Source organism: Lolium perenne, chromosome 3 (genome assembly GCF_019359855.2).
Source record: "Lolium perenne isolate Kyuss_39 chromosome 3, Kyuss_2.0, whole genome shotgun sequence".
NCBI classification, from domain to species: domain Eukaryota; kingdom Viridiplantae; phylum Streptophyta; class Magnoliopsida; order Poales; family Poaceae; genus Lolium; species Lolium perenne.
The window spans coordinates 307,381,358-307,452,659 of record NC_067246.2 but is presented as its reverse complement, the minus strand read 5'-3'; the positions used below and the strand labels follow the sequence as shown (position 1 = coordinate 307,452,659).

General features: G+C 43.2%; 4 protein-coding genes across 19 annotated transcripts; 1 reads left to right on the top strand and 3 right to left on the bottom strand.

The window, feature by feature from the left end:
- Positions 1-17,921: 17,921 nt before the first annotated feature.
- Positions 17,922-29,628, bottom strand: LOC127345362 (uncharacterized). 10 transcript variants are annotated; one of them, XR_011756204.1, is made up of 8 exons: positions 29,322-29,627; positions 29,200-29,233; positions 28,895-28,971; positions 28,262-28,335; positions 27,985-28,099; positions 20,217-20,290; positions 19,940-20,054; positions 17,922-18,177 (listed from the first exon to the last, which is right to left on the bottom strand). XR_011756204.1 is itself a non-coding variant. In XM_051371838.2 (6 exons), the coding sequence occupies exons 1-5, from the start codon at positions 21,343-21,345 to the stop codon at positions 19,946-19,948; spliced, it is 363 nt and encodes a 120-aa protein (XP_051227798.2). In that variant the 5' UTR covers positions 21,346-21,609; the 3' UTR covers positions 17,922-18,177; positions 19,940-19,945. The 10 variants fall into 10 exon arrangements, 3 of the variants coding, with proteins under 3 accessions (XP_051227798.2, XP_051227799.2, XP_051227800.2); XR_011756206.1 differs by having other exon boundaries at positions 29,200-29,276; positions 29,358-29,621; XR_011756205.1 differs by lacking the exon at positions 20,217-20,290 and having other exon boundaries at positions 29,322-29,628.
- A 9,938-nt stretch (positions 29,629-39,566) lies between these two features.
- On the top strand, positions 39,567-44,547 carry LOC127345361 (SURP and G-patch domain-containing protein 1-like protein). Of its 7 annotated transcripts, none has more exons than XM_071828619.1 (8): positions 39,570-39,981; positions 40,868-40,940; positions 41,262-41,319; positions 41,464-41,569; positions 42,427-42,504; positions 42,598-42,775; positions 43,419-43,492; positions 43,705-44,547. In XM_071828619.1, exons 6-8 carry the CDS (start codon positions 42,620-42,622, stop codon positions 43,733-43,735), a joined length of 261 nt encoding a protein of 86 aa, XP_071684720.1. In that variant the 5' UTR covers positions 39,570-39,981; positions 40,868-40,940; positions 41,262-41,319; positions 41,464-41,569; positions 42,427-42,504; positions 42,598-42,619; the 3' UTR covers positions 43,736-44,547. The 7 variants fall into 7 exon arrangements, 6 of the variants coding, with proteins under 6 accessions (XP_071684722.1, XP_071684721.1, XP_071684719.1 ...); XM_071828617.1 differs by having other exon boundaries at positions 41,432-41,569; XM_071828616.1 differs by having other exon boundaries at positions 39,571-39,981; positions 41,432-41,569; positions 42,377-42,504.
- A 1,814-nt stretch (positions 44,548-46,361) lies between these two features.
- On the bottom strand, positions 46,362-47,644 carry LOC127340241 (probable histone acetyltransferase HAC-like 1). Its single transcript, XM_051366014.2, has 4 exons — positions 47,502-47,644; positions 47,163-47,268; positions 46,818-47,049; positions 46,362-46,588 (listed from the first exon to the last, which is right to left on the bottom strand). The coding sequence occupies exons 1-4, from the start codon at positions 47,642-47,644 to the stop codon at positions 46,362-46,364; spliced, it is 708 nt and encodes a 235-aa protein (XP_051221974.2).
- A 1,756-nt stretch (positions 47,645-49,400) lies between these two features.
- Positions 49,401-55,179, bottom strand: LOC127345359 (uncharacterized). Its single transcript, XM_051371827.2, has 5 exons — positions 55,064-55,179; positions 54,092-54,456; positions 53,898-53,976; positions 50,020-50,144; positions 49,401-49,934 (listed from the first exon to the last, which is right to left on the bottom strand). Exons 2-5 carry the CDS (start codon positions 54,407-54,409, stop codon positions 49,698-49,700), a joined length of 759 nt encoding a protein of 252 aa, XP_051227787.1. The 5' UTR covers positions 54,410-54,456; positions 55,064-55,179; the 3' UTR covers positions 49,401-49,697.
- Positions 55,180-71,302: the final 16,123 nt, after the last annotated feature.

Genomic DNA, 71,302 nt, shown 5'->3' with positions numbered 1-71,302 from the left:
AGCCAGGGGGCTCCCTCCCCACATGTCGGTGTGGGGGGCCCCACTGCCGCGCCACCCTATGGGGTGGGCCCCCTGCTGGCCTTCCTCGACTCTTCTTCGGTCATCTGGAACACTCCATGGAAAATAGTGCCGTGGTCTTTTGTTTCGTCCAATTCCGAGAATATTTGTAAACCAACTTTTCTGAAATCAAAAACAGCAGAAAACAGGAGCTGGCACTGTGGCATCTTGTTAATAGGTTAGTCCCAGAAAATGCATAAAAACATTACAAAGTGTGAATAAAACATGTAGGTATTGTCATAAAACTAGCATGGAACATAAGAAATTATAGATACGTTGGAGACGTATCAACTGTCACTCTCCCAGATTACTAGATGCATGAACCTACTATCGAGCATAAATACCCCCTCTTAGAGTTATCTATTTGGCCAAAGTATCTACTAGCAATGGAGAACATGCAAGATCACAAATAACATATGACATCAATATATATTCGACCTCAACATAGTATACAATATTCATCGGATCCCAACAAACACAACATGTAGGATTACATAAAGATGATATTGATCATGTAGGGCAGCTCACAAGATCTAAACATGAGGCACAAATTGTAGAAGACAACCATCTAGCTACTGCTATGGACCCATAGTCCAGGGATGAACTACTCACGCATCACTTCGTAGGCGGGCATGGCGATGTAGATGCCTTTGGTGATGATTCATCCCTCCGGCAGGGTGCCGGGAATAGCTTCAGAACCCCTGAGATGGGTTCTGCAATGTCGGATGCAACAAAACTTTTCATGGATGGAGGCTCTGGTATTCAGGGTTTTCCCGAGATCGTGATTAAATAGGCGGAGGGGCGATGTCGGTGGTGGGCAGGGTGGCCCACACCACCCCTAGGCGCGGGCCAAGGCCAAGCCACGCCTAGGGCAGGTGTGGCCGCCATGCTACCCCCCTTCGACTCCCCTCTGAACTCTGCCTTCGTTACGGTAAAATATTGACTTCGGCTTTTGTTTCGTCCAATTCCGAGAATATTTCCTGTACAACTTTTCTGAAATACAAAAACAGCAGAAAATAGGGAACTGACACTGTGGCATCTTGTTAATAGGTTAGTGCCGGAAAATGTATAAAATTGCAACGAAGCATGAGCAAAACATATATAAATTGGTATAGAACAAGCATGGAGCATCAAAAATTATAGATACGTTTGAGACGTATCAAGCATTCCCAAGCTTAACTCCTGCTCGTCCTCGAGTAGTTAAGTGATAACAAAATAATTTTTGAGGTGACATGCAGCAAACACAATCTTGATCAAGGAGCTAGGATCAAAGTACTCTAAACATAGGCATGATAGATATAACTCTAACAATAGAACTTAGCAACTATGTTGTAACATGAAGAGTAACTCAAATAAAGTTTCATGAATAATAGTGCATTGAAAGCAACTGTTTGTTTATGAGCATAGAGTAAACATAACAAAGTGGTACTCAACATGTCCTTTATGAAGTAGCAACACATAAATGCTATGACACCTTTAAAGGTCAGAGGGTGACTAGATACAAGTAATTTAAGAACAAGCAATAGCACAATCATGAATCAATCAATAATAGTTTTGGGACTATGCACATTGCAATAAGAATGACAACTATGCTCTCTTAATTGGTGCATAAAGTAGAAGATGAAGACTCAACATAAAAGTAAAAAAGAGAGACTCTTTGCAGAGGAAGCAAGATTAACAAGTTTTATAAACCTTCCAAAAAGTATGGTACTTATTAGCTTTGAACTCTCATTGCCCCTATCATAAGCTCTTTGGTTAAAGTTAATGTGAGTCAAATATGATCTATATGCTTGCAAATCACAAGTTGAAAATCTCATGCCCCTTGAATACAAGTACCTAAACCTCATGCTACTCAACTTAATCCCAAATAAGTTCTTATCATTGTAAGTATACATGTATCATTGAGAACCGCCAACGGGGTACCTCTTGCCCGATGATATGGAGGTACTCTTGTAAGAGCAATCCCATGCCAAAATGACAAGACAAACAGATAATGAGCATCTCAACAATTTTTTATTTACTACGGGTATAGCTTTTTATTGCAAATATTTCGTAGAATGCTCACTATGGTTTAGATGTAAATTTCCATCATGAATGATGCATGTCTTAGATTAGCGGCTCAGGCGTTCTCTAACTCATATACAAACTCCATGGACTTACAAGTTTCCCTTTTATTTTGCACCGCTAGGAATCCATAAACAAAAGAACATGACATCAACTAAATATAAGTGCAATGTCAAAAGTGTTCCCCATGAAAGCATGGTTATACTAACTCCCAACTTGCAATTTGCAAACATATAAACTTCATAAGATAGGCACAATGATCAAGTTTATTAAATGCAAGAAAGTAAATGTGCCATCAAGTTCGTGAGAGCTTTACTGACTAATTTTCTCATGCCAAAATTTAATTTAGAAGATAAATAAAAACATGATGAATTACTTGGAATAACAATAATGCTACTAGGTAGATATGGTGGACACAATTGACAAATTTTGTTTAATGGTGGTTGGATGCACGAGCAGCGTTCATACTCAGTACAAGTGAAGGCTAACAAAAGACTGGGAGCGACCAACTAAGAGAGCAATAATGGCCATAATCATGCATAACGACAAAACATTATCAATCAAAGCATAAAGTGATATTACAAGTCAAAAACTAAATGATCATAGAGGCTTTAGTTGACTGGTTACAGTCATAACATGGTATAAGCATGCGCCAAGTCAACCCAATAAAGCATCAAAGGAGAATACCACAATATTATGCTTTTATGATAGAAACAGCACATGATTCTTTCAATGACACATTATGCACTCTCAGCTATTTGAAACAAGTCATGCTACAACAATAAATACTAAGCATATGACAAGAATAACATCCAACATGACATGCCAAAGTCTAGACAAGCTTCCTTTTTTGCATCACTATAGTCATGAAACATTATACTCGTATCCAACACCAATCAACTTATTTGAAATAGCTCTCAGAGATGAAATACATTATGGACCAGAGAGCTAATCATACATACATAAATAATACTCCCTCCGTTCCTTTCTGTAGTGCCTATAGATTTTTGGCATTTGTTTCAGAATATAAGGTTGTAGCTTAGTTTTTTTTCAATTACCCCCTCCCCGTTCGGCTCCCAAATCGTTTAGCTCCCAAAATTGTTATGGTAAGTTAGAAAGATATGGATTTCCTAAATTTTACGTTGATCTCAAATTGTTCAGCTAGGGGTCTTGTGTAATAAATACTCTTGCACTAATTTCCGTGCCAAAAAACAATAGGCATTATAGAATGGAACAGAGGGAGTACTAACGAGCTCTGAACAAAATTTAAGTAAAAGAACAAGAGCTAAACGCAGTACTAGCAAATTAGAACACTCGCAGAACAATAACAGCGAAAACTAGAACGTTCTATGCAATTAAAATGGAGTGGGTCTTTATCCAAAACTAATGTGCCGGGATCCAACATATGCTACAGCAAACAAAATAAAACTAAACTAAAAATAAAAATAAAGACGCTCCAAGAAAAACACATAGCGTATGAAGCAATAAAAATGTAGCGCAAAGAGAGATGACATGTTGCTTTGTTGATGAAAAGGGGATTCCTTGGGCATCCCCATGCTTTGATGCTTGTACCTCTTAAATATTTCTTGGGGTGCAGGGGCATCCTCAAGCTTGAGCTTTTGTTCATTCTTCATCTCATCACATCATTCTTCTGTCCCTACACTTGAAAATTTCCTTCATACTTACACAATTCTTTATTAGCAGCATTAGTACAATCAAAATAAACAAATCCACTTGGGTTCAGTTCTAACATATATCAAACATCTATTAAAGAATTAGCTATTGTAGCAACCTTTCAAAAATATCTTTGATCAAAAGAACTCAAAAATAAAGACATTTAAGAGGCAAATGCAAATATTGCAGAAATGTGTCAAAACAGACAATAGGTAAAGATTGTTTTTTTTCGAAAATCCTCTGTTGGTCATCTCGAAAAGTGGTCAACTAACGAAAGTTACATAATAACCTGAGGCATAAACATAAAAAATGACAGCTCAAAATTATGCTCTAGCTTTTTTACGAATTTTTATGTAACTGCACAGAATCTGTTTTCAGGAAAACAACTTCCCCAAATCTTATTGTCTTCCTATATATTAGAGACTATTCTTGGCACAAAACGAAATAACAATGATAAGGAGAGGTAAACATGGGTTATTGATACGTCTCAAACGTATCTATAATTTCTTATGTTCCATGCTAGTTTTATGGCGATACCTACATGTCTTATTCATACTTTATATCATTTTTATGCATTTTCCGGTACTAACCTATTAACAAGATGCCGAAGCGCTAGTTCCTGTTTTCTGCTGCTTTTGGTTTCAGAAATCTTACACGGGAAATATTCTCGAAATTGGACGAAACAAAAGCCCACGGCCTTATTTTCCACGGAGGATTCCAGAACATCGAAGAAGAGTCGGAGGCGGCCAGCTGGGGGGCCACCCCATAGGGCAGCGCGGCCCACCCCCCTGGCGCGCCCAAGTGTGGGGAGCCCACCCCCTAGCTCCCCCGACGCTGCCTCTTCGCCTATATATTCCTTCGCATCGGAAAACCCTAGTACCGAGAGCCAAAATACGAGAAAAGTTACTGAGACACCGCCGCCGTCAATCCCATCTCGGGGGATTCTGAAGATCTCCTCCGGCACCCTGCCGGAGAGGGGAATCATCGCCGGAGGGCTCTACATCACCATGCCCGCCTCCGGACTGATGCGTGAGTAGTTCATCCTTGGACTATGGGTCCATAGCAGTAGCTAGATGGTTGTCTTCTCCTATTGTGCCACCATGTTTAGATCTTGTGAGCTGCCTATCATGATCAAGATCATCTATTTGTAATGCTACATGTTGTGTTTGTTGGGATCCGATGAATATGGAATACTATATCAAGTTGATTATCGATCTATCATATATGTGTTGTTTATGATCTTGCATGCTCTCCGTTGCTAGTAGAGGCTCTGGCCAAGTTGATACTTGTAACTCCAAGAGGGGGTATTTATGCTAGATAGTGGGTTCATGTCTCCATTGAATCTGGGGGAGTGACAGCAACCCCTAATGTTGTGGATGTGCTGTTGCCACTAGGGATAAAACATCAATGCTTTGTCTAAGGATATTTGTATTGTTTACATTATGCACAGTACTTAATGCAATTGTCTGTTGTTTGCAACTTAATACTGGAAGGGGTGCGGATGCTAACCCGAAGGTGGACTTTTTAGGCATAGATGCATGCTGGATGGCGGTCTATGTTCTTTGTCGTAATGCCCTAAGTAAATCTCATAGTAGTCATCATGATATGTTTGTGCATTGTTATGCCCTCTCTATTTGTCAATTGCCCAACTGTAATTTGTTCACCCAACATGTTATTTATCTTATTGGAGAGACACCACTAGTGAACTGTGGACCCCGGTCCATTCTTTTACATCTGAAATACAACCTACTACAATCATTGTTCTCTGTTGTTCTTTGCAAGCAAACATCATTCTCCACACCATACGTTCAATCCTTTGTTTTCAACAAGCCGGTGAGATTGACAACCTCACTGTTATGTTGGGGCAAAGTATCTTGATTGTGTTGTGCAGGTTCCACGTTGGCGTCGGAATCCCTGCTGTTGCGCCGCACTACACTCCTTCGCCAACAACCTTCACGTGGCCTTCATCTCCTACTGGTTCGATAAACCTTGGTTTCTTACTGAGGGAAAACTTGCTGCTGTACGCATCACAGATTCCTCTTGGGGTTCCCAACGGACGTGTGCTTTACCATCACAAGCAGCTTTGCTGGTGCCGTTGCCGGGAAGGAATCAACACTCCATCACCGTCACGCGGCATCAGTTATCTCCCAAGAGTGATTTTTTTAACGCCATTCAGCTAGGCACAGAAAAAGAGCGATCATTAAGTATTATCAAGTGAAGAAGCATCAACATCATAATTGGCGGGAGCCTTGCGCCTGCGCCTCCTACCTTTACGCTTTTTCTTAGGGAAACAATGAGAAGTACCCGGTGAGGAAGGTGAAAGTCATGGTACCTTCCCCAACATCAATCCTTGCTCCCATGAGTTTTAGCAGTGATCGCCCAAGCGTGATTCGTCCTTTCACTACACATTCAATGACAAGATAATCAGTGGATAGAATTTTAGCAAAATTAAAACTAAGGAATAGAAATAACAGCTATAATAGAAACTACTTTTGTGTGTTTTTCATATAAAGACAACTATGAAAGAAACTAATTTTGTGTGTATTTGATATAATGAAGCAAACAAAACAAAATAAAATAAACTAAGCAAAACAATAACAAAGTAAAGAGATTGGAGATGAGAGATTCCCCTTGAAGAAATCATCTTTCTCACCGGCAACGGCGCCAGAAAAAGAGCTTGATGGTTCTTATCGTAACGCCGACTTCACACTGTTGGGGAACCCAAAGTGGAAGGTATGATGAGCACAGTAGAAAGTTGTCCCTCAGTAAGAAACCAAGGTTTAATCGACCAGTAGGAGAAATGCGTGACTTCTCAAGATGCTGCTAGCTAAGTAGTGGCAGGGCGCACTACCGGCGTCAGCAACAACGTGGAACCTACACACAACACAACCAAAATACTTTGCCCCAACTTACAGTGAGGTTGTCAATCTCACTGGTTTTGCTGAACACAAAGGATTAAATGTATCGAGTGGAAGGAGATGTTTGCAGTAATTAAAGAGAATATAGCTTTGCAGTAAGTAACATAGAAGGATTGCAGTGGTTGAATTTATCAGTGTAAAGGAAAGGACCGGGGTCCACAATTTACTAGAGGTGTCTCTCCATAAAGATAAATATCATGTTGGGTGAACAAATTATAGCTGGGCAATTGACATAATATCGACCATACATGACAAGATGATTACTATGAGATTTGTTTGCGTATTACAACATAATACATAGACCGTAATCCAATTGCGTCTATGAATAATAATCCACCTTTCGGTTATCGTCCGAACCCCTTCCAGTATTAAGTTGCAAGCAACAGATTATCACACTAAGCAATGTGTGTAAAGTAAACAATAGAATTACCCTTGGATAAAACATTGTTGTTTTCTCTCTAGTAGCAACAACACATCTACAATCTTAAAAGTTACTGTCACTCTCCCAGATTACTAGAGGCATGAACCTGCTATCGAGTATAAATACCCCCTCTTGGAGTCACAAGCATCTACTTGGCCAAAGTATCTACTAGCAATGGAGATCATGCGCGATCACAAATAACATATGACATGAATATATAATCGACCTCAACATAGTATACAGTATTCATTGGATCCCAGCAAACACAACATGTAGGATTACATAAAGATTATCTTGATCATGTAGGGAAGCTCACAAGATCTAAACATGAGGCACAAATTGGAGAAGACAACCATCTAGCTACTGCTATGGACCCATAGTCCAGGGATGAACTACTCACACATCACTTCGGAGGGGGGCATGGCGATGTAGATGCCTCTAGCGATGATTCCCCCCTCCTACAGGGTGCCGTGAAGAGCTTCAAAACCCCCCGAGATGGGTTCTGCAATGGCGGCCGCGACGGAACTTTTCGTGGATGGAGGATTGGGTATTTAGTGTTTTCCCGAGATTGTGATTAAATAGGCGGAGAGACGATGTCGGTGGAGGCCAGGGTGGCCCACAGCACCCCTAGGCGCGGGCCAGGGCCAGGCCGCACCTAGGGCAGGTGTGGCCACCCTGCTACCCCCTTCGACTCCCCTCTGGACTCTGCCTTCGTTACGGTAAAATATTGACTTCGGCTTTTGTTTTGTCCAATTCCGAGAATATTTCCTGTGCAACTTTTCTGAAATACAAAAATAGCAGAAAACTGGGAACTAGCATTGTGGCATCTTGTTAATAGGTTAGTGCCAGAAAATATATAAAAGTGCAACGAAGTATGAGCAAAACATATATATATTGGTTTATATAAAAAGTTATAGATACATTTGAGGCGTATCACATACCACATCACCTTGGCAGGAACCCTCTTCCTTGACGCTCGCCCTCAACATCACCAGGGTCATCTCGTCTGATTTTATACCACAATGCAGTGCATACCAGGCATGCATCCAAATTCTCGTACTCCTCACCGCGGTCTTGGAAGCTGCTTCTTCATTATTTTCAGCAACTTTTCAAATCCCTTATCAGTCACACCGTTTTCTGCCTTCCATTACAACAATTTCAATGTGCTACCAAGCTTCTTCTGGCCATCTTCGCACGTTGGGTATAACAATTTCTTGTGATCCTCTAACATCTGCTCGAACTTCAACCTCTCCTTTTCAGTTTCACAATCTCTCTTTGCATCAGCAATGGCCCGACGAAGATCATAAGTGGGCTCATCTAATACCTCCTGGTCTTCTGCTTCCATGTTGTGGTATCACCGTATTCAGGGAACATAGGATATGTGTCATCATCATCCTCATCTTCTTCTTCTTCATTGTCTTCAATCATAACCCCTCTTTCTTCGTGCTTGGTCCAACAATTATAGCTAGGCATGAAACCAGACTTAAGAAGGTGGATGTGAAGGGTGTCCGAGGAAGAGTAATCCTTCTTATTCTGACAGACAACACATAAAACCTCCCCGTTTGTTTTCCACGGCCACACGGAGAAAACTTTTCAGGCCCTCAATGTACTCATCAATGTGTCGGTCAACGTACATCCATTGCCGGTTCATCTGCATTATACAATTAAGTACATCAAAAACTAATACAGAACATCATGAATAATGAAGCGATGTATATCAACACATGGATTTTATCAATGACAGATGAAAGGATAAAGTTGTTAACCTCGATCGAGAAGGGAAAAAAGGAGAAGAAAGCTTAAGTGTGGCTCGGGCACTTCATATCATTTTTTATGTGAACTCAAGTGGTAACATGCTTTGAGCCATTTCATCGAAAAACCTCTTGTGCATAATAAGAGAAAGCAAACCAACATACACCTCTTGTGCTTGGAAAGGAAAAAACTAAGTGTGGCTCACAACCCTGGGCAGGTCTGGGGTATATATAATCGGGACTAAATGTGATCGCGACCTGCCGCACCCGCCGAATTTCCTTTAGTCCCGGTTGGTATCACCAACCGGGACTAAAGGTCCCGATCGAACTAAGACTAGAGGTGGCTGCGCGTCCTAGCCGTTGGAACCGAGTCTATTCTTAGCAATAGTCCCAATTCAAAACATGGCCCAAACTAATGCTCCTTGCAGCCCTAAGAAAAGACCTGTTTTCTACTAGTGGTGGTAGATGGCACGCCGCTCCACATCTTGGCCACCTCATGAGAGCAAGCAAAGATATGCGCCCATTACCAAAGCCATCCACTGAACCCTCCGGCCGATATATGGCTCCAAAGATGATACTCCCAGGTGGGTACGCCGCAGGCACATTGCCATCATCCTATCCGCTCCCCCCCCAAACGAGGGGAAGCAGAAATGGGAACAATTGAACAACATATTCAATGAAGTAACAATGCCCACGGGTGTTGCCGTCGACGGTCCCGGCCAATGCCAAAATAAGCTTTCGCTGGCATACTTGCACCAACCGTTACCAGTTGAACCACCGAGCCCATACTCGCTAGCATGCCCCCACAAGAGCGTCTGAACCGCTGCTGGGAAGTATGGGTGCACAGCCAAAGCCACGATCCTGCCCGCACTGCCTAGGTGAGGCATTAACGGTGGCAGAGGCCACATCATTGATCCACTGATGCCGGACAGTTCACACACCGAGCTGTGGAAATCCACGCTGCCGCCGCCACCCTCCCCTATCCAGGCTTTTCCCAGTGGCACTACAATGGCATCGGCGATATCAGCGGTGGATAGTGGACCCTAGATCGATCGCTAGGAGGAATCTCCATATAATCTATATCTATATCTATACCTACTAATCTATACCTAATAATAAAGGAGCTAAGAGCATCTCCAACAGGCGCACTAAAACAGCCGCGCGGCAAAAAAACTACCGATTTGGCGCGCGCGGGCGCTCGCAGCTCCAGCGGACGCGGGAAAAAAGGGCGCGCGCTAAAAACTTTGCCGCGCGTCCGCGTTTGCGCTATCCCGCGCGGGAGAATTGCCGCGTCCGCTGCCGCGCGCGCTATAAACGCGACACGCGCGAACGAGCCAACCGACTGAACTTTCTACGCGTCCACTCTCTCCCTCTCTCCCTCTCTCCCGTCGACGCTCCGCCTCCGCGCCGACGCCACCTCTCCCTCTCTCCCGCCGACGCTCCACCTCCGTGCCGCCGACGATGCCTCCGCGCCGCCACCCCGCCTCCGGCTACCACGGCGTTCGGGCGCGGCCGAGCGGCCGGTTCGACGCGGAGATCCGCTCCGGCGACGAGCGGATCCGCCTCGGTACATACGACACGGCGCACGAGGCAGCGCGGGCGTACGACGCCGTCGCTTGGCATCTCGGCCGCTCCCGGCGGTCGATGAATTTCCACGATGTCTACACGCGCGAGCAAGCGGAGATGCTCGCGCCGCCGCCGCCCGTCATCACGCGCGAGCAGCAGCGCCGGAAATGGGAGTTGGAGCAGCGCCTCCTCATCGCGGAGCGCGACGAGGCGCTGCGCCTCGAGTGGGCGCGCCGCTTCCCCGAAGACGTCGCCGCCACGGAGGCCTTCTACGTGCAGAAGGAGGAGGAGAAGGCGGCGGAGAAGGTGAAGAAGAAAGCTTCGCGCGAGAAGCGCCGCGCCGAGTCCGTGGCGAGGAAGGCGGCGAGGGCCGCGAAGGCGGCGAGGAAGGGGGAGGAAAAGAAGAAGGGCGCAGGGCCGTCGACGATCGTCCTCTCCTCCTCCTCCTCCTTCGAGTGGACGACGACGCCGGTGTCGGAGACGACTCCGAGCACCCACTCGTCGGACTTCGATTGGGACTCCTCCGAGTAGCTTTAGATTTTCATTTTCGTCCTCTATGTCGCGCTGTATCGTTGAACTTTTTAATTATATTCTTATTTTCGATCAAATTTTCATCGTTCGTTTGATTAATTTTGAAAAAACGGTCGAAACGCGCTGCAAAATACAGCCTCCGGCGGAGGTGCTTTTTTCCCGCACCAACGCGCGCTGCAAAATACAGCCTCCGGCGGGGGAAAATTCGGTATCACGCGCGCCAGCGGTTTGCAGCGCGCCGAAACGGAGGTTTAGCGCGCCGTGTTTTAGCGCGCCTGTTGGAGATGCTCTAAGGTTTCTGCCAAAAAGTTCCTTCAACGCTTTTTTTGACCGTTTTACCCTCCCACCAAAATACATAATACGCAGCTTGCCATGATACCGGTTCGTTTTTAGTTTCTTTCCCCACGGCAGCCTAACCCCAACTCTGCCTCCACCATATCTGATCCAGCCGACACAAGCCGCGTGCATCTCGCCGCCGGCCCTCTCCGACCGCGTTCGGCCAGGCCCCTGCGGCCGGTGCCCCACCTGCGTGTCTCCCGCCGCCGGACATGCCCGCAGACCGCCTTCGGCCAGGCCCCCGCCGGCAGCACCTACGCGTGGGATTGCAGATTGAAGAGCCCCAGCAGCCGCCACTCCAAAGTCCCGCCACCGGCCGTCCTCAAGGCTGTACGCTCGCAGCTGGTGGTCACGTTCGCTGTCTCTGATTGAGGGGAGCAGCAACGGGAAGCCGAGCAATGCTGGATGCTGTGACCCGATGGCGTGCCACGACGTGCACATGCCGGCGAAGCGCGCACGATCGTACAGCGAGGAGTAGCATCGATGGTAGACCGTGATGTGGAGGTCGTCCGGGAGCTCGGACCATCCGGCCCGTTGGAGGCCTCCGCCGTCCTGGCCATTGCTTGGTCTAAATGCCCGAGCAGTTCATACTTGGTTTCCTACATACAACCAAAACCAGAGGGGAGCAGCGGAAATTTCAGTTGCTGGTTGATGAGGGAGACATGGGAAACGGAATTGAGCCCTCAGGTTCGTAGAATCCAAGGCTTCGCCTGAGAACTCGAGCGGTCTGGCACCGGTGGTCTATGGTCTTCTAGGACCTAGGTGATTCACTAATTATTTTGGGGTGAGAGATTGAGTGAGAGGTGAGAGGTAACAGATGGTGTCTGGATTGGCGGGGCGGAGAGCCACAAATCCATGGCCGTGGCCAATGATGCTGCCACTTTTGCTTAGGAGTATTTTGGAGACGAAAGATGTATAGGGAGAGAGAGGATGGACAAGAATTTGGGAATAATTGGAGAGAGAGAGGAGAAAACTGGTGGACACACTAACTTGGTGCATAGTTTCATGCGTTGGATGAGAAAATCAAACCGGGTCCTATGTCAATTGCACACCGCAGCATCAAGAAGATACGCACGTCGTGATATGACCAGCTATATAATATACTCTCTCCGTTTCTAAACATAAGCCACACCGAAATTAAAGAACACGGACACGTGGAACGAAAATTATATGAGATTTATGTGATAGAACAAAATTCTTGAGATGTTTTTCGTCTTCAAGCTACAGACTGTGTCGATGGCACGCCACCGGTTCCGCTGCTCCCTGAGCTTGCTTGGCCTTGTTGGATGCAAACGGGAAGTTGCCAAAGGAGTTAAGAAGACCACATCCATCCCAGAGACGTGGAAGAAGGAATAACCGCTGAAGCTTCGTGACGATCCGAAGATCCCCCAGCCAGAAAGGTCCTTGTTGACGCGTAAAGCACACGCCCGTTGGGAACCCCAAGTGGAAGGTGTGATGCGTACAGCAGCAAGTTTCCCTCAGTAAGAAACCAAGGTTTATCGAACCAGTAGGAGTCAAGGGCCACGTGATGGTCGTTGGTGACGAAGTGTAGTGCGGCGCAACACCAGGGATTCCGGCGCCAACGTGGAACCTGCATAACACAATCAAAATACTTTGCCCCAACTTAACAGTGAGGTTGTCAATCTCACCGGCTTGCTGTAAACAAAGGATTAAATGTATGGTGTGGAAAATGATGTTTGTTTGCGAAGAACAGTAGAGAACAATGATTGCAGTAGATTGTATTCAGATGTAAAAGAATGGACCGGGGTCCACAGTTCACTAGTGGTGTCTCTCCAATAAGAAATAGCATGGTGGGTGAACAAATTACAGTTGGGCAATTGACAAATAAAGAGGGCATAACAATGCACATACATATCATGATGAGTAATATGAGATTTAATTGGGCATTACGACAAAGTACATAGACCGCTATCCAGCATGCATCTATGCCTAAAAAGTCCACCTTTGGGTTAGCATCCGCACCCCTTCCAGTATTAAGTTGCAAACAACAGACAATTGCATTAAGTATGGTGCGTAATGTAATCAACACAAATATCCTTAGACAAAGCATTGATGTTTTATCCCTAGTGACAACAACACATCCACAACCTTAGAACTTTATGTCACTGTCCCAGATTCAATGTAGGCATGAACCCACTATCTAGCATAAATACCCCCCTTGTATTTACAAGTATCAACTTGGCCAGAGCCTCTACTAGCAACGGAGAGCATGCAAGATCATAAACAACACATATATGATAGATCAATAATCAACTTGACATAGTATTCCATATTCATCGGATCCCAACAAACACAACATGTAGCATTACAAATAGATGATCTTGATCATGATAGGCAGCTCACAAGATCTAAACATGATGGCATAATAGACGTATCAGTAATCCAATCGTTAGACTGCCCTGGGTTTTTGGAGCGTACAATATCCTTGTAGTCCTTGATATACGGAGCCACCAAGGTGAAAATTTGGAGAACAGTGTAGCGTGCTTGAGTGAAAGAATTGTTGTCCATACTTATCATTAATTTCTTCCCCTCATGCCGCGATTCAGAAACACCAATCGGCTTAAGGTTAGGAATAAAGTCAACACAGAACTCAATGACCTCCTCTGTTCCATAGCCCTTGCAGATGCTTCCTTATGGACTAGCAAGGTTACAAAATATTTCTTTAAGACTTTCATGAACCTCTCGAAAGGGAACATATTGTGTGGAAATACAGGACCGAGAACTTTAATCTCTTCGATTAAGTGAACCAGGAGGGGCATCATAATATTGAAGAAGGACGGTGGGAACACCATCGAAACTGACAAGACATTGAACCACATCATTCTATAACCTTGGTAAACTTTCTGGATCGATTACCTTCTGAGAAATTGCATTGAGGAATGCACATAACTTCACAATGGGTACTCGGAAATTTTTCGGCAGAAGCCCCCTCAATGCAACCGGAAGCAATTGCGTCATAATCATGTGACAGTCATGGACTTTAGGTTTTGGAACTTTTTCTCTGCCATATTTATTATTCCCTTTATATTCGACGAGAAGCCAGACGGGACCTTGATACTGCTTAGGCATTCAAAAAATATTTCCTTCTTTGCTTTGGTAAGAGCGTAGCTAGAGTAATGAAGTCCTTTATCCGTATCATTCTCTGGATGCATGCCGTCTTGTGCTTTCATACGTTATTGGTCATGCCGTGCTTCCATTGTATCTTTTTTCTTCCCATACAGACCCAGGAAGCCTAGCAGGGTCACTCAAAGATTCTTTGTTGCGTGCATCACGTTGATTGAAGAGCGGGTCTCTAGTACTTCCCAATAGGGTAGCTCCCAAAATATAGATTTTTTCTTCCACATGGGCGCGTGTCCGGTATCGTCATTCGGAACAGATTGTCCGCCAGGACCCTTTCCAAAGATTACTTCTAGATCCTTGACCATAGCAAATACCTCATCACCAGTACGGCCGATAAGCTTGTTCCGGTGATCTGCCTCACCTTTGAAATGCTTGCCTTTCTTTCTTACGGCACGATTGTTCGGAAGAAATCGACGATGCCCAAGATACACAGCCTTCCTAGATTTATCCAAATATATATTGTCAGTCTCATCTAAACAATGTGTGCATGCATTGTATCCATTGTTTGTATGTCCTGAAAGGTTGCTAAGAGAAGGCTAATCATTGATGGTTACGAAAAGCAAACCTCATAGGTCAAATGGCTCTTGTTTGTGCTCATCCCACACACGTACACCATTTTTGCCCCACAACTGTAAAAGTTCTTCAATTAATTGCCTTAGGTACACATCAATGTCGTTTACGGGTTTATTCGAGCCTTGGATGAGCAGTGACATCATAATGAACTTTCAATTCATGCACAACCAAGGAGGAAGGTTATATATACAAAGAGTTACAAGCCATGTGCTATGACTGCAGCTCTGGTCCCGGAAAGGATTCATGCCATTTGTACTTAGACCAAACCTTAAGTTTCTTGCGTTATCTGCAAAGTCTGGGAACACTCTCTCAATTTTTCTCCACTCTGACCCATCAGCGGGGTGTCTCAATATCTCGTCTTTCTTACGGTCTTGTTTGTGCCATTGAACAACTTTACATGCTCTTTGTTTCTGAACAAATGTTTCAACCGTGGTATCATAGGAGCATACTGATGGTGCTTATCGTAACGCTGACTTCACACTGCTGGGAACCCCAAGAGAAAGTTTTGATGAACACAGTAACAAGTTTCCCTCAGTAAAAAACCAAGGTTTAATCGACCAGTAGGAGAAAGGCGGGACTTCTGAAGGTGTTGCTAGCTGACTAGTGACAGGGCGCACTACCAGCGTCTTATGCAATTAAAATGGAGCGGGTCTTTCTCCAAAACTAATGTGCCGGGATCCAACATATGTTACAGCAAACAAAATAAAACTAAACTAAAAACAAAAATAAAAATGCTCCAAGAACAACACATAGCGTATGAAGTAATAAAAATATAGCGCATAGAGAGATGACATGTTGCTTTGTTGATGAAGAGGGGATGCCCAAGGTATCCCCATGCTTTGATGCTTGTACCTCTTAAATGTTTCTTGGGGTGCAAGGGCATCCCCAAGCTTGAGCTTTTGTCCATTCTTCATCTCATCACATCATTCTTCTCTCTCTACACTTGAAAACTTCCTTCATACAAAACTTTACACAATTCTTTATTAGCAGCATTAGTACAATTAAAATAAACAAATCCACTTGGGTTCAGTTCTAACATATATCAAACATCTATTAAAGAATTAGCTACTGTAGCAACCTTTAAAAAAGATCTTTGATCAAAAGAACTCAAAAATAAAGACATTTAAGAGGCAAATGCAAATAGTGCAGAAATGTGTCAAAACAGACAGCAGGTAAAGATCGATTTTTCGAAAATCCTCAGTTGGTCATCTCGAAAAGTGGTCAACTAACAAAAGTTACATAATAACCTGGGGGCATATACATAAAAAATGATACCTCAAAATTATGCTATAGCTTTTTTACGAATTTTTATGGTAACTGCAAAGAATCTGTTTTCAGGACAACAACCTCCCCAAATCTTACTGTCTTCCTATTAGAGGCTATTCTTGGCACAAAAACGAAATAAAAATGATAAGGAGAGGTAATTACATAGGTAATAACGTCCAAGACTCAACAAAAAGAAGAATTACAGAAAATAAACATGGGTTATCTCCCAAGAGTGATTTTTTTAACGCCTTTCAGCTAGGTGATGACGAGTCAAGCACACGCCCGTTGGGAACCCCAAGAGGAAGGTGTGATGCGTACAGCAGCACGTTTTTCCTCAGTAAGAAACCAAGGTTATCGAACCAGTAGGAGTCAAGGGCCACGTGAAGGTTGTTGGTGGCGGAGTGTAGTGCGGCGCAACACCAGGGATTCCGGCGCCAACGTGGAACCTGCACAACACAATCAAAATACTTTGCCCCAACTTAACAGTGAGGTTATCAATCTCACCGGCTTGCTGTAAACAAAGGATTAAATGTATGGTGTGGAAAATGATGTTTGTTTGCGAAGAACAGTAGAGAACAATGATTGCAGTAGATTGTATTCAGATGTAAAAGAATGGACCGGGGTCCACAGTTCACTAGTGGTGTCTCTCCAATAAGAAATAGCATGTTGGGTGAACAAATTACAGTTGGGCAATTGATAAATAGAGAGGGCATAACAATGGACATACATATCATGATGAGTAATATGAGATTTAATTGGGCATTACGACAAAGTACATAGACCGCTATCCAGCATGCATCTATGCCTAAAAAGTCCACCTTCGGGTTAGCATCCGCACCCCTTTCAGTATTAAGTTGCAAACAACAGACAATTGCATTAAGTATGGTGCGTAATGTAATCAACACAAATATCCTTAGACAAAGCATTGATGTTTTATCCCTAGTGGCAACAGCACATCCACAACCTTAGAACTTTCTGTCACTGTCCCAGATTCAATGGAGGCATGAACCCACTATCGAGCATAAATACTCCCTCTTGGAGTCACAAGTATCAACTTGGCCAGAGCCTCTACTAGCAACGGAGAGCATGCAAGATCATAAACAACACATATATATGATAGATTGATAATCAACTTGACATAGTATTCCATATTCATCGGATCCCAACAAACACAACATGTAGCATTACAAATAGATGATCTTGATCATGATAGGCAGCTCACAAGATCTAACATGATAGCACAATGAGGAGAAGACAACCATCTAGCTACTTCTATGGACCCATAGTCCAAGGATGAACTACTCACACATCAGTCCGGAGGCGATCATGGTGATGTAGAGTCCTCCGGGAGATGATTCCCCTCTCCAGCAGGGTGCCGGAGATGATCTCCTGAATCCCCCGAGATGGGATTGGCGGCGGCGGCGTCTCTGGAACTTTTTCCGTATCGTGGCTCTCGGTGATAGGGTTTTCGCGACGGAGAGTATAAGTAGGCGGAAGGGCAGAGTCGGAGGGCTGACAGGGGCCCCACACCATAGGCCGGCACGGGCCCTGTGGGGACCCCGGACTAACTGTCCGAAATACCCTGTTATGTATATAGTTCACGATCCCATGATCAGTGTGCCGTGAACACATAACCGAACTGATATCAAATTACACCATCCATTACAAAGCGGAATAAGAAAATTACAATAATGTCACATGACCATTACTTACATAATAGCCTCGAAGGGCCTAACTAAACATCAGAGTAGCATCATCACTTCAACAGCGCGGAGCCCAAGTCATTCGCCTTAAACCCTACAGGCAACTGACTGGGAAGACGTTCCTAGCTCGCATAGACGTCGTCAACTCCTTCTTCATCCATCGTGTTCCTCCAAGTCTGGCCAAGTAAATAGCCAGGGACAAAGCCGTGAGTACATTTGAATTGTACTCGCAAACCATCAAAAAGGTGATAACAATTCTAACTAAAGAAGACAAGAGAGGAAGAATAGTTTCTCTCGTGGATAAAGCATGTGAAAGAGAAATAGTTTCTCTTGTTGATATAGCATACCGGCATCTCAAGTGATGCGGACACTATGGTGGTTCTATGACATCTCTATATCTTTGTTAAATAAGAGTTAGCATACCACCATCTCATTTGAAGGGATTGCTAGGGAAGTCCTATGACATCTCTATATCTTTGTTAAAGAAAAGTTCCTCTACATGAAACACTAGGAAGGGTCACCCTCTTTTGTTTCATTTTCCTCGACCATCTCCACATGGTCGGCACACCATCTTTCCCGTACCCTTCCGGTACTTCCAACACACATTTCCTTTGGAAATCATTTTCAAAACCAAAACTCGACACAGCTCTGTAACGGCCATCCCAACCGTCCATGACCGCGGACGCGGCTATTCGAATAGTTTTGACTCTGCAGAGTTTGCACACTTTCACCACAACTATCCGGATACCTATCGTGTGGGCATCATCCCCGCATAACGACATATGCCACGACGGATACCCGGACATAACCTTTCGCCCATTCGACTTAACACGAGGTCCTACCCTATGGAGTATGTACCTCCCCGGCACCGTGGCAGCTCACCTCCTTTTGAGCGTGGCTCCACCGCCAAGCCAGGAGACCCATAGTGTCTTCCGGACGGGTCAGCCCCGAAGGCCTCCCGTTATACTATTGTCCCAACCTCGACAACCCGGACTCGGGGGTAACCGTACCCTTGTATAGTTGTGCGGTGCCTCATGCTAAGAAGAACAAATGTCAAGTTAAGCCCCGTGCCCACGTTGGAGTAGCTATGGTTGCGCTGTGTAATTGTTTCGGGCGAATACAAAGAACCATGTGTCGTTTTTTCTCAAAACCCAAGTCACACACACATTCCTTTTCTCAAACATCTTTGACAAGATCCTCTTTGCCTTCATAAACCATACACTTGGGTAAGGTTATCTTACCCAAGGTTATCATAAACATTTACAACAAGGTAAACCTTGAGGGGTTCCCAACCTAAAGTTTTATGTAGGAGCTAAGATACATCAATGGCATGATGCTAGCCGTCATACCTCTAAGGAGATGATAATTGAGGTGTCAAGGGGATTATACATGCTTAGGATAAGCACGCATGGGGACAACATAAGTAGGAGGATTCGACAAAAGGGTCACGATGTTGATCATCATACCACTAAGAAGATGGTAAAATAGGTGGTCAAAGGGGCATACATGCTCAGGTAAGCATGCATAACAACAACAAGGGGTTCAACATACTTGAGAGTAAGTATGCATAACATCAACAAAAGGTGTGGCACTCTTGGGAGTAAGTATGCATAGCATCACAAGGTAGAAGGTATAACAAGGGCATGATACTAACCATCATACCACTAAGGGGTGCAAAAAGGGTGTCAAGAGGTCGACACACACAAGATAAGTGGGCATACCCCTCACACTTAGAGGGTACACCAAGATCATGATAATGAAGACCACCATTTCACTAAAGGGGGTTGTAGGTGAGGTGTCAAAGAGAATAAACATGCTCATGGTGAGCATGCTCCATCAACATAAGTAGAAACAACACAAGATAGATCGAGAGACAAGAACAACAACAAAGTAACCACAATATGTGATTAAACATTCAGAGATCAAGAGATGGCTTGCCTTGGCTTATTTGTCCCTGGACTTCTTCAACTCCATCAAATAAGAATTCCCACAGTACAAATAAAATCCTTGTCCGATTCCACTTCTTCTTCTTCTCCTCCGAAATTGTTCGCATCTATCGCCGAAAAATATAAAAGGAACACAATCAATCACATTGCTCCAAACATAACAAGCATGTAACATTCAACAATCAATAGCTAACCACTTTACTAAGGGCTAACATACAAAAGACTTATAGATACTACAAAGCAACTAAAAGAAAACCCCATTTATTTACCTAGTAAAGGTATGAGAGTGCCACGACTTAGCAATTGCCTCTCTAGGTATCACCATGGCACAACTAAGTATCCCCTGGTAGATAACATCATAAAGAGGACAAGAGCATTAGTTTGACATCAAATACATTCACAAAACATTTGCAAACATTTTTGGAAAAGTAGAAAACAGTTTTCCTAACTTAGTTTGCTCACATAACACAACATCCAAAATAGGAAGCAAACCACATTCCACATCATTTGAAAACTTAAGCAAAACAATAGGGCTAAAGTTGAGTTGCAGAGGTTTTGTTTTGCAAGCATAAAACAAAGGTTGCCCAGTTCTAAATAAAAGAATTGGTCAAGGTTTTTAAATAAACCCAACAAGTTTTGGTCCAACAATGCATGTCACACATATACCTTACTAACAGTAACGAAAATGCATGAACAGAGACTAACACTATTTTTCCTAGATGGCTAGTACTAATACAAGACTAACCCAATTGGAATCACTCAAAAATATTAAACCTACAAATTTAGGAATTTGTTTGAATCTGACTGTACAGAAAACAAGATCTGTAAGCCATAAATCGTAGAAAAATCCTAAAAATATGGGACCACTGGCATTTGAAAGGATTTGAAAAGGTGGTTCTTACCCAGTTTGTTTCATTCAAAAATTCGTTTCCAAGCTCCTGATTTAATTCGACAAAGTCAGATCTGACCAGATTTTGATCTGTGAACCATTTCATTTCCATTAGGTCATTTGAAGTGAACCCAATGCCAAAATGAAGGTACTGGAGAGGGCTTTCACCCAAAATTGAGTTTGCTCAAAAAGATTTTGTAAAACGGAAGAAATCTAACAAACAATGATTCTGCATGTTTGCAGAACTTTATTTATCATGCAAAATCCGTAACGAATTTGAGGATGAGACCAACGCCAAGTTGTAGATATTTTCAATACCTATCTGCAGAACTTTGAACCACTCGATTTGGATCTGCACACGAGATTTGGTGGATTTTACAAGATCGTACCAGAATCTGAAACAGCAAGAAACAGAAATTACTGCAAGGTTTTGGACGAACTTTGCTCAAGAACTTCAGATCTGAGGATAGCTCAACCTTCTCCATGCTTGGACCAACATGCACCTGCATCAAGATCCAATCTTAGCAATGGAGGGAGAAGAAGAGGAGATTAAACCATCTAAGGTTGTGGAGAAGATGGAGGGGGAGGCTCTCATGGTGAGGATGAGCTTGAGGGAGGAAGGAGCTGCATCTTGGTGAGCTTTCCATGGCCATGGCCGGCCATGAAGCTAGGAGGAGCAGCAATTTCGTGGGGAGAGGTAGGAGGAGAGTGTGTGGGAGTGGAGGAGAGAGTGGGGAGTGGAAAAGTGAGAGCAAGTGAGGAGGGGGTGGGCTGCCAAGCCCCTTTATATAGAGGGAGAGGGGGTGGGTTGCCTCCTCATTGATTGGGTTGGTTGGGAGGTAGCCTCTTCATTGATTGTGTTAGTTGGGAGGCTGGCTTGTGGGGGAAGAATTTGACTAAAGCTGAAATTATTAGTGGCATGGGGAAGGGACAAAAAGTGAGAGGCTTCCCAAGGTGGAATAATTATGTGAGAGAGAGGGAAATGGAGAGGCATGATGCATGTGTGCCATGGCATGGCCGGCCACATATTTTTGGCCATGCGCATGTGATCAACAAGAGAGCATTTCTACACATGCATGACACCCAAGGTTGAGTGCCTCACAAATTACTAAAATGGTGGCCTAAAAAGATATAGAATTTTAGGCATAGTGATACTAATGCACAAGGGTGCTAAAGTAGATGGTGGTGGCATTCGACACGATAAAAGATGTGTCCAAGAGATGATGGTGGTGATGGTGATTTAGACAATGGTAGAGCAAGGCTAGGAGAGATGGGGAGTGAAGTAACCATATACTCACAAGGATGAATATGGTGACATAAATCATCAATTCATGATGTCAAGGTGATGATGGAAAAAAATAAAGGATTGAGATGGGTATGAAGAAATATAATTTGCGCTTCAAATAACAGGTCAATTGGGAGTGGGTTGAAATACTCCCCGAGTCTAGGGTTTTGTTGAAAGGAGTCCACTTGAAAGTATCAAATGATAATCCATTTGATCAAGAATTGGAGGGTGAGGGGATAAAATGTGGTAGATCAGTGATGTGCATAAGATGTGCAAGGATTGTCATTTGAAAAAGAAGTTATTTGAAAGGGGTTTGAAACACCTCAATTTTCTAGGGACAATTTTGGAATGAACTCAAGTGGAATGGAATTTGAAAATATTTGAGAGAAACTAGTTGGAACATACGAGTTCAAAATGTTCTACTTACTTTCCCAAGTAAAGTAGAGTTTGTCTCAAATGTAAAATAAGCAAGAGGAAAACAAGAAATGGTATAGGTACCATAAACAAGCTTTTTGTTAAAAAGAAAGCAAAATAGAAAGTAATGTTTTTAGAGATTAGTAGTTGGTAGAAATGGGATGGAAAACAAAACCCATTTCAGTTCCGTGTTTTCTTTGAAGAAATATCTTGAAAAGATTTAATAAAACTAGAAGTAGTTTTGTGATCCAAACTAGAGAAGGAAAATCAATAGGATTTTTGGGAGAGAAAACTAATTTAGGGAGAAGTGTTCTCAAGGGTAGATGGTGGCTACAAAATGTACCCATCATTCCACTCTTGGTTTTGTGATGATTAAACTTGAATAAACACAAGAGGTAAAATTGAAGGAAGTGATCTAGTGTTGAATCATTGAATAGGGTACAAGATCAAGTTGAATATATGAGCTGCAAGGATTGACTGAGACATGCAAGATGTGGAGGTTGAAGAGGGTGTTGCATAGATGGGATCCATGCACTGAGATCACCAATAACGGTGGTGGTTGCTTAGAGATCAACTCGCCATGTGAGCGTACCAAATCAGATTGCTGACTTAGCCTCAAAACATGCAAGGATAAAAGAGTATAGAGGGATTTAGTTCAAGGCAAGGACATGGTTGAGAAGTGCTCAAGATAAGGTAGGTTTAGGCCCAAGTGCATTGCTTTAGATTGCAAAGGAAAGATATGATAAGGAGCAGCTAATTCCAAGTTTTGAATTAAGGATGATTTGCGCTAGATTTCACAAATAGGAAAATCAAGATGGCACACTCATGTTGCCATCAGGAGAAGAGTTTGATGTAGTAAAGAGGAAAATGATTTTTCCTAAGTCACACATGTGTTTTATTAGGTGAGTTGTTTGTCTGACCACTAGAGGTGTTGTTCTTTGAGGTAGCTCAAGACAAAACTCAACTAGCAGTTCAAGACAATCCATCTACCAACAGATCAAAGCAATTCATCATAACAAACAGATCAATGCAGTTCATCTTAATTAGTCTATAGAAAAAGTTTTTGTTCCCCCTAATTTTTGCACTTTGGATAATTAAACATGTTTGCAAAAGTTGGGGTGTTACAGATCTTCCACCCTTAAAATAATCTCGTCCCGAGATTACTAAGCGTAGGACTCGAGGGGTTGTAAAGTTTAACTAAAGTTAGACTCCATTTTTCTGTAGATGTGCCGTTGCCGAGAAGGTCGTTGCTTCATCTTCTGGGAGACATGATGGATTCCTGCCGAAGGCGAGCTTCATGAAGAGGTTGACTACTCCATGTAGGTGTTAGATTTGTAGCTTCTAAGCGATCCTAGCGGGGGTTCAAGATTCTGGGAGAGTTAGTGCACTCCAGCGGTGCGTTAGCAGGGTTGAAAACTTTTTAGAGTTAACTTTAAATTTTTGTGGAAGACGAAGTCTTCCACCCTTAAAATTGTTCATAGAGGGGGTTTAAAAAAAACTCTAAGCTTCGGCCACGGTCTTGTCGGTGCTTTCGAAGAAGTGATCTTTCTCTCGTCTTGAGTTGAAGCATCTTCAGGGAGCGAGGTGCAATCCACAGCTTCAAAGGGAGTTAGTGCATCCCAAGTTCCCAACGGTGTTTTAGAAAGGTTTAAAATTTTAGGGTCAGCTCCAATTTTTAGTGGAAGACGAAGTCTTCCACCCTTAGGATTTTTCATCGGGTTTCGGAAAAACTCAGAGCTTCTGCCTTGCGGTCCTGTCGGGGGCTTCTGAAGGAGTCATCGATCTTCCGTACTCAGTTGAAGAATCTTTAGGGGCGACGTGCAGACCGCAACTTCAAGAGGCACTCACGGTGTTAACTAAACCATAGGGGACGCGCCGTGAGTTAATAAGTTGATGAAACGCCTGGTTGGTACCCATATGAAGCAGCAACAGGGGTCGTCGAAGACAATCTTCAGCTTGAGGGTCGGTGCTGACTTCAGTAGCAACTAAGAAGTTAGCGGGTAAACTACGCCTAAAGTCTTGAGTCTTGAGGTATCTTCAGGAGCCTTCACTTGATGAGGACCAGATGAACCATGTGATGTAGCTTGGCTTTGACGCTGTTGTTCACTCAACTTGCTAGACGGTGTGTTAGAGGGTAGTTTTCAAGAAAATATCCTCGAGGTTAGCGCGATTATGCTCCAAGGTTAGTCCAAATTAGTATGTCTTCTTGCAGAGGTGCAGTCATTCTTGAAGGTAGGGCTTCTTCTTTCTTGGCGTAGTCGAGATGCTCCAGCTGATATTGAAGGAAGTTAGCGTAGATGGGGGTTTGGGTTAGTTTTCCTGATGTTTGAAAAACAAGCGCTAACGGGGGTAGAGTTAGAGCTTTTCGTTAACTTATCCAACTAACTAGCAGTTAGCAAAACATCGGCGAGGTAGGTGAGGGTGAAAACATCTTTGGGAGGCTTTCTAAGCTAGTTTATCACACTAAGGGTGTTTTTTAGACCGAAAAGCCAAGACAATTATACACACAACAAACAAACAAAAGACACTCAAGGCAGCACACAAGGGAACTACAAGCAATCATCAAACCAGGCATGGTAACCTAAGTACCCATGGAATGCCTAATGCGTGGGGGTAGCTCAATCAAAGCGATTGAGTTTGTCCTATCCATCCTATTGGTTTGGGGGCTGGTCACATATGTTGCCATCTTCATTTTGCTCTTATGGACTCCAACATGGATTTTCGGGGCAGTTGGTTGCGAAGCAGGCACAGTGTTCGGTCTTCTATGTTGAGGCGGAGGAGAAACTGCGTAGTCTTCTTGCTCAACATCCCGGGGACGTGAGGTCTTCGAAGAGGTAGTTGTTGAGGTACTCCGAAATCGTCAACTTCTTGTAGCTGGCCTAAAAAGTACTAGACAAGAACTGAGGACTTGATCCCAGATGACTGCAAAAAGTGCAAGTCCACGGAGGAAGAAGGTCAGCTCCTTGATAGACTTTGGTGACAACCAAAGACATGATGTTATCATCCCAACAAGCACACGGCTACGTCGGCATCCAATCTTCAATAGTTGCAGTTGGAGATATATGAGTCTTCCTGAGGGATTGAGCCATCTTCGAGTTCGAGTCTCCGATCCGAGTTGGGGACATCTTCAAATATGTAGGTTTGAATTGGCTGAGACAATAGAGTAAGAATTTTCAAACCTTTTTTTAAAGCGGAGAGGTAAGAATTTTAGAAGCTTTGAATAAATAAGAGGAGTAGAAGCTATACTTCCGACTAAAGAAACAATTTGTTTTGTAAATAGTTTTGTCCAAGTACTTGTTTCCTAACTAACGTCCATGCTAACTAAGGTCTCCTACGGTCAGATGGCTCGATACCAGCTCATGGGGACCCCGGACTAATCGTCCGAAATACCCCGTTATGTATATAGTTCACGATCCCATGATCGGTGCGCCGTGAACACATAACCGAACTGATATCAAATTACACCATCCATTACAAAGCGGAATAAGAAAATTACAATAATGTCACATGACCATTACTTACATAATAGCCTCGAAGGGCCTAACTAAACATCAGAGTAGCATCATCACTTCAACAGCGCGGAGCCCAAGTCATTCGCCTTAAACCCTACAGGCAACTGACTGGGAAGACGTTCCTAGCTCGCATAGACGTCGTCAACTCCTTCTTCATCCATCGTGTTCCTCCAAGTACGGCCAAGTAAATAGCCAGGGACAAAGCCGTGAGTACATTTGAATTGTACTCGCAAACCATCAAAAAGGTGATAACAATTCTAACTAAAGAAGACAAGAGAGGAAGAATAGTTTCTCTCGTGGATAAAGCATGTGAAAGAGAAATAGTTTCTCTTGTTGATATAGCATACCGGCATCTCAAGTGATGCGGACACTATGGTGGTTCTATGACATCTCTATATCTTTGTTAAAGAAGAGTTAGCATACCACCATCTCATTTGAAGGGATTGCTAGGGAAGTGCTATGACATCTCTATATCTTTGTTAAAGAAAAGTTCCTCTACATGAAACACTAGGAAGGGTCACCCTCTTTTGTTTCATTTTCCTCGACCATCTCCACATGGTCGGCACACCATCTTTCCCGTACCCTTCCTACTTCCAACACACATTTCCTTTGGAAATCATTTTCAAAACCAAAACTCGACACAGCTCTGTAACGGCCATCCCAACCGTCCATGACCGCGGACGCGACTATTCGAATAGTTTTGACTCTGCAGAGTTTGCACACTTTCACCACAACTATCCGGATACCTATCGTGTGGGCATCATCCCCGCATAACGACATATGCCACGACGGATACCCGGACATAACCTTTCGCCCATTCGACTTAACACGAGGTCCTACCCTATGGAGTATGTACCTCCCCGGCACCGTGGCAGCTCACCTCCTTTTGAGCGTGGCTCCACCGCCAAGCCAGGAGACCCATAGTGTCTTCCGGACGGGTCAGCCCCGAAGGCCTCCCGTTATACTATTGTCCCAACCTCGACAACCCGGACTCGGGGGTAACCGTACCCTTGTATAGTTGTGCGGTGCCTCATGCTAAGAAGAACAAACGTCAAGTTAAGCCCCGTGCCCACGTTGGAGTAGCTATGGTTGCGCTGTGTAATTGTTTGAGCGAATACAAAGAACCATGTGTCGTTTTTTCTCAAAACCCAAGTCACACACACATTCCTTTTCTCAAACATCTTTGACAAGATCCTCTTTGCCTTCATAAACCATACACTTGGGTAAGGTTATCTTACCCAAGGTTTTCATAAACATTTACAACAAGGTAAACCTTGAGGGGTTCCCAACCTAAAGTTTTATGTAGGAGCTAAGATACATCAATGGCATGATGCTAGCCGTCATACCTCTAAGGAGATGATAATTGAGGTGTCAAGGGGATTATACATGCTTAGGATAAGCACGCATGGGGACAACATAAGTAGGAGGATTCGACAAAAGGGTCACGATGTTGATCATCATACCACTAAGAAGATGGTAAAATAGGTGGTCAAAGGGGGCATACATGCTCAGGGTAAGCATGCATAACAACAACAAGGGGTTCAACATACTTGAGAGTAAGTATGCATAACATCAACAAAAGGTGTGGCACTCTTGGGAGTAAGTATGCATAGCATCACAAGGTAGAAGGTATAACAAGGGCATGATACTAACCATCATACCACTAAGGGGTGCAAAAAGGGTGTCAAGAGGTCGACACACACAAGATAAGTGGGCATACCCCTCACACTTAGAGGGTACACCAAGATCATGATAATGAAGACCACCATTTCACTAAAGGTGGTTGTAGTTGAGGTGTCAAAGAGAATAAACATGCTCATGGTGAGCATGCTCCATCAACATAAGTAGAAACAACACAAGATAGATCGAGAGACAAGAACAACAACAAAGTAACCACAATATGTGATTAAACATTCAGAGATCAAGAGATGGCTTGCCTTGGCTTATTTGTCCCTGGACTTCTTCAACTCCATCAAATAAGAATTCCCACAGTACAAATAAAATCCTTGTCCGATTCCACTTCTTCTTCTTCTCCTCCGAAATTGTTCGCATCTATCGCCGAAAAATATAAAAGGAACACAATCAATCACATTGCTCCAAACATAACAAGCATGTAACATTCAACAATCAATAGCTAACCACTTTACTAAGGGCTAACATACAAAAGACTTATAGATACTACAAAGCAACTAAAAGAAAACCCCATTTATTTACCTAGTAAAGGTATGAGAGTGCCACGACTTAGCAATTGCCTCTCTAGGTATCACCATGGCACAACTAAGTATCCCCTGGTAGATAACATCATAAAGAGGACAAGAGCATTAGTTTGACATCAAATACATTCACAAAACATTTGCAAACATTTTTGGAAAAGTAGAAAACAATTTTCCTAACTTAGTTTGCTCACATAACACAACATCCAAAATAGGAAGCAAACCACATTCCACATCATTTGAAAACTTAAGCAAAACGATAGGGCTAAAGTTGAGTTGCAGAGGTTTTGTTTTGCAAGCATAAAACAAATGTTGCCCAGTTCTAAATAAAAGAGTTGGTCAAGGTTTTTAAATAAACCCAACAAGTTTTGGTCCAACAATGCATGTCACACATATACCTTACTAACAGTAACGAAAATGCATGAACAGAGACTAACACTATTTTTCCTAGATGGCTAGTACTAATACAAGACTAACCCAATTGGATTCACTCAAAAATATTAAACCTACAAATTTAGGAATTTGTTTGAATCTGACTGTACAGAAAACAAGATCTGTAAGCCATAAATCGTAGAAAAATCCTAAAAATATGGGACCACTGGCATTTGAAAGGTTTTGAAAAGGTGGTTCTTACCCAACTAGTTTCATTCAAAAATTCGTTTCCAAGCTCCTGATTTAATTCGACAAAGTCAGATCTGACCAGATTTTGATCTGTGAACCATTTCATTTCCATTAGGTCATTTGAAGTGAACCCAACGCCAAAATGAAGGTACTGGAGAGGGCTTTCACCCAAAATTGAGTTTGCTCAAAAAGATTTTGTAAAACGGAAGAAATCTAACAAACAATGATTCTGCATGTTTGCAGAACTTTATTTATCATGCAAAATCCGTAACGAATTTGAGGATGAAACCAACGCCAAATTGTAGATATTTTCAATACCTATCTGCAGAACTTTGAACCACTCGATTTGGATCTGCACAGGAGATTTGGCGGATTTTACAAGATCGTACCAGAATCTGAAACAGCAAGAAACAGAAATTACTGCAAGGTTTTGGACGAACTTTGCTCAAGAACATCAGATCTGAGGATAGCTCAACCTTCTCCATGCTTGGACCAACATGCACCTGCATCAAGATCCAATCTTAGCAATGGAGGGAGAAGAAGAGGAGATTAAACCATCTAAGGTTGGGGAGAAGATGGAGGGGGAGGCTCTCATGGTGAGGATGAGCTTGAGGGAGGAAGGAGCTGCATCTTGGTGAGCTTTCCATGGCCATGGCCGGCCATGAAGCTAGGAGGAGCAGAAATTTCGTGGGGAGAGGTAGGAGGAGAGTGTGTGGGAGTGGAGGAGAGAGTGGGGAGTGGAAAAGTGAGAGCAAGTGAGGAGGGGGTGGGCTGCCAAGCCCCTTTATATAGAGGGAGAGGGGGTGGGTTGCCTCCTCATTGATTGGGTTGGTTGGGAGGTAGCCTCTTCATTGATTGTGTTAGTTGGGAGGCTGGCTTGTGGGGGAAGAATTTGACTAAAGCTGAAATTATTAGTGGCATGGGGAAGGGACAAAAAGTGAGAGGCTTCCCAAGGTGGAATAATTATGTGAGAGAGAGGGAAATGGAGAGGCATGATGCATGTGTGCCATGGCATGGCCGGCCACATATTTTTGGCCATGCGCATGTGATCAACAAGAGAGCATTTCTACACATGCATGACACCCAAGGTTGAGTGCCTCACAAATTACTAAAATGGTGGCCTAAAAAGATATAGAATTTTAGGCATAGTGATACTAATGCACAAGGGTGCTAAAGTAGATGGTGGTGGCATTCTCGACTGATAAAAGATGTGTCCAAGAGATGATGGTGGTGATGGTGATTTAGACAATGGTAGAGCAAGGCTAGGAGAGATGGGGAGTGAAGTAACCATATACTCACAAGGATGAATATGGTGACATAAATCATCAATTCATGATGTCAAGGTGATGATGGAAAAAAATAAAGGATTGAGATGGGTATGAAGAAATATAATTTGCGCTTCAAATAACAGGTCAATTGGGAGTGGGTTGAAATACTCCCCGAGTCTAGGGTTTTGTTGAAAGGAGTCCACTTGAAAGTATCAAATGATAATCCATTTGATCAAGAATTGGAGGGTGAGGGGATAAAATGTGGTAGATCAGTGATGTGCATAAGATGTGCAAGGATTGTCATTTGAAAAAGAAGTTATTTGAAAGGGGTTTGAAACACCTCAATTTTCTAGGGACAATTTTGGAATGAACTCAAGTGGAATGGAATTTGAAAATATTTGAGAGAAACTAGTTGGAACATACGAGTTCAAAATGTTCTACTTACTTTCCCAAGTAAAGTAGAGTTTGTCTCAAATGTAAAATAAGCAAGAGGAAAACAAGAAATGGTATAGGTACCATAAACAAGCTTTTTGTTAAAAAGAAAGCAAAATAGAAAGTAATGTTTTTAGAGATTAGTAGTTGGTAGAAATGGGATGGAAAACAAAACCCATTTCAGTTCCGTGTTTTCTTTGAAGAAATATCTTGAAAAGATTTAATAAAACTAGAAGTAGTTTTGTGATCCAAACTAGAGAAGGAAAATCAATAGGATTTTTGGGAGAGAAAACTAATTTAGGGAGAAGTGTTCTCAAGGGTAGATGGTGGCTACAAAATGTACCCATCATTCCACTCTTGGTTTTGTGATGATTAAACTTGAATAAACACAAGAGGTAAAATTGAAGGAAGTGATCTAGTGTTGAATCATTGAATAGGGTACAAGATCAAGTTGAATATATGAGCTGCAAGGATTGACTGAGACATGCAAGATGTGGAGGTTGAAGAGGGTGTTGCATAGATGGGATCCATGCACTGAGATCACCAATAACAGTGGTGGTTGCTTAGAGATCAACTGCCATGTGAGCGTACCAAATCAGATTGCTGACTTAGCCTCAAAACATGCAAGGATAAAAGAGTATAGAGGGATTTAGTTCAAGGCAAGGACATGGTTGAGAAGTGCTCAAGATAAGGTAGGTTTAGGCCCAAGTGCATTGCTTTAGATTGCAAAGGAAAGATATGATAAGGAGCAGCTAATTCCAAGTTTTGAATTAAGGATGATTTGCGCTAGATTTCACAAATAGGAAAATCAAGATGGCACACTCATGTTGCCATCAGGAGAAGAGTTTGATGTAGTAAAGAGGAAAATGATTTTTCCTAAGTCACACATGTGTTTTATTAGGTGAGTTGTTTGTCTGACCACTAGAGGTGTTGTTCTTTGAGGTAGCTCAAGACAAAACTCAACTAGCAGTTCAAGACAATCCATCTACCAACAGATCAAAGCAATTCATCATAACAAACAGATCAATGCAGTTCATCTTAATTAGTCTATAGAAAAAGTTTTTGTTCCCCCTAATTTTTGCACTTTGGATAATTAAACATGTTTGCAAAAGTTGGGGTGTTACAGGCCCCATGCTGGCTACGCCGCCCTATGGTTAGGGCGCCTCGTGGCCCCACTTCGTATGCTCTTCGGTCTTCTGGAAGCTCCGTGCAAAAATAAGACCCTGGGCGTTGATTTCATCCAATTCCGAGAATATTTCCTTTGTAGGATTTCTGAAACCAAAAACAGCAGAAAACAGGAACTGGCGCTTCGGCATCTCGTTAATAGGTTAGTGCCGGAAAATGCATATAAATGATGTAAAGTATGTATAAAACATGTGAGTATTGTCATAAAACTAGCATGGAACATATGAAATTATAGATACGTTTGAGACGTATCAAGCATCCCCAAGCTTAGTTCCTACTCGCCCTCAAGTAGGTAAACGATAACAAGGATAATTTCTGAAGTGACATGCTATCATAATCTTAATCAATACTATTGTAAAGCATATGAGATGAATGAAGTGATTCGAAGCAATTGTAAAGACAATGATTAAACAACTGAATCATATAGCAAAGACTCTTCATGAATAGTACTTTCAAGATAAGCATCAATAAGACTTGAATAGGAGTTAACTCACAAAGCAACAAATTCTTAGTAGAAAGTTTTGAAGCAACATAAAGGAAGATATAAGTTTCAGCAGTTGCTTTCAACTTCAACATGTATATCTCATGGATAATTGTCAACACAAAGTAATATGATGAATGCAAATAAGCAAATATGTAGGAATCAATGCACACAGTTGACACAAGTGTTTGCTTCTAAGATAGAAAGAAGTAGATAAACTGACTCAACAAAAAGTAAAAGAAAGGCCCTTCACAGAGGGAAGCATGGATTGCTATATTTGTGCTAGAGCTTTTATTTTGAAAACATAGAAACAATTTTGTCAATGGTAGTAATAATTCATATGTGTTATGCATAAGACATCCTATAAGTTTCAAGCCTCATGCATAGAATACCAATAGTGCCCGCACCTTGTCCTAATTAGCTTGGATTTACATGGATTATCATTGCATAACATATGTTTCAACCAAGTGTCACAAAGGGGTACCTCTATGCCGCCTGTACAAAGATCCAAGGAGATAGATCGCATTTGATTTCTCGTTTTTGAGAGATCTCATCTTAGGACATTCATACCGGGACAACATAGAAAACAGATAATGGACTCCTCTTTAATGCATAAGCGTTCAACAACAGATATTATTCTCATAAGAGATTGAGGGTTAATGTCCAAACTGAAACTTCCACCATGATACATGGCTTTAGTTGGCGGCCCAATGTTCTTCTCTAACAATATGCATACTCAAACCATTTGATCATGATAAATCACCCTTACTTCAGACAAGACGAACATGCATAGCAACTCACATGATATTCAACAAAGGTGTAATAGTTGATGGCGTCCCCATAAACATGGTTACCGCTCAACAAGCAACTTATAAGAAATAAGATACATAAGCTACATATTCTTTACCACAATAGTTTTTAAGCTATTTTCCCATGAGCTATGTATTGCAAAGACAAGGAATGAAATTTTAAAGGTAGCACTCAAGCAATTTACTTTGGAATGGCAGAGAAATACCATGTAGTAGGTATGTATGGTGGACACAAATGGCATAGTTTTTGGCTCAAGGATTTGGATGCACGAGAAGTATTACCTCTCAATACAAGGCTTAGGCTAGCAAGGTTGTTTGAAGCAAACTCAAGTATGAACCGGTACAGCAAAACTTACATAAGAACATATTGAAAACATTATAAGACTCTACACTGTCTTCCTTGTTGTTCAAATACCTCACCAGAAAATATCTAGACTTTAGAGAGACCAATCATGCAAACCAAATTTCAACAAGCTCTATGGTAGTTCTTCATTAATAGGTGCAAAGTACATGATGCAAGAGATTAAACATGATCTATTTGAGCACAACAATTGCCAAGTATCAAATTATTCAAGACAATATACCAATTACCACATGAAGAATTTTCTGTTTCCAACCATATAACAATGAACGAAGCAGTTTCAACCTTCGCCATGAACATTAAAAGTAAAGCTAAGAACACCAGTGTTCATATGCAACAGCGGAGCATGTCTCCCTCCCACACAAAGAATGCTAGGATACGATTTTATTCAAACAAAAACAAAAATAAAAACATACAGACGCTCCAAGTAAAGCACATAAGATGTGACGGAATAAAAATATAGTTTCATTAGAGGTGACCTGATAAGTTGTCGATGAAGAAGGGGATGCCTTGGGCATCCCCAAGCTTAGATGCTTGAGTCTTCTTGAAATATGCGGGGATGAACCACGGGGGCATCCTCAAGCTTAGAGTTTTCACTCTTCTTGATCATATTGTATCATCCTCCTCTCTTGATCCTTGAAAACTTCCTCCACACCAAACTCAAAACAAACTCATTAGAGGGTTAGTGCATAATCAAAAATTCACATATTCAGAGGTTACATAATCATTCTTAACACTTCTGGACATTGCACAAAGCTACTGAAAGTTAATGGAACAAAGAAATCCATCCAACATAGCAAAACATGCAATGTGAAATAAAAGGCAGAATCTGTCAAAACAGAACAGTCCGTAAAGACGAATTGTTTAGTGGCACTTAACATGGTCAGATGAAAACTCTCAAATTGAATGAAAGTTGCGTACATATCTGAGGATCATTCACGTAAATTGGCAGAATTTTCTGAGTTACCTATAGAAGGGGATACTCAAATTCGTGACAGCAAGAAATTTATTTCTGCGCAGTAATCCAAATCTAGTATCAACCTTACTATCAAAGACTTTACTTGGCACAACAATGCAATAAAATAAAGATAAGAAGAGGTTGCTACAGTAGTAACAACTTCCAAGAATAAAATATAAAACAAAAGTGCAGAAGTAAAATAATGGGTTGTCTCCCATAAGCGCTTTTCTTTAACGCCTTTCAGCTAGGCGCAGAAAGTGTGAATCAAGTATTATCAAGAGATGAAGCATCAACATCATAATTTGTTCTAATAATAGAATCAAAAGGTAACTTCATTCTCTTTCTAGGGAAGTGTTCCATACCTTTCTTGAGAGGAAATTGATACTTAATACTCCCTTCCTTCATATCAATAATAGCACCAACAGTTCGAAGAAAAGATCTTCCCAAAATAATGGGACAAGATGCATTGCATTCAATATCCAAGACAACAAAATCAACTGGGACAAGGTTATTGTTAATCGTAATGCGAACATTATCAATCCTCCCCAAAGGTTTCTTTATAGAATTATCAGCAAGATTAACATCCAAATAACAATTTTTCAATGGTGGCAAGTCAAGCATATTATAGAGTTTCTTAGGCATAACAGAAATACTTGCACCAAGATCACATAAAGCATTACAATCAAAATCATTGACCTTCATCTTAATGATGGGCTCCCAACCATCTTCCAACTTCCTAGGAATAGAAGTTTCAAGTTTTAATTTATCTTCTCTAGCTTTAATGAGAGCATTTGTAATATGTTTTGTAAAGACCAAGTTTATAGCACTAGCATTAGGACTTCTAGCAAGTTTTTGTAAGAACTTAATAACTTCAGAGATGTGACAATCATCAAAATCTAAACCATTATGATCTAAAGTAACGGGATCATTGTCCCCAATATTCTGAAAAATTTCAGCAGTTTTATCACAAACAGTTTCATCAGTTTTAGCAGTTTCAGGCAGTTTTGCACGCTTTGCATTAGGAGTAGAAACATTGCTAACACCAATTATTTTACCATTGATAGTAGGAGGTTTGGCAACATGTGAAGCATCAACATTACTAGTGGTGGTAATAGTCCAAACTTTAGCTACGTTATTCTCTTTAGCAAAATTTTCTTCTCTTTCCCACCTAGCATGCAATTCAGCCATCAATCTAATATTTTCATTAATTCGAACTTGGATAGAGTTTTCTGTAGCAAATGACTTAATATCTTTAGTTTCATTAGGCATAGCTTTTAATTTTAAAAGATCAACATCAGCAGCAAGACTATCAACCTTAGAAGCGAGAATATCAATTTTGCCAAGCTTTTCTTCAACAGTTTTGTTAAAAGCAGTTTGTGTACTAATAAATTCTTTAAGAATGGCTTCAAGACCAGGGGGTACACTCCTATTATTGTTGTAAGAATTACCATAAGAATTACCATAACCGTTACTATTATTAGAAGGATATGGCCTATAGTTGTTGTTAGAATTATTCCTATAAGCATTGTTGTTGAAATTATTATTTTTAATGAAGTTCACATCAACATGCTCTTCTTGAGCAACCAATGAATCTAAATGAACATTATTAGGATCAACATTAGATCTACCATTAACAAGCATAGACATAATAGCATCAATGTTATCACTCAAGGAGGAGGTTTCTTCAACAAAATTTACCTTCTTACCTTGTGGAGTCCTTTCTGTGTGCCATTCAGAGTAGTTGATCATCATATTATCAAGAAACTTTGTTGCGGCGCCTAAGGTGATGGACATAAAAGTACCTCCAGCAGCTGAATCCAATAGGTTCCGCGAAGAAAAATTCAATCCTGCATAAAAGGTTTGGATGATCATCCAAGTAGTCAGTCCATGGGTAGGGCAATTCTTGACCAAAGATTTCATTCTTTCCCATGCTTTAGCAACATGCTCATTATCCAATCGCTTAAAATTCATTATGCTACTTCTCAAAAATATAATTTTAGCGGGAGGATAATATCTACCAAAGAAAGCATCCTTACATTTAGTCCATGAATCAATACTATTTTTAGGCAAAGATAGCAACCAATCTTTAGCTCTTCCTCTTAAGGAGAAATGAAACAATTTCAATTTTATAATGTCACCATCTACATCCTTATACTTTTGCATTTCACAAAGTTCAACAAAATTATTAAGATGGGCAGCAGCATCATCAGAACTAACACCAGAAAATTGCTCTCTCATATCAAGATTTAGTAAAGCAGGTTTAATTTCATAAAATTCTCTGTGTAGCGAGGTGGAGCAATAGGTGTGCATAGGAAATCATTATTATTTGTGCTAGTGAAGTCACACAACTTAGTATTCTCAGGAGTACCCATTTTAGCAGTAGTAAATAAAGCAAACTAGATAAAGTAAATGCAAGTAACTAATTTTTTGTGTTTTTAATATAGAGAACGCAAACAAGACAGTAAATAAAGTAAAGCAAGTAACTATTTTTTTGTATTTTGATATAGAGAAAGCAAACAAAACAGTAAATAAAGTAAAGTAAAGCAAGACAAAAACAAAGTAAAGAGATTGGATGTGAGAGACTCCCCTTGCAGCGTGTCTTGATCTCCCCGACAACGGCGCCAGAAATTTAGCTTGTTGACGCGTAAAGCACACACCCGTTGGGAACCCCAAGTGGAAGGTGTGATGCGTACAGCAGCAAGTTTCCCTCTGTAAGAAACCAAGGTTTATCGAACCAGTAGGAGTCAAGGGCCACGTGAAGGTCGTTGGTGACGGAGTGTAGTGCGACGCAACACCAGGGATTCCGACGCCAACGTGAAACCTGCACAACACAATCAAAATACTTTGCCCCAACTTAACAGTGAGGTTGTCAATCTCACCGGCTTGCTGTATACAAAGGATTAAATGTATGGTGTGGAAAATGATGTTTGTTTGCGAAGAACAGTAGAGAACAATGATTGCAGTAGATTGTATTCAGATGTAAAAGAATTGACCGGGGTCCACAGTTCACTAGTGGTGTCTCTCCAATAAGAAATAGCATGTTGGGTGAACAAATTACAGTTGGGCAATTGACAAATAAAGAGGGCATAACAATGAACATACATATCATGATGAGTAATATGAGATTTAATTGGGCATTACGACAAAGTACATAGACCGCTATCCAGCATGCATCTATGCCTAAAAAGTCCACCTTCGGGTTAGCATCCGCACCCCTTCCAGTATTAAGTTGCAAACAACAGACAATTGCATTAAGTATGGTGCGTAATGTAATCAACGCAAATATCCTTAGACAAAGCAGTGATGTTTTATCCCTAGTGGCAACAGCACATCCACAACCTTAGAACTTTCTATCACTGTCCCAGATTCAATGGAGGCATGAACCCACTATCGAGCATAAATACTCCCTCTTGGAGTCACAAATATCAACTTGGCCAGAGCCTCTACTAGCAACGGAGAGCATGCAAGATCATAAACAACACATATATGATAGATTGATAATCAACTTGACATAGTATTCCATATTCATCGGATCCCAACAAACACAACATGTAGCATTACAAATAGATGATCTTGATCATGATAGGTAGCTCACAAGATCTAACATGATAGCACAATGAGGAGAAGACAACCATCTAGCTACTGCTATGGACCCATAGTCCAAGGATGAACTACTCACACATCAGTCCGGAGGCGATCATGGTGATGTAGAGTCCTCCGGGAGATGATTCCCCTCTCCGGCAGGGTGCCGGAGGTGATCTCCTGAATCCCCCGAGATGGGATTGGCGGCGGCGTCTCTGGAACTTTTTCCGTATCGTGGCTCTCGGTGATAGGGTTTTCGCGATGGAGAGTATAAGTAGGCGGAAGGGCAGAGTCGGAGGGCTGACAGGGGCCCCACACCATAGGCCGGCGCGGGTCCCATGCTGGCCGCGCCGCCCTATGGTTAGGGCGCCTCGTGGCCCCACTTTGTATGCTCTTCGGTCTTCTGGAAGCTCCGTGGATAAATAAGACCCTGGGTGTTGATTTCGTCCAATTCCGAGAATATTTCCTTTGTAGGATTTCTGAAACCAAAAACAACAGAAAACAGGAACTGACGCTTCGGCATCTCGTTAATAGGTTAGTGCCGGAATATGCATATAAATGATGTAAAGTATGTATAAAACATGTGGGTATTGTCATAAAACTAGCATGGAACATAAGAAATTATAGATACGTGAGAGACGTATCAGTTCTCGAAAATCACACCACTCCCACAAGCTTCTCGACATCGCCGTTGAGATGGGGTTGAAGCTGAGAAGACTTTATTGGAGAAGACGCCGCCCCACCCAACATTCACCCTAAAACCAAAAATACGAAGCCCTCCTACTGACGGGGGATAGATCCACCCTCCTCCATGGCCCAAAGGCCATCGACTTGGGGTAGATCGGCGCGCCGACAGGAGGCGGCTGGGAATCACCGCGATCGCCTCTTGATCGCGCGTCCCGGACGATTATCCTTGTTTTAAGAACTTTTCATTTTAGCCTGTCATAAATTCTCGATGAGCGGTGCAATGGAGACAATGAGAGAGCGATGAACGAAAGAGGTATGGTCGGTACGAGTGTACGATACAGCCATGTAACCTCGCCCAAGTGTGGTGGGGTTAGCAGAAAGACGATGTGTGTGTCCTAGGCGACAACCAAGAACTATAGGATAGATTTGCGATTTGCTCCATAGGGAAGCACGGGTTTTGTCCTAGTTACTAATAAAGGAAGTATAAGGCTTATCCCATTTTTTCGTCCGGTTTGGAACTACTCCTAGTTTTCAGTTGAATTTACGAAGCAATGCCACCGCTCACGTAAAATAACGTTTCACGTGAAAGATGCGCAGTTCTCCATTCCCCTGTTAGCGCCCCTACCATCTACCCGCCGCCATGCCCTCTTGGATTCTAAAGCAGATTCTAAAGCAGCGCTCCTGCGTCGCTGGCCCGGAACACACTACCTCACGTGCCGGTATTGCCGGCACATTTCTTGCCGGCACTTTAAAATATGCCGCTGATGCTAGTGATTAGGGGCACTTTTTTGATGAGTGCTTCAAATTATCACCTAATTACTGGCATATGTTAGGAAGTGCCGTTAATGTTGATGTATACTGGCATTTAGTAAAAATGCCGGCATTTCCCCTCCCCCCAAATATTTTCTGAAGGGCCTAAGTGCAAAATTCGAACAGACTTTCCCGACCCAAATCAACTCCTCTCCCGCACCTACCTCTCTGTCGCGACCTTGGTTCCTCGGTCCCCGATGCCCGCCGTCTCTCGCCGTCGTGCCGTCCAACGCCGCCGCATCCTCCGCCTCCACGCACTGAGCAAGCTTCTTCGTAGGCCCCTCCACCGGATACCTACCAGCGCCCCGCCTTTCTGCCCCCGAGTGCGGCGTGGCGGCTAACCCTAGGTGTGGGGTTCGGCACGGTCGCCGCCGCGGTACCGCGCCGCCGCTCCCATCGACGAAATCGAAGCTTCCAGACCCCACGCACGCGGCGGCGACCCGCGCCGGGAGCGGAGGGCATGGCGGAGCCGCGGAGGGTCTCGTTCCGGGACGGCCGCCTCGCGTCGCGGAAGGCGGAGGAGGCTGGTAAGCGCAGATCCCTCGCTACCTCCATCGGGGCGCTAGCTCCTCCCGTTGCCTGATGGATTCACTCCCCCTGCTATGCTGTGGCTTTGAGATTTCCTGGCCTCGTTTTGGTTGGGGTTTGGATGGGTTTGCGCTGCGGCGAGCTGCAGGTCATCGCCGGGACGTTTCTAGCGGTAGTACTAGTAGTAATTTTTGGCGGACTGGTCGCGAGAATCGCGCGCGTGGGAGGTCGTAAATCACGGCAGTCCCCGGCGTGGTTACTGCGCGATTTGCTGAAATTAACTCCTGCTTTGCTTACTGCTTCTACTGCTACTATTGGTGAAATTAACTGAGTCCCCGGCGTGGTTACTGCGCGATTTGCTGCGCAGCTATATCTTTTCCTACTGCTTCTGTTGGTGAAATTAGCAGTGTCGTACTCTACTTCTTAGCCGAATGTTCGATGCAATGTTTTTCTAGAGGATATTGTGGTCTGTGGTGCCCAGATTACCACACGGTTCGATGTGAGTTGAACCTCGATTCTTCAAAAAAAAAAGTTTTTACTGTATTGTACTTCGGTTATTCCTGAAACTGCCACTCTGTCCTGCTCCAAGCACTGAACATTCGTACACAGTAGAAGAGAGTGCAGGTTTAGTTTCGATGACGATACATGCTTTAATTTCTCAACTAAAAAAAACTTTAACCAGCTTGTCCAGTTGGATAGTTCTACACTTCGTCTCTAATCCCAAAAAAAACACACACGCTCTTGCTGCTAGATTACTGCGTTTCCTTGCATATAAAGTCAATGCCATGTCCAATGTGCAGCAATTTGCAAATACTACATCAAGTCGAGGTCTGTGTAAATTTCTTTGGCTGATTCTACTTTTTTTGTTGCTTTGCTTTCTGCAAGCATGGAGACGGCACCAGGCTGCAGCCACGAGCATCGTCCATTCCCATCGACGATGAGGGGCACGCATCATCTGGTGAGTCCACTAATGTGTTTGGGATTTGATGTTCAGTTGCATACATGGATTAGTCTTCAAATCTAGCCCCTATCGTGCAGTTCATTAGTTGATCCATTCAACTCTGATTTGGGGATAATTGTTGCCCACGATGTATTCGTTAAAATGCCTACACCCACCATTGATTTGTTCGTTAAAATGCCCATACCCACCATTGATATGTATTTATGTTCAAATGGTGTGATCTTGTTATCGAATTTATAGTTGCCATGAACATGATTCATTATTAGTTGATATGAGGCACAATCTCTAGTTGTTACAAACTGTATATGCAATATGTAGGTTTTGAAGAACAGTAAGCATTGCAGAGCGTGCTGATGGCTTTGATCAGCATTTCAGAGTAAGATACATTTTCATTGCTTGTGTATTCTTCATTGCTTGAGCATCACATTGAAGTATTGTGTAGTGACTTCGAAGGCAGCAGTATAACTATCTGCCACTCCGCTCAACAGGGTAATAGTAGTTTCGTTGTCTCCTTTGCTAGCATTCTTCCAAGTGAAAGGGAAGCAACGTGGGTTCATCAGTAGCGGTCGATGAGACATTGTCTTGTTCATACTTCTGAGTGCAATCGGGCACACGGAGTACTATGGGTAGGTACACTGACAATCAAGGCATGGCATATCTGTACAGGTTCTTATTTCTTCAAAATCCCTCATATAACTGAATTTTGTTTCTCCAATACACTTACAGTCAACTTACATGCTCATCATGATTATTTATATGTAACTTATGTTTTATTGGGAGTCTGAATTTTCTCTTGCTACTTTCAACTTATGTTTGATCAATTTCCATGCTCATGGTGATTATTTAAATGCAACTGTTGCTGATCTATAATTGGCATGGGAACATTTAAAAAAGAGCTTGTAGTTTGTGCAACTCTATCACTTAATAATTCTTGATTTCCTGTACTGCAAAGTTTAAAATGCATAGACAATGCTGCAACCATAGGAAATATACAAATAGACATGCTGGGCTTCTGTACACAATTTCACTGTGTCAATATTTTTTGTTACTGGCTTCAAGTTGTTGTGAAATGTATATGTGGATTGCCTAGCCCTTTCCATCAGTTCGGACTTTTGGTTCAAGTGGCTAGTGCATGAAGCTTAACATGGTATCAGAGCCCCAGGTCTCGAGTTCAAATCCTGGTTTTCACATGGTTTTCGCAATTAAGCCTAAAAATTGTTGTTGCCCCCCTCTTTAGCCACCGTTGATGCCCTGTTTCGGTGTGCTCTTCTTCTTTCACGTGTTGACTTTCTCTTCTCCCGTCACACGCGAGTGGGGGTGTTGTGAAATGTATATGTGGATTGCCTAGCCCTTTCCATCAGTTCGGACTTTTGGTTCAAGTGGCTAGTGCATGAAGCTTAACACAAGTAACCTGCTTTCTTTAATATTGACAGTGCTCCTGTACATGCTGGGTTTTGGTTTTTCTTATGGCTGCCACTTGTAGATTAACTGTATCGATATTGCCGGAAAGGGTGTTGATTGAAAGGGTTGGAAATGTCACCACCTTCTTGCCTTGTTCAGGGTACCGTTTTACATTTATTATTATCCAGTGCTCTATTGGTAGGCTGTAGAGACTTCGATGTTTATTGTAGTACAATCTTTTCTGTGTTTCTAGGTCCTCCTAGAGGGGACACCACATGGGTGACTTCGTTCCTCAGGAAGAACTTGAGAAGTTCATGGCACGTTGTACTGATCCTGCAGCACAAAAGGCTACCAAAGAAGCTGCGAGAAGGCTAAGATTCAAGCTGACAATATTGGGCACACGCTTCTGTCTAAGATGGGCCGGAGGGAAGGTTAGTCCTTGAATACTTGATACCAGAGTTCCACTTCTCTAGTAAATGCCTTTTGGCATTATAGAATCTTACTTAACCTATTGGATATTTGGTATACCTGACAAGGTTGGTTGGAAAGCACATTTACAAACTCGTGTAGGATGATTTACTTGTCTAGTTGCACATATGAGCAGTTTCTAAATGTTGCTTCATTTCATACTGAAATTGGTCCTACTGTTAGGGGTGCAAGCGGCGTCCCTCAAACAACCCCGCCAAACCAAAATTAGGCAAAAAACGTGTGTGCTGCAATGGCTAGATAAAAAGCTGAATTAGGCAAAAGCATCTGCCTGCATCCTGTGCCCTACCTACTGTTGCTCTCTGTCTTTCTTATCTTATCTTTTGAAACTGCATAATCTGTATTTGTCATTTGAGTAGGACAGTGCCTATTTGGCCTATGTCCACAAGTTCATAAACAATCAAATTGCTTGATTTGTTTTTAACTTTCTAAACCAACTTAGCTGGAGTGCCTTAACCTGTACGTAGTTGCTTGGACATAAATAAACTCTAAGTGCAGTCACTATAAATACCACTCTAAAACTCAAGTGGTAGTGACAGGATACTTGTGTCAAACCTGACACAACATGTACTTGGTGTATTTATGCAGTACATAAAGAGTGGAACAGAAATGGATGTTACTGCATTCCCCATGAAATCAACTGGGTACAGTAATACTGATAGGTAATTTTTATCTGTTGTACCCATCAGTGACTAGCAGTCATCAGTATGTTTGCGTTACTGTTTGTGCTAAAGCTTTTCCATAGAAGCTGCCATTGTTATCATGTTGTAGGTTCAAGATTGATAATCTCCTTACCTTGTTTCATTTGCATGCAGCACATTTGTATTAATCATAATTCACTGATTTTTTCACATGTGTTATGTTGAAATTGCAGTGTCATTGATAAGATTGAAGGCAAGGTATAAATGATGCTTCGTTGCTTAAAGTCTACTACTATATACTTTTTCCTATAGAACCCAATTTTCTATAATGCACGACCTACTTTTTAGCCACTTTAAACATGCATGGGTTAATCTCTTCAACGAGCATGGTTAAGCTAACCCCCTAATTCTTATTCATGTGCTCAGAGCCTTAACTGTCTAATAACACATCTCTGTTGAGCTTTTGCTCTCTATATACATTTCGATACGAGGTATTGTTACAGGATAAAAGTAATTATTCTTTAAGCCATTATGTTCAGTTTTGGCCTATTACCTGTGTAGAACCAACTAATATTTAGTTGCTACAAATGATTTTATTTTGTACTCTAATATCTTTCCTGTAATAGGCTCCATAAAGCTTTTGACCTACTGAATTTGTAAGTGCGAATATTAGACGATTTTCTTCACATTATTGCTGCAATTGGATTTTATTTTCGCAATGGGTAATATATCTACTTCCCTGGTATAAGGAACATAACTACTTCTGTGTTTAGTCTGTTTATTCTAGATGTGATGGTAGGATGCTGACATTGGAGGAACAAGCAAGCGAATCGGGAACAAAGAACCTTGTTGGTCAGACAAGTAAGATGGAAGCCAGTTAGATGAACCATGTTAGATGAACCTTGTTGTGTATTTTATCTAATGGTTTCAAACCATGTTGTTCATGATGTGGTGATGAACACTGTTGGTCATGGAAGTTAATTAGATGCATGGATTGTGAATCCTTGAATGTTTCAAATGTTGGTTTCAAACCTAGATTGCTTGGAAATATTGGTTTTAAACATTGCTTGATTTCTTGAGTGTGATGTATGCTTAATTGTAGATTGCTTGAATGTTTGCAAGCAGTATAGCAACCTTAAAAATGCCTAAGAAAATAATCAGCGGCACCAGAATTAAAAGCCTGAAAAAGTAATTGTATGCATCCTTTAAAAGTGCCGGCAAAAAATTTAGATGGTATCCCTAGAAAAGTGCTAGTAAAAAGATTTCGTGATATTTTTCGAAAAGTGCCGGCAAAAAGATTTTATGGCATTTTCGGAAAGTGGCAGCAAAAAGATTCCATGGCATCTTTCAAAAGTGCCGGCAATACTAACTAGCGGCACTTTTGGAAGTGTCTTAAAATACAATTAACGGCACTTTTCTAAAAATGCCGGCAAAGACCTACCTCGACTGGAATAAACGCAACACTTTTTTTTTATGCCTTGAAAAATCTTTGCCGGCACTTTTTTGTGCCGGCAATCTGGGTACCTGACGCAGTGACACCGCGTGGTCCCGTTGCAGCGCCACGCGCCGCCCCGGCTACCCTACCGCCGGCCGGGAGCCCGTCGAAGGTTCTGCCTCCTCTGCCCCGCTGGCCCGGTCCCACCTCCGCTAGCCATGTGTTCCCCGCTCTTCTTCCCGGCGAGATGCCATGTCCGATGTCCCCGATTCACTTCTCCTTCTCCACGGTCCGCTCCAGCGCCCAGACTTCCTGTGTCTTCGTGCGCCACCGCGTGCTGCGTGCCTGCGTCGCTGGTTCGAAGTCCTAGCTAGCGAGCTGCGGCACCGCGTGGTCTGTCACTAGTTCGAAGGCCTTTTCTTTTTCTCATGTTCGAAAGCCTAGCTAGCGTGTTGCGATACAACCTCGAGCTCGCGGCAACGGAGGCAACTAGACCACCTGCTCTATACATCATGGTAAAGCTCGATCAAATTTGCTTTCTTTGATCGAATTTTTTTGCCGCAACCTTCAATGAAAGAAAGAGAGAGAATATTATGTGGTGAAAAGATAAGAATGAAAAGAAGTGGCAGATAGGATGCCCCGTGCTTCGTTCTAGCAGCTGCTGATTGTGTGACTTGTGTGTGCCTTTGTGCCGCGTGTAGGCCACTAACTTGTTGTGTATTCCCCTCGCGAGGGCCACCTGATCGATTACAGTCAGAATCAGGTCGTTCACAGTCAGGCTGTAAATAGATGGCTGAACATCTGGATTCCGGAGCATCAGGGGATTTAGCCCCAGAGTGTATGAGTCTGCCCATGGGTAGAGATAATGACCCTGCTAAAACATGAAACGTAAAGGCTGATTAGCTAGCTACAGCTCTCGGAAGGTGCTTTTGGCTCTCGAGCTATAGGTGTGCCATCATCTGCACCATTGATGATTAACCCGCAGCAAGGTCCTTGTATTTGTGGACAACTTATTTTTTATGGTAATATTGATTAAAAGTTAATCCGCCGCAACGCGCGGGCATATTTACTAGTTATTAATAAAGCGGGGTTAGCCTTGAAAATAACCAAATCTTCAAAACTGTGACCTGAACAAATCTGTATTCTGGAGTTTGCAGACAACATCATATACCCTAAGAAACAGAAAAAATATATATCAAATATTTCATCGCACACGGAGTTCACAATACCAGGCACGGGCTTTGACATGCCAAAGGAAAGGCAACAACAGTCTTGAGATATCTATATTCTTAACCAGCTACAGATACTTATTGATAACGACGTCTCAAGTGCCATGAAAACATGGTTCTCAAATTTTTGGGAAAAAACTAATTGGTAACGATAACCTTGTGAAGGCTGATTCAGATACAATCCCAAAATGCTGGTGGGGAGAAAGTTCAGATTGGCGCAGCGGCTCTAGTTTGTCGCCGGGAGGTAGAGCCGGTGGAAACCGCGCAGGGTCAGCTTCTTCCGGCAGGTAGGGCACTTTCTCTGAGCCTGGATAGAGGCCTTGATGCAGTTCTCGCAGAAGATGTGGCCGCATATGGTGGATGATGCATCCACCAGCTCGTTCATGCAGACTGGGCAGCTGAACTTTAGTTCCCTTGGGACCTCCTTCGCCTCCATCACCTTGGGATGTTTTCCTGGAAAGAAGGGAGCACAAACAACTTAGTAAATGGGAAACATGGTCTATAATACAAACTAGAAAAAGAAAAAAAATATACATGTGCGGATCATATATAAATCTGTAAGAACGAATAGTATATGGAGCATAATTTTAAAGTGCAATAGATGAATATTTGAAAGCGCCTAAGGATATGATATGAGCAGCATTTTTTGTTAAATTATGTGCACTCTGTGGAAGCAACATGCCTATTAGAGATGAAGAAGCAAGTCCCATCTTAAATTTCACATCTGAATACATCATAGGATTTCCACTTTCGCCCTTGATACTACCAGGTGCGCAAAAATTTGTTCCTATTGCAGGGAAAGTTTGGATATTCCTTGACAGTTCTTGATTTTGTGGGTTCTGGACACTCAAGAGCTGGATAGCAAGCTGCAATTCTGGCTCAAACAGCCGCTCCACCATATTGTAGTACTCCCTCTGTCCAAAAAACATAAATACCAGTTACTAAAATGGTGAAACAGTATATATTTTTTTGCTTGGAGATTAACTTGATTGTTTGAAAATCGAATCACAAAAGGAAAAAAAAACACCTTGCATCCATGAACTTTAAACAATATTTCCTCGAGCTGTGTCGCAAGGTCTGGCAGCATCCCTTGCAAGTTAGCCAAGTATTTCTTACTCTCTATATGCTCGGATCTGTGATTTTCAAGAACAAGGTATCAGATCAAAATCAGCGGCGGAGGACAAGAACGGGGAAGGTTCAATTACATCACAAAGTTTCATAATTGCTGCGCAAAGGCCTCGTATACAACACTACTGTTTCAGGTATGCAATCAAAACCCTTAGCCATTAAATTAGTTAGTGAATAAACTACATAGTATATATTCTAGTCATCCCAATCGGAGCGAATAAAAGTAACGAATGCTTACATCCTGTCTCGGTTAATGCTGCGCCTCATCGCCAACTTGGTATCCACCCCCATGGTGAGGCCTACCGCATCCAACATCTGTTGCTGTTCTGGTGGTGGCGGCACATCAGACCCGCCAATGGCGCTGGAGCTCACCTGATTCATCTGCGCCGCCAAGTGATGCCAAACGCATATCGCACAGATACTATATAGCCAGATGATGGAAACGATAATTAAGGACATTAATAATTGTATACCCTTTCATATTTTCTACAATTACATTCGGCCAAAAGAGTGTGATAGAATTAATTCCAGCCAGAGAAATCTTTCGAAATTTCTGCACGTGACAAACGTTTCAATATTGTGTGTTTGTAACCGTAACTTTGACCGGTCAATCATTTTCTTACAAAGTCAAAACTCAAGCCTACCAAGGTCTCATGGCTCAACATGCTAAAGAACTTCATATTGTAAGTAAACAGATGTGGTGTGCTTGTTCAAGCATGTACCATGGGTATGTTCGTTTGTCCTCTCAAAACAAAACTATGTTAAATAGCTGATGATACAAAAGAGCAAGGAAACGAGAGAGATGTCTCGTTGGTATGAGATGATCCATTCACATCTACGGAGCAACAACTACTTTATCGCAATGTAGTTAATGAATTTCGGTTGGTGCATTCTAACGCGTCTTTCTTTCCATAAGAACAACACATTCTGAGGATATTCGTGCATTGTACCAAATGACATGCTTATCTAAGTAAGCCCAAGAAGATTCTTGCATAGGTTCAATCACGAGCCTAACTTGATAGTTTACTCTTCAAAAAATAGGGAAGAGTTAAACCGAGGAGATGTGAAATGGTTGGTTTCCTGGACATTACCATATCAAGCGCTCCAACTTGTGACATGACAACATGGCCTTCAGACGTGAATCTTCTCCTTCTCCTTTATGTGTGTCCATCTCCTATTCTCTTGGACTAAATACTACTTGAACCTCCTTGCCATTGCATTGTTAGGTTGAATGTTGAGGAAGCACGTGAATAAGTGTGGAAGTGAAGGAAGAGGTGGCATGGCAGATGGTGGCTCTTCAAACACCCAGACTGTCTGAATCTTGGCCGCCAAAGGTGACAAGGTCGTCAGACACAACCCCCACTGGTGTTCGGCCCATACACGGCGCAATGGACTGACCAACATGTCACCAAAGACTGTTCAACACCTAGAGCAACACCTAAAGAACCCCCATCGCGTAGAAGCCTAAAGATATGAATTATCCGCCAGTTGTGGAGCTATTTTGTGGAAAAACAATTTTTTGGGTGGGATTGTCTTGGATGGTTTGGTTATAAATACGTAGAAAGTTATTAAGAAACTGAAAATAGCAGAAAGTGTTACAATTCAAAATACAGTATTATCGTACACTCCAGTGTTGCACTACAGTTACTCTTTTGAAGTTTTCAAACTTGACACGAAGCCACAGAAGGCCAGCTGGATACTGACTGGCTTGCCAAAGAAAAAGAAAGAACGGACTGAAACTGGACCTAGGGAAAGCTGCCAATTTTCCACCGCCCTCAAGTGGTCAATGATTTGGCCAGGACTAGCACAGGCACGGGCATCGTTGGCTGGACGAGACAAAATCCTCTACCCATCAAAACAACAGCCAAATTTTGTGGGCTAGCCAATTATTTGGCAAGGTAGACATTGGTTGTAAACAAAAAACAACCTAAGTGCATGTCCAGCTTATCACGCCCAGGAAGATTCTTGCCTAGGCAGTGACTGGCCCAGGGTGACCACATAACTTGATTTCTGAGCCCAACAGGAGCATAAGACTTTGAAGCTGTACGTGACAAGATTTTAGTCTCAATGGGCCTAAATTTAGGCGACAGCGTAAAGCTAAAATCTACCAACGCATTGCAGACACAGAGCAGAGCCATACTCTAGAGTGCCCACGCAATATAATATACTCCAACAAGCAGGAAATGTGTTAAATATTTCTTAGCTAATGAAGCTCACGATACCAAGCACAGGTTTTCACTTAAAAGACTATGGGTCCTTTACCAGCAAGGATGCAGATTTGTTACCACGTTTCAAGCACTTGTTAAATTGTTGGGGCGAACTGAGTGTGGATGATAAACCCTGTGAAGAATAGTTCAGATACAGTCCACAATTGCCGATGCCAAAAAAGGGTCAGGTACCCCTGCTCTAATGCTCCCTGGATGGCTGGATCAGTCTAATGATCTGTCGTTGGGAGGTACACCCGGTGGAAGTTGTTCATTTGCAGCTTCCTCCGGCAGTTGGGGCACTTCTTATTAGCCTGGATGGCAGCCCTGATGCACTTCTGGCAGAAGATGTGACCACAGATGGTTGACGATGGTTCAACCAGCTCATTCATGCAGACTGGGCAGCTGAACTTTGGCTCCTTTGGGACCTCCCTCACAGGTTCAGGGAGAGCCTGCACCGCCTTGGGCTACAGTGTTCAAGAAAGCCTTAGAAAACAGATATAACTACTAGATAATTCGTGGTACTGGTGAAGTACAGTGTACGATTCTCACCAAGATGTTGGTTTCAGGTGTGTCTTCTATGTTTATTACAAGGCTGTTCGGTGCTCTCGAGCAACTGTGCCTAGGATTCATCCCCAGAGACAATAGTGTGTTCACATGCTCATCAAGCCCTTCCCCTGGAACAAAAGATGTACATACCATGTTATTAGATGGGAAACATAGAAAAGAAGGCAAACTAGGAAATACATAAATAAAATAGACACTCATCTACAGCATCTAAGACGAAAGTTTTAGTATATCTTAATTTGGAAAAGTTCATAAATCACTATTGGGAAATGCTGTGAAACTGAACATTGTCATATTCCATATCTAATTGATACTCAGCATTAAGTCTGAAGCAAACAAAAGGAATACTCAGCATTAAGTCTGAAGCAAGGTTACGACTTTCAGGCAGCATAATGCTTAGAGCTAATAAAGAATGCCATGCTTGGATATTTGGTACTAGGTTAGTACAATTTTTGTACTACGTATACTTTTTATGGAACGGAGGGAGTATAATACTTGGAGCCCTTTTATGGTACAACAGGTCAGATGATCCCATATCACAGCCGTTCAACATGAAGATGAGTAGTAGAATTGTCTAACACGGCGGCATGCCTCAAATTATGAGGATATGCCGAAACGAGGAAAGATTTCAATAGAATTTATTGAACATTGGATTCCTTACATTCTGTATCGATTTAATGCAGTGCCAAGTTCAAACCATGCAAAAAGAGAAGAATGTTAGCTTCCATGCATATTATTGTACATAATTTACTATTCGCAAAAAAAATTGTAAATAATTTTCTATCAAGCTCTTTTCATATCGATCCTAACCGACTGTTGATGTGGAATACTCTAGAAGTTAAGGGCATGATCAACACAATAATACAGATGGTGGGGGCATCAGGAAGCTTAAATTATAAGGAATTGAAAAAATATTAATTTTTGCAGTAAGTTCGCTATAAACATTGCTTAAGAAACATCACAGAACCACCAATCTAACAAAAAAAAGGAACCAACAGCTGGGCCCGGTCAGTCTGGTAAGTAAACCAGAGAAGGGGAAACAGGCGAAAAATATTTCTTCCCCTAATGTGATATGGTGAAGTCGAACGCGTAACGTCCATAAAGCAGCATGCTTGCTAGCCAGCTGCGCTATACTCATCTTTATTGTAAAGGGGATTAACATAATACTTATCATATGTATAGAATGTGGGATGCAATAAAAACACATGAAAACAGATGACGCGGGGAGTCGAGCTTAACACATAGGGTATGCACTGCCCAAGTTTGGCTACATGTGATAAGAACACGTGAAAACGTGGGGAGTCGAACTTAAGGCATAGGGGGTTGCAGTGCCAAGTTTGAGAAACCAAGGGCCCCCAAACCCAAACTAGCCAAGGCATAGGCATCGGCGGTGAAACTTATGTGGCTGCGGTGGTGCCATTAGAGCTGTTTCGAAGCTTTTCTTTCGTATATGGACAAGGACAAAGAGATACGGTCGTTGTTTTCTAGCGGCTGAACCTGCTCCTTTTTTCTTTCTTATTTGCCCTTTTCGCACTTTGGTTAGCGTGGGCCATTTTTTCCTTCTGTTAAGTTGAATCCATGATGGGATTAAGTATTTAAGTGTGTGTGTGTGTGGGGGGGGGGAGGGGGGGGGGGGGCGAAGGGGGGGCTATATGCTGATTAGGTCAATGGGAGACCGCACCATGGCCATGGACATAGGCAGAGCTGACGTGATGATCCGTAAGGTTCGTATTGCCATACTCATAAGTGACCTTGCATTTAAAAATTTAAGATACTATAAATATATACTACTCCCTCCGATCCATAATAAGTGTCGTGGTTTTAGTTCATTTTTACTTAAATTTGAAATAAACCCACAACACTTATTATGGATCAGAGGGAGTAGTTGATATCAGTATTGCTTTTGTGTTCATTGATAACATTACATACCTACATCTATAAATAACTATTTTGATGGTTATAGGTCCTATTTTCTACTTTCGCCCCGGCCCCCGAAATCTCAGGACTGGCCATGGATGTGATGACCACCAGGGAAATAAATCTCCATGAGTCTTACCAAAAGTAGGCAAATGTCCGTAGGTTGGTGGTATCGAAATTGCATTGATAAAGTATTTTTATATGATTATGAATTTATCGGGCAATACCATTGAAACAAGAGTAGAACACATCTTAGTGCTAAGATATGCATGTTTTGGTGGCCTAGGATTGAAGACCATGTTCCCCAAGTTTTTTCTTGCCCTCATTCAAAGCTAGTAAATTATAAGCAGTTTCCGTAACAAGACAGAAACAAGCACGTCTCTGCAAAGCTATGGCTTGGATAAAACTGGGACGTAGTTTTGACAATTTCTATACAACAGGAGTCCCAGTGATCTTGGTGGGGTCCAATTCTTTCCAAAACAAGATTGTTTTCCCAGCATAAACTTGAAGTCGTCATTGCTTTTTTTTTTTTTGAGAAACACAGTACAAACGCAGACGCTCACATACACGCGCATACACTCACCCCTATGAACGCACACACGCACACCCCTACCCCTATGAGCACCTCCGGAAGACTGAGCCGGCGGATTGGATCTTGAAATTGACGAAGTCACCACAGGCGCCTCGCTGTCGACGGGAACGTCGCCTCCCACTGAATGAATATTCCGCCTTTATGAGACACACAGATGTCAAACCTGGGGTTTGAACTCTGGTGGGCTGGGGGTACAACCACCCTCCTAACCACCCAACCTCAGGTTGGTTCTCCGTCATTGCTTTCTCTACATAGTACATACTACTTTGCCCTAAAAATAATATTAATTGTGTGATTTGTTTCTTTGTCTGTTATCTATGATCAAGAACGCGTGTCTCGAACGGTGGTAATACCATGAGGGTACTTACCACGGCTCGAGCCCTGGTTCTCACATGAAAGGCCCAGTGCGTGTTAGGTCACCGATTGCACCGCCGTAGCGGGTGGAGCCGGCGTCCAGGGCCTTTTCTCGGCCTAAGATGGCCCGAAATTATGTTCTAACATACAAGCTTCTGTATGTCAGGTCTCAAGTCTTACTCAGATAGAGAGCTCATGTGAAGACTTGAGTTTTTCTTTATTATGGAGCTGTGCTATGTTGCAAACTGAAGCGTAAATATTTCCCATGTTACCTAGTTAGTTTTTGCTGTTGGGCAAAATTAAAACTTGAGCCTTCAAAATTGCACCGCAATGGAGTAACTACGTTATAGTTAGCGAGGGCCTTTTTTAATGGTACCCAGGGCAAATTGTTATACAGCTAGAAGCTGTCTCACTTAGGTGTAAAATCTTAGACCAACCGCTTAGATGTTTGTAAAATACAATCTCATTACTAAAGTCTGCCTTAAAGGCAGATGAAAACTACCCTAGATATGGAATATACTGGCATATTGCAAGATCCTACCTCCGTGTTGGTTGATACTCTAAATATAGGCTTCACGAGTAAACATATGAGATGACACATTGTACCAAGCACAATCATTCCTTTCCCACAGGAGATGATGGACACTACTTTGCACAGTAAACGTTCGAATTCTGGTGACTTGCAAATTTATCATGATAACCTCATATGAGATAAACAAAAGCTGCATTTTTTTTTTTGAAACAGGGACATCCCCTGGCCTCTGCATCGGCTGATGCATATTAACTTATTAACGTTCCAACATCCATTACAATTCACGGGTCACACAAGGTTGAGACATGAATCCATGTAAGAACAAATGAAAACATGCGCCGCCTATGCATCAACATGTATCAAAAGCTGCATGACGATATCGTGATAGTATGAATCAATTTCATATAAAATATGCATACACATTTACATCCAAATGTAACAGTATGGGCCAAACAATTTGTGAGATACCTGTTGGTCCAGCAGGAGTTTCAGAATCATCATCTATTATCACAGTGACAGGTCTCTCTCTGGCTGATTGTTGCCTAGCCTGAGACATAAAGTAGACAGAAATAGCATTAGCTGGCCTTCTTCTCATACAATCACAAAGTAAATGAAATCGGCAAGTGCAAAACATAAGCTAGAAGCAAGCATGTGGAGCATACTTGAGGAAGTGGTCTTGAAGAATAAATCACAACATCATCATCAATCACTTCCACATCGATGGGGAAACTATTCATGCCAATGTTTGACTCTGCAGCAGCAGGTGGCAACAAGAGTTGTGAGGTCTCGGCAACCACCGTACCAGAGGTCCCGCTGTGTGAGGCAGGCTCCTGGATGGATAGTGAACCCCCATTACCAGCTCCTTCAAAAGCTGGAAATGAGTTCAGGTCCAGAAGTTGTCGCTCCACTTGCTGCTGCCGTGGCGTCTTGGTAGTCCGCCGCCTCTTCGGTATCCTCCTTGCGAAACCAAGGGAGCTCATGCTGTTGCAGTGAAAGCTAGAGGCTAGAGCAAAGCCAATAGAACCCCCTGTAAGTATGTTTCAAAAAAAATCAGGGATCAAATACAGACAGAATCCCAGCTGTTTTTAATGAATAATAATTAAGGAGATGTCATATAATTCCTGAAAAGGCCCAGCTCCACCAATCTACCACAGCATAACGGTTCAACAAGCAGTAATAATACTCGGTACTATTGTTTAGGGCGTACAATTAACGATTTCACTCCATATAGTACTAAGTTTTATAGCTGGTAAGTTTCTATTGGGTTCAACTGGTGAAGATAAAAGAAATGACCACTTAGAGGTCGTTTGGTATCCATGAGCCTGGAATCCTGGAATTCATTTTAAAATTCCATAGGTGGGCTGTTTGGTTGCCACATAATTGGTCCATCATTTCATTTAGGAAATCCAGCAAAATAATGCCATGTGTAATCACAATTCTGAGCTGAAACCTGTCATTCACAATTCCTGTGGCAACCAAACAAATTCAATATTGAATTCTACTGTCATTTACAATTCCTGTGGCAACCAAACAAGTGTCCATTTCTGGAATTACAATGTAAATGAAATGAATACATGTATTCTTTCAAAATGCTACAAATGAAATGAAAACCTGGCTTCCAAACGACTTCTTACATCTTCTCGCGCATAGTGTTGCGCATCAGAACGAACTGGGGATCAGCCGCTGTGGCGAGGCCCACGGCATCAGGCATGTGCTGGGGCAGAGGCATCACGCCGCCGCCGCCAACGCCGCTGGGACGATCCATCCGTACCGCCTGCCTGCCCGCCCGTACAGGCACACCACACGGTGGCCCTTCACAGGGAAGGTTCCAGAGAGCAGTGGGGCTGGGCACCACAGAAACGAGGTTCGGGCTAGTAAGCGAGGGTTGGGACTTGAGGTTGGGGAATTGGGGAAGGAAGGCGGGAGGAACTAGGAAGAAGGGGAGGAGACTTACCAAGGGTGGCCTAAGAGCATCTCCAGCCGCGTCCCCCAAAGCGTCCCCCAAAGGGATTTGGGGCGCGCTGGATCAAAAAACCTTTTCAGCCGCGTTCTCTAAAGCCCATTTTTGTCCGGAGCGGCCCGATACGGTGTCCGGCGGCCCGAGCCCGTCCCCGTCCCACAGGGGATGCACCGGGGACGTCGGACACACCGAAAAGCGAGGCGGGCTCCCACATGTCGGTGACTATTTGCATAAACCGTTGGTTCGCACCTCTTTTCTCGTCGGTCCTTCGTTCCCGCGCCTCCCACCCCACCGCCGCCGCTGGATTTCCCGGCCGGTTGGGCGTCTGATTTCTGCTGAGAGTCGGCACCGTTGTCGCGGCTGGGGCTCCCGCAGGTCGTGCCACCGCCGCTTCGCCAGCGCGTCCCAGAACGCGCCGTCAAATCCGCCCCACCTCCGCGCACAGAAGGTGCTCGACGACTTGCCAGGTAGGCGTGATTGGCCGCTGTTTGTTGCGTCGTCTGCCTCGGCGCAATTTTAACCATTGATTTTGCTTTAGCCATGGACAGCGATGATGAGATGCTTGCCCTGCTGCTGGAGGACGAGCAAGCCTTCGATGACGACCTGCGGGAGCATTTGCTGATCATCGCGTCCCTCCAGGACATGGTTGACGTTGAGGCGGAGAAGAGGAAGAGGCCGCGCCGCGGAGGATCAAGGCCGGGAAGAAGGAAGTCGAAGCCCCGGCAGAGGATGGAGGGGCATGCCATGTTGCACAACGACTACTTCGCCGATGATGCAACACATGCCGACAATTTTCAGCGCCGGTACAGGATGAGCAAAGGGCTGTTCCTGAATATCCTCCACGGCGTTCGAGAGTTCGACCCCTACTTCAAGCTCAAGCTCGACGTTGTAGGCGTTGTCGGGTTCTCGTCCATTCAGAAGTGCACCACCGCCATGAGGATGCTTGCATACGGAGCACCTGCCGATACACAGGACGACTACCTTCGCATGAGTGAGTCTACTGCCATTGAGTGCATGTACAAGTTTTGCCGAGCTGTGGTGGGAAAGTTTGGCAAATACTATTTGAGAGGGCCAACTGAGGAAGAGACTGCAAGGATCATGGCACAAAATGCTGCCAGAGGATTCCCTGGAATGCTTAGAAGTATCGATCGCATGCACTGAGCATGGAAGAACTGCCCGTTTGCTTGGCAAGATATATACAAAGGGCGTCATGGATATTGCAGTGTGGTGCTTGAAGCTGTGGCAGATTATGACCTGTGGATTTGGCATTCTTTCTTTGGCATGGCGGGATCACACAATGACATCAACGTGTTGCAGCTGTCTCCGGTGTTCAGTAGACTAGTGGAAGGGCATGCTCCACCATGCAACTATGAGATCAATGGCCACGAATATACCAAAGGCTATTATCTAGCTGATGGTATATATCCAAAATGGGCCACTTTTGTTAAAACAATCTCGAATCCATCAGGTCTGAAGAATTCCCACTTTGCTACTCGACAGGAGGCTCGCAGGAAGGATGTCGAGCGGGCATTTGGTGTGCTTCAAGCACAATTTACCATTGTCCGGTACCCTGCTCTAAGCTGGTCTCACGACCAAATGTGGGAGGTGATGCAGGCTTGTGTGATCAGGCACAACATGATCATCGAGGATGACCGCAAGAATCATGCTAGGTCACATGTTGGTCCCTATGAGTGTGAAGACCCTCTTGCGGAGGTTGATCATGAGTTGCCTGCAGATTTTACTGATTTTCTCGCCATGCACACAGAGATCCGTAACAACAATGTTCATGAACAACTTCAAGCTGATCTCGTTGAGCATTTGTGGAGGATCAAAGAAAATACCGTGGCACCTTGATCTAGCATCTAGCCATATTTATTATATTTGTTTACTTGTTTGTTGTAATTTAATTTGAAAACAATCCTCGCAAACATTTTTATTCATATGCTATATTTGATAAATGGTTCTATGTCAAAAAAGTATTTTAAATGTTTGGGGGACGCGGCTGGGGAGCGACGTCCGCCAAAGGCGGCACGAACAAAACACGTCCCCCAAATGCTCAATCCGGCACGGTTTGGGGGACGCTTTGGGGGACGCGGCTGGAGATGTTCTAATTTCCTGAAAATCTCTGGAGTTGCCGCACGCTGTGCTGCCGAACCCTTTTTAGTTCACACGGTAAAACTTCCAAATGAGGCAGCTAAGAGCATCTCCAGTCGCGTCCCCAAAGCATCCTTCAAACCGCGCCGGATTGAGTGTTTGAGGGACGTGTTTTATTCGTGCCGCATCGTCCCCCAAACACTGCCCCTAAACATTAAAAACTCCTTTTTATTTTATTTATTTTTTTTCAATAAAGAGAAGTAACATTCCACAAACTAATACATAATTGGGAACGTGGTTTACCCGAAAACATAATTTGGAACATGGTTTTCCACAAACTAATACATAGTTTGAACCATGGTGGACACAAATATAAAATTTTACAAAAAAAACTAAACCTAACTAGGTCGTGCATCGAAGGTTTCATGTGTTCGCTGCTAAGAAAAAACACTCGAGGGCACATCCAGTCACTCAAACTGGAAAATCCAGCGGGAAATGGTGCCCTTGTTGGTTCTACCGATGACGAATATCCAGAAACCTCCGTGCACGTATTCGCTGTGAAGAAACAACACTCTTTTTCAGTCGGCCTCCTCCTCGGTGTTGTCGCCGTGGTAGTCCCGGCGGCAGCGCGTCTCGTCGAAGACCTTGACGCTCATGTCCCTGTCGCCAAAGTAGGAGAACAGGAGGATGAAGCCGGCTTCGAGGCTGTGGTGACGCGCGAACTTCTCCCAGCCGATGTGGAGTTACATCTTGCAGCGCGCGTCGTAGATCACGTTGACGATCCACCAGTAGTAGCCGCACGAAGCCTCCCGCAGTTGCATCGTGCCCGGGCGGTCGTCTCCGGCGACGTACTCAGCGAAGTAGTCCGGCAGCCTCTGGATGCAGCGTGGGTCGCCCTTGAGGACGAGGACGAACTCGAACTGCACGTCCGGCTCCACGTCCATCTCCGACGATGAAGACCATGGCGTGGCAGGCGACGGCGAGCGTGCAGCTCTGCCGCGGCCACGACCACGACCACGACCACGAGCTCGGCCTCTGCCTCTCCCAGCCATGGCGTCGACTCTTGTTGAGATGGTGGCGGCTAGGGTTGGGGAGAGAGGCGCTAGGGTCTGTGTGAGAGAGGGACGGTGAGAGGCGGCCCTTTTTATAGGCCGGAGGGAGGCGGGGGAGCGGTGGCGCTCATTAACGCCGGCACGCAGAGCTAGGCGCGACGAGACGCATCGTTGCGCCTCTGCGGGAACTGCATCGTCGCTGCGCGCTAATAACTTTCGTCGCGAGGTAGGCGACGGTTAGGTTAAAATTTATTATGCCGCTGACGCGTCGGTCCCGCGTCGCTTCGCCTCGCTTTTCGTTGTGTCCGGCGTCCCTGGTTCGTCCCCTGTGGGGCGGGGATGGGCTCGGGGCGCGCCGGACAAAAAACGGGTTTGGGGGACGCGGCTGGGACGGTTTTTTGTCCGGCGCGCCCAAATAGCTTTGGGGGACGCGACTGGAGATGCTCTAATTTGTGAGATTTTCTACTTCTCCGTTTAAAAAATACCCTGTCTGGATATCTAAAATTTTATTTTGTTAGATAAAATTAGGATTAGCCAAATAAGTAAAATTATATTGTTTTGCCAAAAAAGTGCAACCGAAATCATTTTTGTGGGTGACTGGAATTTAAAAAGTTCTAAATTGACCGATACATATTCATATTTTTTCAGAACATATGTTATATTACATATAGCAATAATATCCATGATCCGATATTAGATCCATTGGGTAGGGGCTATGAAAATTATTGTCTACCACAAATATTCTTGGACGTACCTATTTAAGTTATACGTTCAATTTAAAAAAGTAGACACTTACAAATACATATATATTTATTTAGTTAATCGTCTTTGTGTCGCAAGGGGTATAAATATTCAAACATTAGAGCATCTTAGCTCCCCACATATCCACACACCGACCCCAAAGGCCCCCCAAACGGCTTTGCTGGAAGGGGGAGCCAGGCCGATCATCCTGCCCGTGTGGTGTTCGGCGTTTTGCCTTGGCATGGATTCGGGCAACGAGAAGATGTTCACCGCTCTGCTGGAGGAAGAGGCCAATATGAAGATTATCTCTTGTCTCCTAGCCATGTACGCCCGGGATTTGAAGCCGCAGCGTAGAGGCTCGAGCCTAGGGCAGCGCAAGAGCAAGCCGAGGCATAGGCTGGAGGGCTACGACATATTGTAGGTCGACTACTTTGCTCATGACCGTTGCACGATAAAGTGACATTTGGCGCTTTTTCAGGATGAAGTGGAGGTTGTTTATGAAGATTGTGTTGGCCACCAGTGAGTACGACACCTACTTCGGTTGCCATGCGTCAAGAAATCTGAGACTCAACTACTCATCACCAACTGCAGACGATCTAGTGGATCATTTGTAGATGCTTAAAGGAGGGGCCTAGTTTTATGTGTTTCAAAACTTGTTAAACTATTTTACCAGCTTCCCTTGCTGAACTTTTTAATGCAAAACTATGATTTTATATTGCCATTTATGGCTGTTTGGGAGGTCGTTTGGAGGTCATACGATCGGCAAAACGGCTCTACCGAACATCGAATGCGGGGAAGAGTCGGAGCTGACATAGAGGAGATCGTCGACCTCGACGTGCAGTTCATGGCTGGTGCGGAGCAAGTGGCGGAGGCAGATGTAGCAGTGGAGGAGGAAGAGTGTGAGGGGGATGATGACCTGGATGACTGGAGTGACGGGCCGGACCCCAAGGAGCAGTCGGCGGAGCATAAGACCATCATTCAGTCATGAGTCATTCAAGAAGCTCCAGGATGACTCTCACGCCTCGGAGGAGGAATTCATGGCCACATGGTGGCGCATCGTCGGAATCTCCGTCGAAGAGGCGCCTATTGAGGAGGGGGGTCGCCTCTTCGTGGAGGCCGAGCGGTAGAGGCTCCCTTGAGGAGGCGCTAGAATGCCCGGCGCATGATTTTGTGCTTCGGAAGGAGCAGAGGGCACGCGAGCACTAGAGGAGGAAGGGGGACGAAAGCGAAGCTGACTCGTTTTGAGGACGCGACTAAAGATGCTTTTATATTTTTATATTTTCCACTTTTTTAGTTAGTACCTTTTGCCACATACTACCTCCATTTTGAAATAAAATCCTTTTTTGAAAGCTAATTTCTAATAAAGTTTAAGTTTCGGAAGGGAGGTATATTGCTTAGCATTTTATTATTTACCACATATTAGTCTTTTTATGGAAATCACCTTTGATAGTTTCTTGTTGGAAAAGAGGGTAAAAAAAGACGTGTGTTTTTTGTCGGTCTCTAGATGGTATATTCACATCAACAAACACACTTTTTTTTAATTGTTCACCGCAGGTTTACTTAGTGAATAGTACCAATGGTTCATAACATAATGAAAGTATTAACTATCAAAGATAACTATAAAAATATCTATTATATAGGGTATGTATAATTCTCAGTCAAATGAGAATTAATTAATTCTTAGTCAAGTGACGTGCTATCTCTATAATTTTGTACTATATACGATCTTTTTACAATGCACAAACGTTATTGTCGTCTGATCGAAGATCTTAAGTTTTTATCCTGAAGAAGGGCCAAATTTTCAAAACAATAGCATAACTAAGGTCATTATCAGGTACAACCAATGAAGATCAAACTTTAGGCTTCATCCTGAAAATCGCGACTCGGTGCTCCAGAAGCACCAACAAATATATGATATTCTCCAACGTACAAGATGTTTCTCTTAGATTTTTTCCCTAGTTTTATTTAATCACCAAATATTTTTAAAGCATATACATATTAATTGTTAGAGATAGCATTAAGAAATAGTCAAATTGTGTTTTCATTCTGTATGACGTGGAGGTTGCATATGCCATTTGGATTCAAATGGACGCCGTATTGGTACTAGGGTTCCTTTGATAAAGTCATAATTTATTTTGTTGGCCCCAAACAGAATTTAGCCTGGATTTAGGTGATTAGTTCAAAATCCATGAAGGTGTGCGTTGTGACATCCACAGATCCATATGGCAGTGTTATGCATATTAAGGCTCGCCAATGTGTGACATCTACTTGGATTTAGGTGCATGACCACCCATCTATATACCTACTAATAAAGAAAGTAATGTTTCTCCCCAAAATTTTTATCTGTTTTGCAACTGTTTTTACTTTTCATCCGAATTTACAGGTAATACCACCGCTTATGTTACGAACGGTTGGCTTTGTCGTCGCATAAAACGAGCTCGCTCACGCCGGGCCTGCCACGGCCAAGTCGCGTCACCCACCGCGCAGACTACTCGAGCCCAACATCCTCTCTGCCCCAGTAAACTTCCGCATAGTCCATCTACCCTCAGACCCGGGCTCCGGCTCACCTCGCCATGCTCTGCAGCAAAATCGCTAAGGGCATCTCCAGCGGCGCGATGTAAACGGACGCTCAGCGACCGTTTTCGTCCGCTGTGACTGGAAATGCGTCTGGGGCCTGTTCCAGCGGGGCGACGCAAAGTGATCGGGCCGTCCGCGGAGACGCAAACCTGGCCTAAATATGCGCCAGCGATGCGTCTCTGCGGACGTCCGGAAACGTCCGCTCGTGTCTGGCGGACGTTTCGGCTGGCCCGCCTGGCAGCGACCCTGCGTCGATGCGTCTTCTCAAACGCGCCAGCGACTGCAAAGCTGCGTCGCTGCATCGCTTCGGCACACTGCGCCACTTTAATGGCGACGATGCCTCGGCTGCCGAGCGGCCGGCCACCTCCGCCAACCAGGTTAATGGCGACGCCACGCGTCCCGCATGCCGCCGGCCTATATAAAGGGGGCACACGTTCTTCTTCCTCATCCACTCCTCCAAAGAAACCCTAGCTAGCCGCCACAAAGCTCGACCGTAGCGCCGCCTAGGTGTTCCTGCGACGCAGCCAAGCCCGCGAGGAAGTCCATGGCCGGTCCTGGTGGCCGGCGAGGCGGTCGAGGCCGCGGCCCTGGGCGCCCCCGTGGCCGGGGCAGGGGCCGCCGTGGTGGAGCAGCTACGGCCCCACGCTCGCCGTCGCCTGCGCCCTCCTCGTCCTCGCAGGAGGAGCGCTGCTTCGAGTTCCTCCTCCGCATCGACGACGACCCACTCGCCATCAAGCGGCTACCGGACAAGTTCGCCGAGTTCGTCGACGGCGTCGAGCCGGCGCACTTGCAGCTACGGGAGGCCAGCTGCAACTTCTGCCGCTGGACCGTGGAGGTCCTGTTCGACGGGCAGGGCAAGATGTACCTGCACACGGGGTGGGACAAGTTCGCCCGTGACCTCGACCTCGAGCCCGGCTGCCAGCTCACCTTCCTCTACGAGGGGGACGGCGAGATGATCGTCAAGGTGTTCGACGACACAGCCTGCCGCAGGCACTACCACACCGACGACTCCGGCTCCGACACCGATAGTTAGAACGTCGAGTGTTCTTTCTTTGCAGCGAATCTGGCTATAGGCCAGACGAAGCCAGTAGTGAAGGTCTCTGTCTGTTCTTCCTCGGTAGAACCAACAAGGGCACCGTCTCCTCCCGCTGGATTTTCCAGTTTGGGTGATTGGGTGTGCCCTCGAATGTTCTTCCTTGGCAGCGAACATACGGAAATCAACACAACTGGCTTCTATTTTTTTTAATTTTATATTTGTGTCGACCATGGTTCAAACTATGTGTTAGTTTGTGTAAACCATGTGCCTAACTATGTGTATCATGTTTTAAAATGTTATATTTGAAACTATGTTTAAATGGAGAAGAGGGAAGAAAGGAAAAAAAATTAATTGCCCGTCGCCCCGTTGGAGCAGACCCCAGATGCAAACGGACGCGCGGACAAAAACGGTCATTTTTGCATCCGGCGATGCAAACGGACGCTCGCGGACATTAAAATGCGTCGCGCCGGTGGAGATGCCCTAACGCGCCCGGCCTCCATGGCCGACCGGCTCCGCCCCGAGATCCCCGACACGCCCCGCTTAACTGGCAAGCTCGCTCGCCAGGCTCCTCCGCAACAAGGCGCCTTGCGGACTCTTCGCCGGCGCCGCCGTCGAGCTCGCGCGGGAGGGAGAGGTGGAGGGTGACAGGGAGCGGCGACGGGGAACAGAGGAGCCGCCGGTGATCGGTGTCTGCATGCATAGCAGCAGCGCCGCGGGTGGCGGAACATGAGGGCGGAGTTCATGCGCGGCTTTGGGCAGAGCGGGTGCGGCTTGGCTCCAGAGGAAGCTGGGACATCGACGGGCAGCGGAGCTTCGGCTACAGGCGAAGCTAGCAGCGGCGGCAGCAGTGAAGCATGCGTCTGTTGTGAGCGAGTGGAGATGATAGGGTTGGGTGCGTATGTGGCCTAGCATGGGCATTGGGCTGGTTTGGCTGGACCTAGCTTAGTTGGTGGTCCAAATAGGTATGGCTACTTCCTCTGATGGGCTAGGACAAATTACACCCTCAGGTGCGTGAAATTGGACCTCGTTCGACAAGCTTAGTTAAAAATTCAGTCGAGCTATCCTCTTATTTCTTTTCATCTAAACACGTTTTTCCAAGGTAAACTCAAGCCACTGTGCTAACTAATTATGTGCCCTGCTTATTTAAAATCGGATGGCTCATCAACTCTCTATTCCAGAGTGGGTACTTGTTCCGTAGCGAAACACGAATTTTATTCTAGTACGATCCAAATTCTGTACGATATATGGAAACTGACAGCACAAAATGCATTACAAACTCATGTAAGAAAAGTCCTTACAAACTCCCAACATCAGAAAAATATTGGATATTTCTTTGCGCACGAATTACAAAGTAGCAAGCACAGGCTTCCACAACAAAACACTACGGGCATTTGTATGGTAACAACGTCTCAAAGCTTCTAGTAGCAACATCGCTTGTTACACTACTGAGGGGACACTAAAAGGTGATGATAACACTGTGGAGAACAAATCAGATAGCAATACAACATCTTCACGATGGCAACAAGAAAAAGGGCCGGGTGCTGAGGCTCCATTGTGCCCAGAATGGCTGGATCAGTTCAGTCCATCGTCGGAAGGTGGACCCGGTGGATGTTTCTCAGGTTCAGCTTCGTCCTGCAGGTAGGGCACTTCTTCTGAGCCTTGATGGAGGCCCTAATGCACTCCTTGCAGAAGATGTGGCCGCATATAGTCGATGACGCGTCCACAATTTCGTGTAAGCAGACTGGGCAAATGAACTTCGGTTCGTTTGGGACCTCCTCCACAGTTACAGGGGGTGGCGGCGACACCATGGACTGCAGTTTTTAAGTGGAGCCTTAGGGAGCTGGTACCCACTACATATGGTATTGGTAATGTTTGTATAGCGTAGAGTCCTTACCGAAATTCTATTGGTTTCAGATGTGTCTACCATTCTTATTACATAATTGTTGTTGGACACTCGCGAGCTGTGATGTGTAGGGTTCATCCCCAAAGATAAATATGTGTTCACATGCTCATTGTGAGCTTGTAGAAACAAAACAAGGCAAAAGAAACTAAGTTAGTACAAGGGAAAATATTCTGCTGGCTATTGGATTTCTAGTCTACAACTCTATTTAATGGCTACAAAAAAATTATCAAGATTAGGCACACATTCCTAAGGACATGATATAAGCACAATTTCAGTAAAACCATACGTACCTGACTGGGAGGTGCCCATGTTAGTACTCTGTGAAACCAAGTTTGCACCAATTGAAGGACCCATGTTGTATGGTACGTAAGGCATTCTAGAATTTTCACTTGCACCTTGCGTGACACCTTGTGTCAGAGTCATCGTCCCATACCCACCGAAAGATGCTATATGCCTTAATAATTGCTGGGTTTGTTCAACTAGTTGGTGCTGAGCACTCAAGATCGTGAGAGCAAACAGGAAGTGTCGCTCACTTGGTTCCTTCTTCATATTGTGGTAATCCCTCTGCTCAAACAATCACAAAATATCAATAGCTAAAATGATTATACGGAAATATTTACTTTGCTCAGAGAAAGGACTTGATTGCTTGAAAACCAAATCTAAAATATTAGAAGGAAAGAGAGCAACACCTTGTTTGGGTATCTTCTAAACAAGATTTCCTCGAGCTGCCTCACGAGATCCGGCAGGCTGGGCCACCACGTAGGATCCGTTGTTCTCCTTCCTAAATACTCAAATCTGCCAATTCAACAACAAGTACCAAATTAGAAAATTATTCTCTTACTTCATATTACCTTCAGACAAACAATTTAAATAATATGTTGGAACATAGAAGATAATTGAAGTTTCACCGTCCATTTTCTAGAATTCATATGTAATCCATAATGAACTTCATGGGAGTTATTATTAATTTCGATGGTATGTAGACCACTTATGTAATTTTTGGAATGAAATGAAGTAATAAAACTTGATACTGCTAATATTTATAGCACGTAATTAAAACCAATAACCAATGATTTAGTAGTAATGTTCATTCGATCACTCCAAACTATAATTTTTTTTAATGAACTTCTATTCATACGAATTGGAGCGCATGAAAGGAACAAGAGCTTACATCTTCTCTCGGGTATCGTGGCGCAACATCACGAACTCGTGATCAAACTCTGCAGCCAGGCCAACCACATTGTGTGTCTGCTGATGCTGCAGTGGCCTAGTGTCAGCACGGCCAATGTCACTGCCACTGACTTGATCCATCAGCTTCACTTGCTCCGGTATCTAGAGGCGTTAGGGTTCGGATGGTGGAAATGTCGGGAGGAGGAAGGAGGTGACTTGACTAATGGCGGACTCCTCGACCCAAAGTCACGAATTGTGGAGCCCTCGTGGTCCCACTTATATAGTCTAATCACCAAAGGATAAGTAGAGGCAGACTTAATTACCTCTTAATCATTAATTTTGTGAAATTAATTTCTACCAAATAAGCGTTGCAAAATTATTTTCTGCTATCGAACATTAATGTTGCACAATTACTTTCTTCCAAAAAATGTTATAAAATAAAATTTGTAACATTGTTTGGCAGAAAATAATTGTGCATCATTATTATTTGGTAGTAGCAATTAATATCACAACAATTCTTTGGTACAAATTAATTCCGCTCTTTGAAGATAATGATGTGAAATTACTTACTACCAAAAAAAGACGTGAAATTACTCCCTACCACCAAACAATATATTTGCATAATTTTTTCAGCCAAAGAATGTTGTGCAATTAATACGAAACATTGTTTGGAAGAAACTAACTTTGCAACATTATTTTTCAGCAGTAGCAAATATTTTCACAAGTTTTTTTTTGTACATATTATTCCACATCATTATCCACTTAGAGTGGAATTACTTTCTACCAAACAATTATTGTGAAATCAAATGAGGCTACCAAATAGTAATGTTGCACAATTATTTTATGCCAAACAATATCGTGAAATTAATTTTGCAACATTGTTTGTAAGAAAATAACTTTCCAACATTATTGTTTGATGGTAGAAAATGATTTAAAAACTATTGTTTGGTAGGAATTAATTCCGCAATATTGGTGACCAAGATATAATTATGTATGCCTCTACTTATCCTTCGGTGATCAGACAATATAAGTGGGGCCACGAAAGGGTCCACTTGTAGTGACGGTGTCTCGAGGAGTTCTCCATTGGTCAAGTACATCCATTACTAGCTCTTCCAATATGAAAGAGTTGCGACATTTATACAATAATTGCAGATCTCTAAACTTAACATGAACCAATTATGCATCAAACTTGTCATGTGATTTTAATTCAAACCAATCTTTAACTCCACAGGTGTTCCAAGTATAGAAATTTTGAACTTCATCTTGTCACTTAAAAATGAACAAAAATAACAAAGTGAAATTCTAGATCTAGCCGACTCACCATCTTCTCTTACGCCAGGGTGATGGTGGTGGCCAACAACGCAACTGATCGTCTATGCGAGAGGTGCAATGGCTGCCAACGATACTGGTGCGGAGCAATGGGAGGGGGCTTACTAGACCGGTAGGAATCTATTAAGAGGGTGGGCGGGGGGTGGGGGAGGGGAGGATGGAGGGGTTGGAGAGCCGAGAGGGGGCTGACCGGCTGCGGTAGACCGATAGCAAGCTCTTCAGACGGGGGGGGGGGGGGGGCGGGGGTTGGAGAGCCGATGGACTACATCGATGCGCGTTTTATACTGAAAGGGGAGGGGCGGTATGCCTTATGTTGGAGTCTCATGCGCGACGCACGTGCTCGCCAAATATATGTCTCAACGTTTGAATATTATATCTTTCTAATGATAGGTTTGACCAACCGTTTAATTCTACGACGCGAAATAACGTAGAGCCTCATGCAAATATGGCAATAGGTCAGGTTACAAACAAATTGAACAATGTAATATCCATACCCATAAAGGTGGCTGCCGCGTACCCAAGAAGATATCCATATGGATGTAATTCCCATACTAACATGTATCAATGCATGATATTCACATTTGCATCGCAAAACCAACATTTCATCATGTATACTTCAATTGTTACTTAATATACTTTGATCTTATTTTATAAAGTATCACCTATTTTAATGGAATTACACCGACAAGTCTTTGATGATGCTTGAATTATATTCAAGTAAAATGCTCATTGATGATTGTTGAAAAATGATACCTTAAGCACATTAACATGATCATCCTTGGAGTTTTCTTCATGTACCTTAACTGAAAGATCGGATATGACGACTGTAGTGGGGGTTACTAGGAGTTGAGAAAAATTCATGCAAATTAATAAACAAATGTGGAAGCTTCAAGCAGACACTTTATATTCAAAGTATGAACATGATGAGTAAAGCATAAGATTGATGACCATGGAAAAAACAGACCTACATAGATCAATCTAAGTCTTCAAACGAGTAAACATAGTAGTAAAGAAAGAACATGTTGAGAAAAATAACATAGTCAACAAGAGAAGAGTAAGTCTAGAGCCTCAAGCTGACGTACAATATTGATGGTAGTTATATCAGATAAACTGCGGTGACCCAGCGTACCACTGCATGGTGTAGTACACAAGTCGTTGACATAACACAAGTGAAACACCGTTCCACTCATATTACATCCCTCAGAGTGGTACAACAGAAACATATGTGAGTCCAAGGCATGTCTATAGAAGTACACACGAACTGTTTACATAAGATCAACACAGTCTCCTACTTTACAGTGAGGTAGAACTTCAAATAAAGCTCCAAAAGAACGAATCGTAGTCTATCTTATTGCTAACTCAAGTTTAAGAGCTACTTGGCTTGCTATAGAATTCTAGCTACTTAGGTGCTAGGATTAGGGAAAGGTTCCCTTCTATTAGTAATCTAAGTTTCCACTTTAGCTGATGCCGAAATTGGCTCCATTGACTTCTTTGCTTGGATTCTTCATCTTATTGCAATTGACTCCTTTGTCTTCGAGTTCCACGGTAGTTTCTCTTTCGATGCCTTGATCTAAGAAGGGGGTTCAAATGGGAGGGAATGAGTACGAGCGTACTCAGCAAGTTCATATTAGGAAATAGGTGTATCATGTACTAGCTACAGCCATAGACCAGAAATTCATAGGCGAATGCAAGTTTTCATAAACATTTCTTCAAAAGGTTTATTTTGTTCTGAAAACTATGCCCGTCAGTCTTCATAGGTTGAACATAACTTCGTGGAGTTCCTTTCCTGCTGTGTTCGCAGTTCCCTTCCCGGAACAGAGAGTGACAGTCACAATTTTGATACCCTCTGCAGAGGTGCGTTACTTTACCCCATAAGAGAACTTAACCTTGTTGCCAACCGAGTAGCTGGCTCGTCCACACTTCCTTGGTGTGAGGTCAGGTATAAGATCCAAGCCAATCATTGCCTTCTCCGCGACCCCGCAGACCCACCCTTTTGTAAGTCTGTCCTCCCCTATATCTATGGGTAGACCAACACAGGCACTTGTTCTCCCCTATACCATAAAGGTAGACCGATCCGAACAACTTATGTGCCCTGTCCTATACACCATAGATAGACCGATCCGGACAACCCTTACAATCCTTCATAGACCAATAATAAGTCTGCCCTCCCCTATATCTAATGGTAGACCATGAAAGACCACATGTCCCCACCTTTACCAAAGATAGACCGATCCAGACAACCCTTATTACTAGTCCGTTGGCATGCGAGAGGGAAAAGATACAGCTGACTTCCCCAGAGCCATTATAGATCTTATGGTTAACGCGATATGTACGGCGCTAGAATCACTGGACGGCATTGGTACTTAATCCTAGATGAATAGTACCCGTGCAATGGAACCTCCACCAATCAACACATACCATGGTTCCATTGCCCACCACATAGTCATATTCATAATTGTAAAATAATACTTTGCTTTTCAATGCATGAGTGATAAGTATAGTACTTTGCATATAATTTGATAAAAATAATCAAATGACATGAGCAAGCGATGAACTTGCCTTTCTTGACTGCAAGATTATGCAGGCAAAAGCTCCGATACGTGATAACTCCAAATTCTGAAATACCATCATTGTCCGATAAGGACAATGTTTAAAGAACTGGCAAAGATGCTATAATGCATAGTATGAGATGCAATCGTCCCGAGCGTAACCTAATCTCGATGATTTAAGTTTGATGAGTTGTAAAGATTTCTTTAGGGTGTGTTGCACTTTTAGAATGGTTCTCAAACAAGGTTATTATTAGGGTTGATGATATTAATAGCATAAACAAGTAAGATAATGTATTATAACAAGCATACACATAAAGGACTTGTAGTTGAACAATATGTAAAGAGCAGTTGTCCATTTTAAGTTCTACAGGACATGGTTGATGATTACTTATATTATACTTCAAAAGAATAACTTTTGAAGAACATGTTGTTTAAGAAATAATGAGTATTTCAAAGAAGGATTAGGGTTTCTAAGGTTTGATTGACATTTGTACTTCAAAAGAATAACTTTTGAAGAACAGGTTAAATAAGAATATGAACTACTATACATAGGAGCTATGGATTTCTAGGGTTTACTATTGAATTCATTTAGTTCTTTAATAGGAACTAGTTGGGTTCTTTAAGTAGAATGGGTGTATATGTAACAAGTATTGGTAGGGTTATTACTATGGTTTCCCATATACATCATATGAAAGGATGGTTATTAAGATGGTTCCATAGGTTTGCTATTAGGTTTACTATGGTTTCACATTTGCTTTACTAAATAATCTCTAATGGTTTCTAAGCTAAGTGGCTTATCATCTCCTAAGTAGGGTTTAGTGGAATAGGAGCATGTGATGTGAAATGCTACACAAGGTTGGTACTAGGGTTCATCATTATGGTTATACTAGGGTTTGATGGTTGAGGTTGATTCTAATGGTGTGGTATGGTGATTAATGGTGCTAACATGTGGTAACAAGCTAGGGTTTATACCTAGGTGGCACTAGTGGTTCCTATAGGTGTTAACCAAAAATAAAGACATAAAATGATAAGCTCATGTGAATTGGTTTTATGTTGGTGGATCATGAACATGCATTCATTGGTTACTTGTCAAGGTTCTACATGTAAAGTTGAAGTGGCTATGATCACATGGGCTAAACCCCTAGGGTTTTAGGGTTGCACAAATTTAGGGTGATCACATGAAATAATGAGATCAAGGTTTATGTTTATGTTAGAATTAGGGTTTCTAAATTATGGTACAACTCTTAAAATAATAATTGACAATAAAGATGTGGTTACTAATTACTTTGATACAAAATTAATAATGTTTTAGCATTTTATTAATTTTCACAAGAAATAATAATTAAGGTAACTCTTATCTGGGTTTAATTTAGAAATCAAGGTGTAATAATTGTTATTAGGTTTAAAGTACTTAACTTGTTAACTAAAGATGTTTAATTAAACAATTGTTGAGCTACCAAAA

Coding starts and splice junctions, on each gene's coding strand:
- LOC127345359 (XM_051371827.2), bottom strand. CDS start 54,409: ATGAGCTCCCTTGGTTTCGCAAGGAGGATACCGAAGAGGCGGCGGACT. Junction 53,977..54,091: donor CTTCAAGACCACTTCCTCAA/GTATGCTCCACA, acceptor TTTATGTCTCAG/GCTAGGCAACAATCAGCCAG. Junction 49,935..50,019: donor CACCTGAAACCAACATCTTG/GTGAGAATCGTA, acceptor TGAACACTGTAG/CCCAAGGCGGTGCAGGCTCT.
- LOC127345362 (XM_051371838.2), bottom strand. CDS start 21,345: ATGCAGGTGCATGTTGGTCCAAGCATGGAGAAGGTTGAGCTATCCTCA. Junction 20,291..20,849: donor TTTTGAATGAAACAAACTGG/GTAAGAACCACC, acceptor GTTATCTACCAG/GGGATACTTAGTTGTGCCAT. Junction 20,055..20,216: donor CACTCTCATACCTTTACTAG/GTAAATAAATGG, acceptor TTTCGGCGATAG/ATGCGAACAATTTCGGAGGA.
- LOC127345361 (XM_071828621.1), top strand. CDS start 42,620: ATGGGTGACTTCGTTCCTCAGGAAGAACTTGAGAAGTTCATGGCACGT. Junction 42,776..43,418: donor TAAGATGGGCCGGAGGGAAG/GTTAGTCCTTGA, acceptor GTATTTATGCAG/TACATAAAGAGTGGAACAGA. Junction 43,493..43,704: donor GGGTACAGTAATACTGATAG/GTAATTTTTATC, acceptor TTGAAATTGCAG/TGTCATTGATAAGATTGAAG.
- LOC127340241 (XM_051366014.2), bottom strand. CDS start 47,644: ATGAATCAGGTGAGCTCCAGCGCCATTGGCGGGTCTGATGTGCCGCCA. Junction 47,050..47,162: donor TTAAAGTTCATGGATGCAAG/GTGTTTTTTTTT, acceptor TTTTTTGGACAG/AGGGAGTACTACAATATGGT. Junction 46,589..46,817: donor TGCTTCTTCATCTCTAATAG/GCATGTTGCTTC, acceptor CCTTCTTTCCAG/GAAAACATCCCAAGGTGATG.